This window comes from Triticum urartu, chromosome 7A (assembly GCF_056163025.1).
Source record: "Triticum urartu cultivar PI428250 chromosome 7A, HENAU_Tu73, whole genome shotgun sequence".
NCBI lineage: Eukaryota > Viridiplantae > Streptophyta > Magnoliopsida > Poales > Poaceae > Triticum > Triticum urartu.
Genome location: NC_141879.1, coordinates 13,681,823 through 13,753,409, shown reverse-complemented (window position 1 = coordinate 13,753,409; position 71,587 = coordinate 13,681,823). Strand labels below are relative to the sequence as shown.

Here is a 71,587-nt window from a genome sequence, read left to right as displayed (position 1 = left end):
GCCGAAACAGCACTTCCTATATATAATTCTTTACCTCCGGACCATTCCGGAACTCCTCGTGACGTCCGGGATCTCATCCGGGACTCCGAACAACATTCGGGTTACTGCATATACATATCTTCACAACCCTAGCGTCACCGAACCTTAAGTGTGTAGACCCTACGGGTTCGGGAGACAAGCAGACATGACCGAGACGACTCTCCGGTCAATAACCAACAGCGGGATCTGGATACCCATGTTGGCTCCCACATGCTCCACGATGATCTCATCGGATGAACCACGATGTCGAGGATTCAATCAACCCCGTATGCAATTCCCTTTGTCAATCGATATGTTACTTGCCCGAGATTCGATCGTCGGTATCCCAATACCTCGTTCAATCTCGTTACCGGCAAGTCACTTTACTCGTACCGTAATGCATGATCCCGTGACCAGACACTTGGTCACTTTGAGCTCATTATGATGATGCATTACCGAGTGGGCCCAGTGATACCTCTCCGTCATACGGAGTGACAAATCCCAGTCTTGATCCATGTCAACCCAACAGACACTTTCGGAGATACCCATAGTCTACCTTTATAGTCACCCAGTTACGTTGTGACGTTTGGTATACCCAAAGCACTCCTACAGTATCCGAGAGTTACACGATCTCATGGTCTAAGGAAAAGATAGTTGACATTGGAAAACTCCAGCAAACGAACTATACGATCTTGTGCTACGTTTAGGATTGGGTCTTGTCCATCACATCATGCTCCTAATGATGTGATCTCGTTATCAATGACATCCAATGTCCATAGTCAGGAAACCATGACTATCTGTTGATCAACGAGCTAGTCAACTAGAGGCTTACTAGGGACATGTTGGTGTCTGTTATTCACACATGTATTACGATTTCCGGATAACACAATTATAGCATGAACAAAGAAAATTATCATGAATAAGGAAATATAATAATAATGCTTTTATTATTGCCTCTAGGGCATATTTCCAACAGTCTCCCACTTGCACTAGAGTCAATAATCTAGTTACATTGTGATGAATCGAACGCCCATGGAATTCTGGTGTTGATCATGTTTTGCCCTAGGGAGAGGTTTAGTCAACGGATCTGCTATATTCAGGTCCGTATGTACTTTACAAATCTCTATGTCTCCATCTTGAACATTTTCACGAATGGAGTTGAAGCGACGCTTGATGTGCCTTGTCTTCTTGTGAAACCTGGGCTCCTTGGCAAGTGCAATAGCTCCAGTGTTGTCACAGAAGAGCTTGATCGGCCCCGACGCATTGGGTATGACTCCTAGGTCGGTGATGAACTCCTTCACCCATATTGCTTCATGTGCTGCCTCCGAGGCTGCCATGTACTCCGCTTCACATGTAGATCCCGCCACGACGCTCTGCTTGCAACTGCACCAACTTACTGCCCCACCATTCAAAATATACACGTATCCGGCTTGTGACTTAGAGTCATCCAGATCTGTGTCGAAGCTAGCGTCGACGTAACCCTTTACGACGAGCTCTTCGTCACCTCCATAAACGAGAAACATTTCCTTAGTCCTTTTCAGGTACTTCAGGATATTCTTGACCGCTGTCCAGTGTTCCTTGCCGGGATTACTTTGGTACCTTCCTACCAAACTTACGGCAAGGTTTAAATCAGGTATGGTACACAGCATGGCATACATAATAGAACCTATGGCTGATGCATAGGGGATGACGCTCATCTCTTCTATATCTTCTGCCGTGGTCGGACATTGAGCTGAGCTCAATTTCATACCTTGTAACACAGGCAAGAACCCCTTCTTAGATTGATCCATATTGAACTTCTTCAATATCTTATCAAGGTATGTGCTTTGTGAAAGACCTATGAGGCGTCTCGATCTATCTCTATAGATTTTGATGCCTAATATATAAGTAGCTTCTCCAAGGTCCTTCATTGAAAAACTCTTATTCAAGTAGGCCTTGATGCTGTCCAAGAGTTCTATATCATTTCCCATCAAAAGTATGTCATCTACATATAATATGAGAAATGCTACAGAGCTCCCACTCACTTTCTTGTAAACGCAGGCTTCTCCATAAGTCTGTGTAAACCCAAACGCTTTGATCATCTCATCAAAGCGAATGTTCCAACTCCGAGATGCTTGCACCAGCCCATAAATCGAGCGTTGGAGCTTGCACACCTTGTCAGCATTCTTAGGATCGACAAAACCTTCCGGCTGCATCATATACAATTCTTCCTTAAGGAAACCATTAAGAAATGCCATTTTGACGTCCATTTGCCATATCTCATAATCGTAGAATGCGGCAATTGCTAACATGATTCGGACGGACTTTAGCTTCGCTACCGATGAGAAAGTCTCATCGTAGTCAACCCCTTGAACTTGTCGATAACCCTTAGCGACAAGTCGAGCTTTATAGATGGTCACATTACCATCCGCGTCTGTCTTCTTCTTAAAGATCCATTTATTTTCTATGGCTCGCCGTTCAACGGGCAAGTCAGTCAAAGTCCATACTTCATTTTCATACATGGATCCTATCTCGGATTTCATGGCTTCTAGCCATTTGTCGGAATCCGGGCCCGCCATCGCTTCTTCATAGTTCGAAGGTTCACCGTTGTCTAACAACATGATTTCCAAGACAGGGTTGCCGTACCACTCTGGTGCGGAACGTGTCCTTGTGGACCTTCGAATTTCAGTAGGAGCTTGATCAGAAGTATCTTGATCATCATCATTAACTTCCTCTCTAGTCGGTGCAGGCACCTCAGGAACATTTTCTTGAGTTGCGCCATTTTCCGGTTCAAGAGGTAATACTTCATCAAGCTCTACTTTCCTCCCACTTCTTTCGAGAGAAACTCTTTCTCTAGAAAGGACCCATTCTTGGCAACAAAGACCTTGCCTTCAGATCTGAGGTAGAAGGTGTACCCAATAGTTTCTTTTGGGTATCCTATGAAGACGCATTTTTCCGACTTGGGTTCGAGCTTTTCAGGTTGAAGTTTCTTGACATAAGCATCGCATCCCCAAACTTTTAGAAACGACATCTTAGGTTTCTTCCCAAACCATAATTCATACGGTGTCGTCTCAACGGATTTCGACGGAGCCCTATTTAAAGTGAATGCGGCAGTCTCTAAAGCATAGCCCCAAAAAGATTGCGGTAAATCGGTAAGAGACATCATAGATCGCACCATATCTAATAGAGTGCGATTACGACGTTCGGACACACCGTTACGCTGAGGTGTTCCAGGCGGCGTGAGTTGTGAAACTATTCCACATTTTCTTAAGTGTGTGCGAAACTCGTGACTCAAGTATTCTCCTCCACGATCTGATCGTAGAAACTTGATCTTCCTGTCACGTTGATTTTCAACCTCACTCTGAAATTCTTTGAACTTTTCATAGGTTTCAGACTTGTGTTTCATTAAGTAGATATACCCATATCTACTCAAGTCATCAGTGAGGGTCAGGACATAACGATAGCCACCGCGAGCCTCAACACTCATTGGACCGCACACATCAGTATGTATGATTTCCAATAAGTTGGTTGCTCGCTCCATTGTTCCTGAGAACTGAGTCTTGGTCATTTTACCCATAAGGCATGGTTCGCACGTGTCAAATGATTCATAATCAAGAGACTCTAAAAGTCTATCTGCATGGAGCTTCTTCATGCGTTTGACACCTATGTGACCAAGGCGGCAGTGCCACAAGTATGTGGGACTATCATTATCAACCTTACATCTTTTGGTACTCACATTATGAACATGTGTAGCATCACGTTCGAGATTCATAAAGAATAAACCATTCACCATAGGAGCATGACCATAAAACATATCTCTCATATAAATAGAACAACCATTATTCTCGGATTTAAATGAGTAGCCATCTCGAATTAAACGAGATCCCGATACAATGTTCATGCTCAAAGCTGGCACTAAATAACAATTATTAAGGTTTAAAACTAATCCCGAAGGTAGATGTAGAGGTAGCATGCCGACGGCGATCCCATTGACCTTGGAACCATTCCCGACGCGCATCGTCACCTCGTCCTTTGCCAGTTTCCGCTTATTCCGCAACCCCTGCTTTGAGTTACAAATGTGAGCAACTGCACCGGTATCAAATACCCAGGAGCTACTACGGACACTAGTAAGGTATATCAATTACATGTATATCACATATACCTTTTGTTTTGCCGGCCTTCTTGTCTGCTAAGTACTTAGGGCAGTTCCGCTTCAAGTGACCGCTTCCCTTGCAATAAAAGCACTCAGTCCCGGGCTTGGGTCCATTTTTTGGCTTCTTCCCGGTAGCTTGCTTGCCGGGCGCGGCAACCTCCTTGCCGTCCTTCTTGAAGTTCTTTTTACCCTTGCCTTTCTTGAACTTAGTGGTTTTATTGACCATCAACACTTGATGTTCATTCTTGACTTCTACCTCCGCTGATTTCAGCATTGAGAACAACTCAGGAATGGTCTTTTGCATCCCCTGCATGTTGAAGTTCATCACAAAGCTCTTGTAGCTTGGTGGAAGCGACTGGAGGATTCTGTCAATGACCGCATCATCCGGGAGATTAACTCCCAGCTGAGACAAGCGGTTATGTAACCCAGACATAGTGAGTATGTGCTCACTGACAGAACTATTTTCCTCCATCTTACAGCTGAAGAACTTATCGGAGACTTCATATCTCTCGATCCGGGCATGAGCTTGAAAAACCATTTTCAGCTCTTCGAACATCTCATATGCTCCATGTCTCTCAAAACGCTTTTGGAGCCCCGGCTCTAAGATGTAAAGCATGCCGCACTGAACGAGGGAGTAGTCGTCAACACGTGTCTGCCAAGCGTTCATAACGTCTTGGTTCTATGGGACGGGAGCTTCACCTAGCGGTGCTTGTAGGACATAATCTTTCTTGGCAGCTATGAGGATGATCCTCAGGTTCCGGACCCAGTCCGTATAGTTGCTGCCATCGTCTTTCAGCTTGCTTTTCTCTAGGAACGCGTTGAAGTTGAGGACTACGTGGGCCATTTGATCTACAAGACATATTGTAAAATATTTTAGACTAAGTTCATGATAATCAAGTTCATCTAATCAAATTATTAATGAACTCCCACTTAGATTAGACATCCCTCTAGTCATCTAAGTATTACATGATCCGAGTTAACTAGGCCGTGTCCGATCATCACGTGAGACGGACTAGTCAACATCGGTGAACATCTTCATGTTGATCGTATCTTCTATACGACTCATGGTCGACCTTTCCTTCTCTGTTCCGACGCCATGTCTGTACATGTTAGGCTCGTCAAGTCAACCTAAGTGTTTGCATGTGTAAATCTGTCTTACACCCGTTGTATGTGAACGTCTGAATAAAACACCCGATCATCACGTGGTGTTTTGAAACAGCGAACTGTCGCAACGGTGCACAGTTAGGGGGAACACTTCTTGAAATTATTATGAGGGATCATCTTATTTACTACCGTCGTTCTAAGTAAACAAGATGCAAAACATGATAAACATCACATGCAATCAAATAATAAACGTGACATGATATGGCCAATATCACATAGCTCCTTTGATCTCCATCTTGGAGCTCCATGATCATCTTGTCACCGGCTTGACACCATGATCTCCATCATCATGATCTCCATCATCGTGTCTCCAAGAAGTTGCTCGCCAACTATTACTTCTACTACTATGGCTAACGCGTTTAGCAATGAAGTAAAATAATTTACATGGCGTTTCTCAATGACACGCAGGTCATATAAAAGAATAAAGACAACTCCTATGGCTCCTGCCGGTTGTCATACTCATCGACATGCAAGTCGTGATTCCTATTACAATAGCATGAACATCTCATACATCACATATAGATCATTCATCATTCATCACAACTTTGGCCATATCATATCATAAACCACTTGCTACAAAAACAAGTTAGACGTCCTCTAATTGTTGTTGCAAGTTTTACGTGGCTGAATTAGGGTTCTAGCAAGAACGTCTTCTTACCTACGTTAAAGCCACAACGTGATTTGTCAACTTCTATTTACCCTTCATAAGGACCCTGTTCATCAAATCCGCTCCAACTAAAGTGGAAGAGACAGACACCCGCCAGCCACCTTATGCAACTAGTGCATGTTAGTCGGTGGAACCGGTCTCACGTAAGCGCACGTGTAAGGTTGGTCCGGGCCGCTTCATCCCACAATACCGCTGAAGCAAGAAAAGACTAGTAGCGGCAAGAAAGTTGACAAATCTACGCCCACAACAAATTGTGTTCTACTCGCGCAAGAACTACGCATAGACCTAGCTCATGATGCCACTGTAGGGGAACGTTGCAGAAAACAAAAATTTTCCTACTGGTTTCACCAAGATCCATCTAGGAGTTCATCTAGCAACGAGTCATCAGATGCATCTACATACCTTTGTAGATCGCGTGTGGAAGCGTTCAAAGAACGGTGATGATGTAGTCAAACACGACGTGATTCAAATCACCGATGACCAAGCGCCGAACGGACGACACCTCCGCGTTCAACACACGTACGGGACGGGAGACGTCTCCTCCTTCTTGATCCAGCAAGGTGGAAGGAGAGGTTGATGAAGATCCAGCAGCACGACGGCGTGGTGGTGGATGCAGGGCGTCACAGTAGCAAGGCTTCGCCTATACTACGAGAGAGAGACGTAACGGGGAGAGAGGGAGGCGCCAAGGCTGAGGTATGAAGTCCTCCCCTCTCCTCAACTATATATAGGGGTGCCAGGGGGGCGCCGGCGCTAGTAGATGGAATCTACTAGGGGGGGCGGCAGCCAAGGGTGGGGGGGCTTGCCCCCCAAGCAAGGGGCGCCCCCTCTAGGGTTTCCCCTCAACCCTAGGCACATGGGCCCTTGGGGGGGTGGCGCCCCAGCCCACTTTGGGCTGGGTTCCCTCCCACTTCAGCCCATGGGGCCCCCCGGGATAGGTGGCCCCACCCGGTGGACCCCCGGGACCCTTCCGGTGGTCCCGGTACAATACCGGTGACCCCGAAACTTGTCCCGATGGCCTAAACAGCACTTCCTATATATAATTCTTTACCTCCGGACCATTCCAGAACTCCTCGTGACGTCCGGGATCTCATCCGGGACTCCGAACAATATTCGGGTTACTGCATATACATATCTTCACAACCCTAGCGTCACCGAACCTTAAGTGTGTAGACCCTACGGGTTCGGGAGACAAGCAGACATGACCGAGACGACTCTCCGGTCAATAACCAACAGCGGGATCTGGATACCCATGTTGGCTCCCACATGCTCCACGATGATCTCATCAGATGAACCACGATGTCGAGGATTCAATCAACCCCGTATGCAATTCCCTTTGTCAATCGATATGTTACTTGCCCGAGATTCGATCATCGGTATCCCAATACCTCGTTCAATCTCGTTACCGGCAAGTCACTTTACTCGTACCGTAATGCATGATCCCGTGACCAGACAGTTGGTCACTTTGAGCTCATTATGATGATGCATCACCGAGAGGGCCCAGTGATACCTCTCCGTCATACGGAGTGACAAATCCCAGTCTTGATCCATGTCAACCCAACAGACACTTTCGGAGATACCCGTAGTCTACCTTTATAGTCACCCAGTTACGTTGTGACGTTTGGTATACCCAAAGCACTCCTACGGTATCCGGGAGTTACACGATCTCATGGTCTAAGGAAAAGATACTTGACATTGGAAAAACTCTAGCAAACGACCTATACGATCTTGTGCTATGTTTAGGATTGGGTCTTGTCCATCACATCATTCTCCTAATGATGTGATCTCGTTATCAATGACATCCAATGTCCATAGTCATGAAACCATGACTATCTGTTGATCAACGAGCTAGTCAACTAGAGGCTTACTAGGGACATGTTGGTGTCTGTTATTCACACATGTATTACGATTTCCGGATAACACAATTATAGCATGAATAAAGACAATTATCATGAATAAGGAAATATAATAATAATGCTTTTATTATTGCCTCTAGGGCATATTTCCAACACATGTTAGTATGTTGAGCTTGATGATACTCAATCAAAGTACTCTGAACTTCACAGTAGCCACACTGTACTTCTCAGTAGCCACACTGTAGATCTCCAACGTTTTCCATCAAGAAATCTTCTCTGATTTAGCCACTATAGCAACCCAGTAATTTTTTATTTCTATTTGTTGAACCTAGTCAAAACTTTTGATAACCTTGGAATCTGCTTCCATTGGTGGCGACCGTGCAGCGTGCTTCCGTGAGGGGAGGGACCGAGCGGCAACCAAGAAGCGGCGTTATCGTTTGGTGGGGGGGGGGGTGGTGCTGCAGGGTAGCTATTAGTTTTTGCTCAGATTACAATTAGAATTAGAAAGAGGCAATGGCATGGTGGGTAACTAGTGTGTAAACGCGTTTGATCAGTTGAAATGATTTGGAGCATTAGATCAATGTGATTGGATGGCTTAGATGTATTTGGTTCTTCGCTTATCGTGCTTTTATAGGGGTAGTAGATAACAATTTACTATGCCAATAAAGACTAGCTAATTTTTCATTTTGACACCAAAACAGGTGAAGATCTTTGATGGCAAATGTGCAGATGGGTTCATTGATGACTATCTTAGGAGCAGAAATAAAACTTCTCGAGAGGGTAAATGCTGGCTTAAGGAAATGACTTCATTTCCAGTGAAAATGATCCACTCATTTAACTGAAATATTGTTTTGCAGATTTATATTTTGTTGAATAATCATATTCACTGGGTCTTATGCATCTTGTCTCTGTTCGATCTGAAACTATTTCTTCTCTGCCCAACATTGAGTCGCTTGCAATAGTGAGAGCACCATGAAAAGGTCATACAAAATGTGGTTGGTACACTGTCTAATTCTAAGTTATGCTTCATAAAAGATTCAACTAATTTCTGGCCAACTAATTTAATTCATATGTATCAGAATTAACAGGTTTTTTATGAATTCATATGCTTCATAAAAGAATTAACAGGTTGATAGGTTTCAAAGTTCCCTGGTGAGGTTAAAGTCAAAATATTTTACAAAAGCAGCAGGCACAAAGAAGGCATCGCAATCACAAAGTTCGCTATTTGGTTTAGAAGAAAACACTTCTTTTGATATGGTATTGCCAGATGAGTCTAAAGTCGATATGTGAGTCCACACAACAACTTCCTATATTTTAATTAGTCCACTCTTAGGTTTAACTAATAGATGATATCACTAGCTAATTAACTTCCACCGCTTTGATAGAAAAAATGCCGGAGTTGGTATTTACTTCCTAAATCTCATCGAAGAACAAAACGGATTTGATATCAAAGAGTGTGAATTGGTAATTAATGAGTGTGAATTTCTAATTAATGTTAGTTTCTATGTTGATAATGCTGCTAAATTTGTAATACCTTTCTTATGTACTTGTAGACCCATGGCAAACTGTTCGTTGAAAAGAAGAGGCTAGCAGATACGCTGGTATTCCATGGGTGGAATATTCTCCATCCCAGTTTAGTGGTAAGTTGAATCGTATCCATCATCCCCGTCAATCGAAGGCGGAGGCATACATGCCATTCATTGATTGAGATAACACTGAATATTGGAGGAACTGGAGAGGAACGAGGCTAACAAAAACTCACTTGAGATCAACGGGAAAAACCCAAAAGGTAGGTCAAATTGTATCCATCATCCCCGAAAGTTGAACATTGGATGTTGTAGATTGTAACTTTGTTGAGCTGCAGGAAGTAGGGCACGCAAAGCCGCAAGATGGGGACGTGACAATAGAGAAGGAGAATGATGAGGACGAGGAGGAGGAGCCACCGCCAGCAGGCAACGCACCACCGCCTCTAGACGCTCCGCATACGAATATTCTTCGCCTTCGGAGTGGGAGAAAGGAGGACAATGCATGCATTTCTTAATAATATGTTATGACGTTATATCACATACTTTCTTCCCGCGATGTGACGCCACGGACCTCCGCATTGAGCTGCAGGAGAAGCCACCCACCGTACGATCACCAGCCTCGTGATGGCTACTATCGAGTAATCTAGTATATCGAACGACTAAATTAAATAGGATGATGTGGCTCAAGGAGAAGCAAGAGAATTCCTAGTAACCCTGCGAAGCATGTTTTTTTGTTTCCAAATCAACTTAAGGAGATCCTTTAAATCCAGAGAAATAACAATAGGCAAATTCCTTGGAGTAGCATACATATAACAGGCAATGAATTTGCAGAAGTAAAATATATTCCTTATTTTAAGAAGATTTAGTTACGATTGGAAATCAACTTTTTTGTATCTTCACCCATAGATCCTTTACTCATATTTTCAAAATTGGTAGCAAAAAAAGTACAATAATATACTTGCACAGTGCATGCGGTTAGAGAACACTTTCCCTGTTTTTTTTCTATTTCAGACATTTTTTGAAAATTACCGAACAAATTTTGAAAATGGGATCATTTTTAAATTTTGTGAACGAATTTTGAAAACATGAACATCTTTGAAATATTAAAAAAAATTGATATATTGAAAGAATTTTGAGAAGGGCGGCATTTTCACAAATTCTAAATAATTTCTGAAAATGCAAACATTTTTTGGGAATCCTGAATTATTAGAAAGTTGGTTTATACATGGTACGTGTTAAAATACCAACATTTGGGGGTCAAGAGATAGTAGGTTTTATACCTGCTACGTGGGACAATATTTACTTTTGGGGGTCAAGAGAAAGTTATTTTTTTCACTGGTACGCTATATAATACCAACTAAATTACCTCACAACATCAATTACTGGAAATGATCCGGCATCCAAATCATTCCAATATGCCTAGATGTGTACGACCGACACCCGCCTCGATTCGCGTACCCTAAGTCGTTGTGGTTGTCGTGTCACGTACTAGTCTCGCCGTCCATCGTCACTACTGCCTCGACTCGCGAACCCTAAGCCAATGCGATTGTCATGTCACTTGCTTGTCTCTTGACGCGATGGCACGTTTGGCACCGATGCATCATGGGCTGGGTGCCTCCCGCACAGCCAACACGCCCTCCAGGGACGGACCGTTTCGATCTCTTACACAAACATGGAAAGAATGTGAAGGTTTTACATTTTTCTGAATTTTATTGAAATTTGCTTACAAAAACTAGCTTAAATGAGACCAAACGGTCCGTCCCTAAGCAATTCATTTTTTCGAACATGCAACGAGATTTTTGGATTTTTATGATATTTTTCAATTCTTGAGTATTTTCTGAATTGATGATTTTTTGTTCAATTCAAGAACATTTTTAAATACACAAACTATTTAAAAAATATGGAATTTTTGGTTTCCTGAACATATGTTTTCAAAATTGCAAACATTTTTTTTAATAAGCAATTCATTTCTAGATTTTTGGATAAGCTAAATGTATATAACATCTATAAAAACTAAATGATAAATCATCTAAATCATAAACTTTCATGTTCATTCTTTCAACTGGCGAAATTTTGTTCAATTTCATGAACATTTCATTAACTCGTTGTCAACCTTACCGTACTGAACGCACATCGCCGCCAGCCAACGACGGCGGCCTCCACCTCGTCCGCGAGCTCTACCACAAAACACCTCATACACACGGGGATTCGTCTGCCAACGGCCTCCCCGCTCTACGCACTCAAGGTTGTCGACCTCCGTGACAACGATGGACGACCTCTTCTTCTTGGACAACAGGAGTGAGTCGCCATGCGCCTCGCTTTTCAGCTGCTCCGTCCCTGCTGGCGGCACTACCTTTAGCTACTCTGTCCCTACAGTCAGCACCACCATCTTCTCCACTGGCATATTGTCCTGACAATTTCCCCACCATTCAGGCGGCAATCACAGACACTGGCCACGGCCGCGGGCACACTCGTTGTCAACCACCCGGTCAGGGTCCTCAGCCGGAGCCGGGACGTGAGTAAACCAAAATGGCGAGTCATAGGTTCACTTCTCTATTGGGAGCACCAGGGGATGGCCTCTGCCACGTTCCGTGAGACGAGGGAAGTACCACCGACGTGAAGGATGAACGACATGGGTACCCGAGTAGTGGACTACGTCTTCGTGCGATGGGTGCGCGGCGGCTCGACACCGAGGAGGCCAACTACCACCGTTCATGGGAGCAAGGTTCGTTCGGTCTCCCTCATACACGATGAGGGCCGGCACAGGGAGGCAACGCGAGCGCGTGGAGACGAGAGGCAGAGCCGCAGAGGTGCTCGAAGGATGAAGGATGGAGACCGCCTTGCCGGGGCTCGGACGCGGTAGCACGGTGTCGGGCCGTTGCCAATGGCGCATGTCGCCGCCGAGTTCGCCGGGGAGGAAGAGGGCCGGCAGCAACCAAGCACTTCCTCGGGGTACCGAAGCGGATCCTCTGGCCATCCTCGCCACCGCCTGTCTCGTGATCATGTTCAGCGTGCAACCACCTCGCCTGCTGAAGGGTCCCGGTGGCACCGACGAGGCCGCAGACGGTGACAGGGGACTCCGACACGAGAAGAAGGTGGCCACACGGGTTCGCCGGGGAGGAAGAGGGCCGGCAGAAACCAAGCTCTTCCTCGGGGTACCGAAGCGGATCCTCTGGCCATCCTCCCCGCCTCCTGTCTCATGATCATGTTCAGCATGCAGCCGCCTCGCTCGCTGACGGGTCCTGGCGACGCCGGCGAGGCCGCAGATGGTGACAGGGAGCTCCGGCGTGAGAAGGTGGCCACGCAAGCGCGCCAAGGAAGGTATCAAGCAGCGCGAGACGGAGAGTGCCAAGAGGAAGAGGGAGGAGCAAGAGCGGCTCGACGCCACGGAGGCCAACTACCGCCTTTCATGGGAGCAAGGTTCGTTTGGTCCCCTCGTTCACGATGAGAGATGGCGCGGGGAGGCAACGGGGGCGCATGGAGACGAGAAGGTGGAGCCGCACGCGGCAACGAAGGCACTCGGGGGATGGAGGATGCAGGTCACGCGGTCGAGCGCCACCAGGTGGCGTCCTCCAGGTAGCGGTAGCAAGCGTTGATGGCAGGGTTGCCGGCAACGAGCGAGTAGCGGTCGAGACGCCCGCACCAGGTTTGGGACTGGCGCAACTCTAGGATCGATCGACAGAGGTAGGGGTGGTTCATAAATTGAAGGACAGAGTTCGTGCACTTTTTGATGAGCTGGGGAATGTCAACTTCAGCTATCAAGATCCTGTTAAATACGTCCTGACAATTTCCCCACCCTTCGGGCGGCAATCGTGGCCACTGGCATGGCATCAACTGAGGCAACCCTGCACTATTGTTTCTTTCTACACACGCACACGTGTGTCATCGGTTGGAAAGGTATAATCCAATCAGATCCATCTGAGTTGAGTTCAAATTGAAATTGAATTGCAATTCCAATTCCCCATGAGATGAGATTATTAGTTTGGATTGTACAAATACATAGATTAAGCATGCGTTAATAGAAGATTTTGGTGGTTAAAAGAATAAGGCATCAACAAAGTTATGCAAAAAAAGGTGATGACGTAACTAGCTGGAGGATGAAGTGGAATCACCGTGTATAGCAAACAGCAAACAGCAAGGGGCAGGGTATAGATTATCATTTCTACCCCTAAAACATACAGTAGCTGCTGTGCTTTCAGTTAGCAGCAAAAGATGGGCCGGATGTTGCGCTTGAAGGGGGCACACACATCTCACAAGGTTCTACTTGAGTGAGAAAGAAAAACATAGGATATGTGATGCTATCAATCTTAGCACCAGAAGAAAAACAACAACACAGCTAGGTAGGTAGAATGTATGGATGGACAATCAGTTATAAGTGGATCGAACATTCCTGTTCAAGTTAAATGCTTATACCTCCACTAGAATGCAGCAACACAAGACTTGAATGCCGAAACTGCAGACCACGGCATACTTATATATTCATCCCTAAACATCATCCTGTTGAGCTAATCAAGCCAATCAACCTTAAGCAGCAACCAATCAAGGTAACAAATCTCTATCCGCACCAAAACCCTAACTAATCCTAGATCATCCATGGCTCGATGGCGGTGAAAGAGAGCATGGTACAGCCGTGGGTCGATGGCCACGAGCATCATCAGGGCAAACAACTACAGAGGAGGTAGAGGAGCTCACCATGGGAATGTGTGCAGCCGATGCCGAATGGTAGCACCACCTCTGACCGCATAGCTTGCCCGCCAAAATGAACCCCATCTCCTCTGTTGTACGGAATCAATCCTGGTTGTTGCTACTGCACAAAACAGGAAGGCAGGTAACAAGATAATCTATGGCTGAAATCCAAGAAAAAAGAAAAGAGGACAAGACAACAACCTCTTGTGTTTTTTGGTGCTTTTGTGGACAGAAAAAAGTCTATTGATTTTAATCAAGATCAAAAGGAAATCATGTCGTGGGTGGCTTACCCCTTTGTTGAGAAGTTGAGAGCAGATTTGACATGAACCCCAAGAACTAGCTCTCCTGCCATCCACACATGCATAAAAAAAACATTCAGTTAAGTGTCCATGAGTGGTGAAGTGCAGGTAATAGCAACGTAGAGTAGGAGCAAAACCAAACCTCATTCTCCTGGAGATGGCGATTTGAGGCTGCATGGCTGCATCTCAGCGACCCGCCAAGGAGCACTGAAGTCCATTCCGAGTGGAGAGGAGGCTTACCACCACGCGATTGTCTCCATTGCCCAATGCATAACACCATCTAAGCTCCGCAAAAGGATACGTGGACTGAGTAAAACTTTTTGATTGAAGGGATTAGGACAGAAATAAGTAATATTGCAACCTCCTGTTCTAGAAGGAACAAGGACAAAACTCATCATCAATATGCAGGCTTTCTAATTAAAAGGAGCTCTGCTGCTCGTGTGATTTCAACAGGTGGTAGTGTCTTTATTTATTTAATTTAACAAAGTGAAATAGTTGCAACTCATTTCATGTTCCAAAATTCCCTAAAAGAAAAGAAAACATCTTGCAAATATCGCTACAAAAATCAGCATGAAACATCAAATGTAGTGTATGCACCTGGTTGGATAGGCACATGTAATACTTGAACGTGTATGTGGTTGATAGGATGGATGCACCTATGCACTGATGAACCATGCATGAAATTCCACACATAGGCAAGTACAACCCATGCAAAGTGAACCCCCCATTTCATAGTACACTCCTACATCATAAACGAATCGACTAGGTCGAATGGAGCAACGTTTAATCACCGTATTAAGCAAAGTGATTGGCCCATCCTGAACATGTAAATAGTTAGAACTTTGTTGCAAAATGTGAACAAATTGACTAGATTGTTTTCAAATAATTCTTCGTAAAAACGGGTACAGTAGGATAATCACTTGGATTAATACTTATAGGCGGAAGACAACGTCACATTAGAATTATAGCTTCAACAGGTTGTCTTTGACTACAGAGTTTTTCTAAAAGGATGTTTAGCTTTCAGCAACTATCATCAAATAGGAACAAGTTTGCAATGTATCAGAAGAACGACTACCATTCTCGCAATAACCGAATGACCATTCATCATGTATATTAAACAATGCTTTGAGGAGTGACTCATGATTTCAAGTATATTAAACAATGCCCTAAGTAGTGGAAACAGAGGATATAGTCCATGCTAAACAGAAGACAAATGAATCAATTAGCAATCATAGTATCAAGTTAATCCTAGAGTTACAATTCTAAGCAAGCCTTAAAGTAGATAGCACCTCAAGACCAGACATGTAAGCATGCATCAACCAAAAGGGGATTGAGTAACTATACAGAGCAGTTACACACAAAAAATAACTATAGCATGCCATATTGTGCAAACTATAGTATGGTAATGCTACCCAACAGACCATAGATTCAGTCTATTGATTGAAAAAACCACATGGGATAGTTGGTTACTAAAGGGAATAGTGAATCAGGCTTTCAAGTATATTAAATAATGCCCTAAACAATTGGGGACAGAAGATACATTCCATACTAAACAGAACACCAATGAATCAAAATTAGTGATCCTAGAATTGAATTAAGCCTAGAGTTACAATTCTAAGCAGGCCTTGAGCTAGATAGATATAGCACATGACAGTCAGTATCAAGAACAACAACAATAAACCCTACAAATTGGGGACTTTAGGAAACTAAGGAATTGGGTGCATATAGAGCATACAGAGACCATACCATGCTTCAGAGACCATAAAGAATAAGCCATTTGACCCTAAACAACACCCTCTACGCGCCTTAGAACCGCTGGAGGTGAACACCCCAAACGAATTGATTTCAGAGTGTTTCCAGCAAAGGTTCATCTAAGTAAACAAGCAAAAGGACTGATCTTGTGATCTCATCCCTGAAAAAAATCAGCATCTAATTATTGTACGTGCCTCAATACATGAAGTGACAAGACTCTGATTGGGCAGTCAACAGATAAGGCTATTGATCTTGTTGCACTCGTGTTGCTAGGTCCGCAATATTTTTTAGAAATATGTTTCTCAACAAGGGGAATCGAGAACAACAATTTCAAAAAGGAAATCTTTTTTCAACAACAGGTAGCATCAATATTTATTCTTCATTCATGGTTCCACAGTGTTTCTAGTTTCAACCATCTTCAATGACTTAACCAAAGATTGATTAATAGACCCACACAATTTCTTGCAATTGTGACATTCTGAAAGAATCTAGCTGATGCATGAGACTTGGGAGAATTACGAGGGTAAACATGACAAATTTTACTGATGATGCAAGTAGTTAGAAAATCCTACAAGAGACATACAACGAGCAGAAAATTTGAGAAGGCACGCATGCATACCTTCACTGTTGTAGTGCCAGCAGCCTCTAGAGCTACATCTCCCGCATTAGCAAATCGATTGACCAAACCTGGATATGTAAACGGTTAGAATATTGTTGCCATATCAGAAGTAGTTGGGTAGAAATCTTAAAATCATTCTGGATCATAAATATGGGTACAGAAAGATAATCACATAGACAAATGTTGAAATTAAAGACAGCACAACATTAGGATTCTTCAACAGATTGTCTTTGGCTAGAGAGTTTGCTTCAAATTTTCTAGAAGGATATTTAGCTTTAAGGAACCATCGTCCAAAGTAACAAGAGCGCAATTTAACGGCGAATAAATCATCAAACAATTCAAAGTAAGCAAATGACCGTAGCTCGTCTCCATAGACCTGTTGTTAATGACACGTAGACGTGGTGTGTTTGTCAGTCAATAACTAGGCACCCAACTCAGCAAAGATAAGATCCTCAAGTGTTTAGCACTAGGCATGTATCAAGGCATTAACCAATACTCGATTGTGACTTCTATCGTTCATCAGTCATCATACCATATTACCACGTAAAGTTTGTGTCCTGGCTCAATCAGGAAATTTCAAAAGGTATCAGCAACTAGATCAATATTTTAATTCCATTGAGTATTTCAGTTATAAATTACATCTCAAGTAAGTAAATTCTCACCCTCACAGATATCTATCTGTCAGAATCAGACTGCTAGACATCCCAAGTTCCACATATAAGTTGTATATACAGTTGATGAATACCCAAAACAAGCTCTATTTTTAATTTCCGAAAAAATGGATTCGCCTGACGATCAAAATGTCTTGGCGTCGCAGGCAGCACAAAGGATAGGGAAACCAATAAGGAAGATGTGGTGGCGGCCGCGAATAGAAGATGGGACGGGGGCGGGAGGTATGCATACATTTACCATTCTAGTTTCAGCAGCGTCCAGAGCTGCATCTCCAGAGTGAGCAAAGCAATTGACCCAACCTAAACATGTACATAGTCAGGATTTTGTTGCAATGTGTAAACAGATTGACTAGATTTTTTTTTCCAAATCATTCTTTGTCAAAAACACGGGTACAGTAGGATAATCACTTGGAGTAATACTTATAGGCGGAAGACAACACGACATTAGAATTCTAGCTTCAACAGGTTATCTTTTACTACAGAGTTTTTCAAAGAGGATATTTCAGCAAAAGCAGGGTTGGTCAATAATTGGGTTAGCCCTGTTAGTGACAAGCGGGATTAGTGAATAACAACAAAGAGCCTCAAGTGCTTACAACTAGACATGTATTAAGCCGTTAATCGATGCTGGGATTGCAATTTTTATGGCTCATACGCTCGCGTACCATTAACATGTAGTACGATTTTTGTACCGAATCAGGAAAATTCAAGAAGTTGCAGCAAGTAGACCAATGTCTTATTCCTCATGACAAGAAAATGTTTTGACTTTGTGCATGTTGTGCACGGTCCTTGCTAGATTCTGTATCCTCTGCTACAACATTGACATTCATTCAACTCAAGTGGCTGGACAGTAGAGATAAAGCACGGACATAGTAATTCAGTTACAAATTAGTACGTACATAGTATTGCAGTAAGCAAGTATAAGTAGATTTTCACTCCCTCACGGATAAATGTATCTATATCAGAAGAAGCAGGGAGAGTCGTACACAATACACATCCCAATTCCACATAGTACGTACTGTAGAAGCTAATACATTAGTTGTTGAGTGCCCAAAATAACCGATTATTTTCTGTTCTGTGGATGGAAGACGAATGGATCCGCCTGAGATCCAATCTCCTTGGCACCGGACCGGAGACAGCGCGGAGGGCAGAGAAACGAAGAGGGGAGATGCCGCGGGGGCGGGGAACGGAAGACGGGACGGGGGCGAACCTGGATGGCGATGCGGTTGATGTGGAGGCTGCTGCAGGCGACGTGCGCCACCACCTCCTACTCCTGCTCCTTGCCGGAGCGGATACGGTCGCGGATCGCTTGAACTGCCCGCCGGTGGTGGAGTCAGGCCCTTGACGAAGAAGGCGGTGTCTTGGTCCAACTGGAGCATCTTCGTCCCGGCCGCCGTCAGCCGCGCGAGTGCGGAGCCAGGCTGCCAGATCGAAGACGTGGCCGTCAGCTACGACGACGCGTCGCGGATCTTGGAGCGCCGCCTCCTCGGCTGCTCGGTCTGGAAGCGCCACAGGCGACGGTGAGAGGAGGTGTGAGAGGGCGGTGGCGGTGGCTTAGCGGAAGATGGGGAGAGGCGGCGACGCATCGGGAGAAGAGAAGACGGGGAGAGGAAGAGGGTGGGTCGTTTGGGTTTGGGTGGCTTTTCGTTTTGGTTTTCAACTTGCGTTGATGGATTGGAAGCAAAATATTCGGCCGTCTTAGGAATTTCAGGCGGGAGGGAATGAAATTTTCATGGGAGGAGAGGCGTCGGTTTGAGAGGAAAATGTGGGGAGACAGAGGATGCCGATATGCACGACGGTCGGTGGTTTGATTTCCTTGTGTTGTAGACGACTCCTCGAAAGAATGTTTTTTTTTCTTTCCATACTGTATCTGTATACGTGGCATTCGATCAAGCCAGTGGCGCGCACTCCGTTCATGGCGGCCGACCGTAGCAAGGCTCGGTCATGTTAGCACATCCAGCGACGATGACGACGAAGGGGTCATCCTCCACCGTGCTTCGCGGCGTGCCGCCGTCTCGAGGTGGCTTGGCTACTATTTGTTAGTTGTCTCGGCTAGACGTTGTCAGCGGAGTTGAGTGCAGCAGCAACTTGCTTGGACGCGTACGTGACCGCAAGCGCAAGCACGGGATGCTTCGGGTTGAGGTGCGCGCGGGATTAATACTTATAGGCTGAAGACAACACGGCATTAGAATTCTAGCTTCACTACAGAGTCTTTCTTAAAGGATATTTAACTTCCAGTTACCATCATCAAACAGGAAAAAGTGCGCAATCGGCGGCGGCGGCGGCGACACATCGGGAGAAGAGAAGATGGGGAGGGTTTGTGTTTTGGTTCCGGGAGTTTTCTGGCTAGGCTTTTCGTTTTCGTTTTGGTTTTCTCGCTATTCTAATGAGTCTGAGTCCGACCTCCCATGGATCGACGCAGGGCCGGGCCCATAATGGTGCAGAGTGTGCAGCCCGCACAGGGCCCATCAATTTTAAGGGCCCCAAATTTTTTTATAACATTCCTGTCCGCTGGGTCGTGCATGATGCTGGGCCGCTGGTCCTCTAGGCGCTGAGTCGAGCGTCGCGGCCTCACGGGCCGCTCGATGCGTTAACTACTAGCCAGGACGATGCCAAATCCTATTCGGCGCTTAAGGCGCCGAATACAGGCCAATTCGTACAGGGCGCACACCCCCCCTTGTACACTTGGTTTTGTAGCGGGCCGGCCCATACTGCTTTACTGTTTTCTAAAAACTCAAAAAACCGTGCGTCCGCCGCGACTCAAAACCCGCTCGATAGCTCAAGTAGCGACTGCAGTAACCAATTGGACCAGATGACCACATGTGGTATTGTGCCCATTTTTCTTCTCTTTATAGAACGAGAAAAAGGCAGCTGTTTTCCTTTTCCTTTTTCTTTCTATCTTGTTTTTTTTTCTTTTTCCTCAAATGCGTGAAATTTTTCAAAGGCGACCAATTTTTTGCAAACGGTGAACCTTTTTTCAAGTTCGATGAACTTTTCTCAAATTCGATGAACTTTTTTCAAATTTGATGAACTTGTTTTAAAAGTTGATGAACTTTTTTCTAATTCGATGAACTTTTCTCAAATTTGATGAACTTTCCTCAAATTCGTTGAACTATTTTCAAATTTTATGTTTTTTTTCAAAATTAGTGAACTTTTTTCCAATTTTTGATGAACCCATTTTCAAATTGATGAATGCTTTTAAAATACATGAACTTTTTTTTATCAAAATTGATGAACTTCTTTATGAAAATCGATGAACTTCTATTAAAATCGGTGAAGCATTTTCAAAATCTGGTGAACTTTTTTTAACCTTTTTATTAAAATCGATGAACTTTTTCTAAGTCGATGATTTTTTCTTCAAAATCCAGTGAACTATTTTAAATTCATGAACTTTTTTTCATAATTGATGAAATATTTTCGATTTTTTGTGAACATGTATTTGAAAATATGTGATTTGTTTTCAAAATCGATGAACTCCCAAAAAAAAGTGGATTCTTTTTCAAATTTACGTTTTCTTTAAAAAGAATGTACTGGCACTGAATGAATGGTCATGTAAACTGTTTTCGAAGCAAACACATCAAAGTCTCCGTAGTGCAGTGGTTACTACAGCAGTTTCCTTGCGGAGGCATTTGTTTTCGAATCCCAGGTCACGCTTATATTTTTCCTGATGTTTGTTTTTTTAGCATATCGATACGACCTATGCTGGACCAGCCCACTATCACGCATCTTCGGGCGCCCTCTACTCTAAGCGGCGCTGAGGGCGCCGAAGAGGAGCTCTCCAGGACGATACCCTAAGAGCATAGATTAGCCCCCAGCGTGATTAACGCGTTATCGGAGGCTGCCGGCCGCCGCTGCTGCTTCTTGCCGTCCTGATTAGATTCAATTAAACTAGGCGACACCGACTCTGCGTTGGAAAATTCTTCATATTGCACTCCAATTCTTCGATGGTGAAGCCAACTAGTCAAGTTTTGCACTAGTGAGTATTGTTTATTAATCTCTCAATCCTCATCTTATATACAGCGAATTGTACATCCAATTTTTTATTATCTTTGATTGTGTGATCTACTATGCTATTGATTCATATATATGGCAACTATGTGGGTGCCTCTGATTGGAAACCGTGTAGGTGCACCGAGAAGGTAGCATATATTAATCGCATTCAGAGGCAGGTGAGATGCCGCATCTAGACCAGATCAAAATCAATCGCATCCAGAATTGGCGACGGGCAACACGGGGATAAGCAGGCCAACAAGCCTGGCGCTTCCAATTATCTTCGTCTGATCGACATGTTCCTCTCACCAAAATAGGTAGCCTGTTGTCACTGGCTTGTTCTTTTGATTGACTTCGGCTCCTACAATCCTACAGTCCTACTCCTAATTTCTAAATCCTAATTAACTTTGGTAATGATCGTTACATTGTTAGAGATCGGTTCTTGCCTCTTTGGTTGAAAATCATAGTATAGCAGTTCAACTGGACAGGGCACGAGACTAGGTGAGTTAGACATTATATCATATATGTTATAATTGCTCTTAGTTCATTTTTTTCTACTGAAATAGGGCCCTATTTTTTAGTTTCGCATAGGGCCCCGGATTTTGCTGGCACGGCCCTGGATCGACATAGACGCTTCCCTCCGGTCTATCTCAATTGTCCATCACTTTTCTACCGCAATCTGACGGCAGCCCAAGCACACCACCTTTCCAAACGCATAAAATGACTACACATAGTATAACTCCATATCCAACTACATAAAAAAAAAGAAAATGCTTCGAAAAAAAGAGAAAAGAAAATGCCGACACCACAAAGGACACACACACAATGTAGTAAGTCAAATTTCCACAACTTGGACATTGAGAACCCCCACCGGTTGACAATGTCAGCATCGTCGCCAATGACATGAGGTCATTTTATTCGGTGTCTTCCATGTGCGAGTTAAGGTTGATCCCGAAGTCTGATCCGGTGTCTTCCATGTCCAAGTTCAGCAGGCGGAGGTGGAGTGAAAGCTCAGTTATCTGCATTCGACCGTGGGTCATGAACCATGGATGGTAGATGGAGGCAACTAAAAGCCATGTGTCCTGGGTGACCTTTTTTTATTAATTTATTATTCATGGCGCGCCAACGGGCGTAAGGTCTCTTGAAGGGACGGGTCGGCGGCAGGGTCGGAGGTCTGATGCTTAAAATTTCGGTGGATTGTTTTGGGGCGGGGCGGAGTACCGGCGCGAGGACGTGATGGCCGTCTGCATTGAGGGTTGCGAAACGCCTTTTGCGGCGTGCGGTCTGCCCCTCGGACATGATGGTCGGACACATGCATGAGGACCTAGCGGTGGCCGGTGATGCCATGCATCCGGAGGAGGTAGAGAACGGTTCGGAGAGGGGGGCGGGGCGTGCCGGCGTGACGCCATGCATCCGTGCGGACAACGGGGGAGAAGTTGCGTACGTGTGGACGACGACGCGAGGCACATAAGCAACCAAGCTATATAGTGCACTTAATAAGCAAAAAAAAGGAACGAGAAAAAACCGTTTGATGAAGCAACCAACCAACGTGTGTGGTGCGAACCAACCTGTGGTTGAGATGGTTAGGTGGACAGTGGTATCCCCAACCCATCAGGGTTCAAATCCTGGTGCTCGCATTATTCCTGGATTTATTTCAGGATTTCCGGCGATGCGCTTTCAGTGGGAGGAGACGTTCCCGTCGACGACGAGGCGCCTACGGTGGGTTCGTAAATCTCAAGATGATATGCCGGCTCAGTCTCTCGGAGGTGCTCATAGGGGTAGGGTGTGCGTGTGTGCGTTCATAGGGGTGAGTGTATGCGCGTGTATATGAGCGCTTGTGTCTATACTGATGCTAAAAAAAAAACCAACGTGTGTGGTGTGTTGGCTCGTTTTTTGCTAGCATGACATGACGCACGCATGCATCAGCCCCGTCTCAGCGAGCGCTCAATGAAGAAAAAAAAACTCCACGCGATGAAGAAAGAAAGAAAGAGAGAGAAAAAGCTAGCCCTAAAATTTCGCAAGAGAAAGCGGGCGGGACTTGACATTCCACATAGTATGATTGACATGAAGTGGCAATTGCGTTTTTATTGGTGGAATACCCTCTCCCACGGATCGATTCAATCTCTTCTCAGATCCGACGCTTGGAACCTCACGTCACGCGGATCGCGCTCCCTTGTCCTTATAAATCCGTGGTTGGTGAGCTTGCCGGATATGGTCGGTTGAAGCCGGCGCACGTCACGAAGGTCGAGGAAGAATCGGTGTTCATCGAGCAGGTCAAGTCCATCCAGGAGACGGAGCCGCGTGTGGGGGCTTGGTAGGCTTCGGAGAGGACCAACCGGAGTCATCAGAGCAGCGCCGGAGTTGGACTGGACCGAAACCCTGGCCATGGGTTCTTGGGTTTCGTTAGATTTGGCTCCCGCGGGTCCGAGGGCCGGAAGCTAGAGTTTTCGGCAGCCAACTGGTCTATTATAATGAGTTAGATAGAGTCGAGCTCCTACGGATCGACGCTTCCCAACGGTCGATCTCAATTATCCATCACTCTTCTACCAAATGCACATAGCGCATTGAAGTAGAACCCTATGAGTAGAAGTAGAACCCACATAGCGCATTGAACACCCCCATGTGTTGACAATGTCAGCATGTGTGGACACGTAAGCAGAAAAGGAGTCGTCGCTAGATGGTCTACGGATCTGGATGTAATTTTTATTTTTTATGTTCGTTGTACTATCATGATTGAAGATGAAATAAATTGGAAGTTTTTCCAAAAAAAAGGAACTTGTTGGAAGCAAGCAAGTATGCTAGTGCATGAGTAATAATAAGAAAGAAAAAAAGAAAAAAAAAAAGAAGAAGTAGAAGCGAGCGCACGAGTTTTGAACCAAGCAGCGAACGTGTGGTGCATTGCGTTCGTTTCGTTGTGGCTAGCATGACGTCACTCGTGCACGTGTGTTGCGTGTTGAAACTTTTCAACAGCTAGCGGCCAACTCAGCCAGCGCTCAAGGCAAGGGAAGGAAAAAAAAAACCGTCTCGGCTGGAGGACACGCATCGGCATCGGCATGCACGAGTTTTGACTCCTGTTTCTGTTTCGAGTTCGAGTGAAGGCCGTGACATGCGTGTTCCTCTGCCTCAGCCATGGTCTTGAAGCCTGTCCGAGTTCCAAATTTTGCAAACCTGAAATCGCTGGCAAGTTGGCGTCGGCAATCTGCTGGGAACCAGAACTGGGCGTGCTTGGCGTCAGTTAGTTGCAAATGTTCAGAACTCCCCACACGTACGCACAGTCAAAAGCTTAACACTAAGCAGCTACAGGAAGTAGTAGAGATGAAGCAATCATATTTACTTCCAGGATATTATCAGCGGATCCTGGCAATGCAAAAGAGTTTTGGAATCCATGCAAAAAGACAGTTCAACCAGTTGTATTTGAACAAGGAAGAGACTTGAATTGGGGTTTAATTAAGCAACTCAGTTATGGTCAGGAAGAGACTTGGGCGGATGTGGTGAGGAAGGAGCAGAGGGCGATGCATCTGCCGAACCCCAACTACGTGGATGCCATCGCCAACGACAACATGCACCTCACCACCCAGGCCCTGGTCCGGCTTAGCAAGATGCTCGCCGATGCATACATCGCCACACTATGATGATCCAGTGCGTAATCAGTGTGCGTGCCTGCCTGCCTGCCTGATTAGAATGGTTCGCTGGAATACTAGCTATCATTGATTCCATGGAAGAGTTAGTTTGGTGATGAGTAGTTGTGAACACCAGCTCAATAAATCTGCTTAGTCTGATCTAGCAGCAGGATGCTCCATGTGAGGCTCCCAAAGGTTCCAAATCAGGGAAGGAGCAATCTCATCAGCACTATGATATTCCTGTTGTGCTGAAGAAAAATTCTTCGTTTTGTCAAGTTTATCTACCTGAAAGGAAGACTTGTTACAGTACAACCCTGACGCACACGAAAAAAAAACAATTTTGCACATATAAATTGGAATCAGACACAATTCATCAGAAACTCTGTCAGAAAGGCAAAAATAAATTCTTTGCAATGAAGCCTCATGCTTTATCACAAAAATAAGAAGAAGCCCGTGTTTGTACTAACTCAGTCTGTGGCCAAGAAGGAAAAAAATGGGAACAAAGAACTGAAATGTTTGCAAGATGCCTAACAATACAAGCTTATGACTTGCAAACACATTGAAATTTGCAGGGAAATTTGTTATGTGGTAGAAAATGGCAGGAGCTACTACTTACATGTGGACATGTGGTAGAAATATACTAGAGGCACACCTGCTTCTGCTGTACAGATTAAAGCAATGAGCTCGTGTATGAAATATTACTACTGCTGGCTGGCGCAAAAGAGAAGTAATGATCATTGGGCTACTTCTCAAAAAAGAAATGATCATTGGGCTCGCTAATCCCATAGGGAGGGCTTCGATCCCACTGGGCCTCCTGTGCCCAAGACGCGCATCCTCTGCTCCTTCCTCTCGTCTCCGTCAGCACAGCCAAATCTCGGCCCCCACCGTCTGGCTAGCAGTACGGCGGTTGCCTGAGGTCGTGGGGCGTGCACAGCGGAGGAGACCCCCTTCCATCATCACTTCCTTCCTCCCTCTCTGCGCAGTGCCGAGGAGGTCCCGGCGTGCACAGCAGCAAGATGGGGGTGGATCGACAGAGATTCGGACCTGCAGGTACACCGCTTCATCACGTTAGCATCCCATGTTATCTCCGAAAATGATGTGAGAACAATTATTTAGACACAAGGGAGATTGATTATTTACCAGGGCACTCACGCATATGCCGATTTACTCCGCAGCTATTCTGGATTTTCAAGATGTCGTCATCAATAAATGAGTTTATCTGGGACAGAGGAGACCAAGTGGAAATACTCCCCACCTTCTGTGCATCGTCTTATCAGCTCCGGGCATCCCCTTATCCTTAAGAGTTTGAGAGTTGGCAACCGCTCCAGGAGACCATGCGGGAATTCCTCCATAGCTGGACAGAAATAAAACCTCAAGTCCCTAAGAGAAATGAGGCCACACATCCCATCAGGCAGCACTTTCAGCCTGCTGCAGTCAGACACATATAGACTCCTCAGCTTGGCAAAATTTCCAAGGTACGAAGGCAGTGTTACCACACTGCGGCAGAATGAAATCGTCAAGTCCTCCAGGGACAGCGGAAGGATTTCCTCCTCAGACGATGAAGTGTTGCCCTCCAGGTTGTCACAGTTTGTGATACGCAGAGAGCGGAGGCGATCCAAGCACCGGAGCTCCTCTGTTGGCCAGAGGACAAGATTGCTCCATCCGTCAATCGTCAGCTCTTCCACAAAAGAAAAGCATTTCCAAAGCATAAGGTGTGATCTGGACAATCCACAACTTGTGACCAAGCTATCCGGGCCTTCCAGAACCAAACACTTCAGTTTTTCAAGAGGTCTTTGACTTTGGCTTTGCTGGGCGTCTAGAGACAACATGGGTATGTCTTCTGGAGACCCAAGAGTTAACGTGACGAGAAATGGCCAAGAGCCCAATCGGATGCTCATAAAGACTAAACTGATTGCAGTACTGTGAACCCCAACTATTCTCAACTCACTGACTACGGGGATCACAGGAATGCTTGCAAGCTTGGGGCAATTTTTGATCTCTAGCTCTTCAAGCACCGGAAATGTTACCAGGTTATCACTAGGCTCTCCCACGCTATTTTCTGCCCATATCTCCAGGCTTGGTAACTCAATCAAGCTCATTTTTTTCAACCTTGGGAAAATTTGCAGAGGGTTAATGCATCCCCCAAATTCCACATCAAGGTTATCACATAATGTTATCAGGTTATCCATCCTTTGTAAGACCAAAATCTCTAGAGAGACCGAGAGCCATATTACAGGGATACTGCTACATTTTGGGCAATGAGACATTGTGAGTTCTCTCAAGCAGTCAAACATATGAGGCTTTCTCATCCATTGTGATATTGCTAGGCCATGATATCCATATATCTCCAGTTTTTGGATATTACTATGAGGTTCTAAACACTGAAGCACTTCTTCCACATCTCTAGGCTCATCATCTATTTCATGGCCCCAAGAGAACAATAACTCACTTAGGTTTTGCTTCTGACTGAGATTGGCTTCTTTTGCATTCTCCCCACTCTTTATCTTGCTCAAATTCAATAATTCCAACCTATTGCTAAGGTGTTGCAACTCTTTGAGCTCCTCTATTCCAAGGCCATCTCCAGTATCCACAACAAATCTTGTTAATATCTGAAGGTTGTTCAGTGCACCAAAGTTTGGAGACATACGTTTGAGACTATGACAACCAGAAAGATAAAGATAGATGAGCTTTCTCAGCCTTGCCATGCCTTCTGGCAACAACCGCAGCTTATAGCAATTTGTGAGCCTCAGTGTTTGCAAGTTATATAACACACATATTGAATTTGGCAATGTAACGATCTTAGACCTAGAGAGATCAAGATACCGTAAATGTTTTGCATTTATGGCCTTGCAAATGGCAATTGAAGGAGGGAGGCAATGCAATGCTCTTAGTGATGACGATACCTGTAGCAACTCTCTTAAAACCTTATAGTATTTTGAAGGAGCTAACAAAGTGCGGAGGTATGTTCTGCCATTGCATAACCCACTGATTACTTCCATTTCAGCCCCTGTCACTTGCATGTGACAAACATCTTTCAACAATGCTTTTTGCTGAGTCAGTTCTTCTATACTTGCACATTCATCTGTGACATCTTTTGCGAGATCATGCATTAAATCATGCATCTTACAGTTAACAGCCACATAATTTTCTGTACCATAATTGTCTATGCACTCTTGCTTATCTTGGAGGAAGGACCTCCAAACCAACTCATCGAAAATGAATTCTCCTCTTGTTGTCAAATCCACTGGTCTCTTCTCTTGAATAAAACCATTTGCCATCCATAGTTGGATCAACATATCCTTGTCCATCACATAGTCCTTGGGGAAAACTGCTAAGAATGCAAAACATTGCTTCATTTCAGATGATAGGTGTCTGTAGCTCAACTTTAGGATGGACATGATCTCATCTTTCCCTCTAACATTATTATCCCTAAAATCTCTTTCTTCGATGGCCTTCCATTCTTGTACTTGTTGATATGAACTTAGCAATCCAGCCATTGTCTTGAGAGCAAGAGGCAGCCCCCTGCATTTGTTGACAATACGTCTGCCAATGCTGATCAACTCTGCTTTCTCCTGCTCTACACCTTTGCTATATGCTTTTTGCGCAAACAATTCCCATGAATCTTGTTCACTCAGACAAGCTAGCCTGTGGGGTCCAAGGGTCTGCATTATAGAGGCCACTTTCTCGCTTCGAGTTGTGACAACAATTACGCTTCCTGGTCCACCAATGGAACACAAAATAGGCTTCAGGACATCCTCCCACTTCCTCTCATCTTCATTCCACACATCATCAAGCACGAGCATAAACCTTTTTTGGCCAATGACTTGCTCAAGTTGCTTTTGCAACAGCTCAATTGTGTCAGGCATGTCACATCTTCCACTTACAGCCAACTCAATGATGGATTTCAAAAAAGGAATGACATCAAAGTTGTTGGACACACAGTGCCACATCTTCAACTCGAAATGTTGCTGGACCCCTTGGTCATTATAGACCATCTTAGCAAGAGTCGTCTTGCCAAGACCTCCCATCCCAATGATGGGCAGCACCTGCACCCTCCGCTGATCTTGCTGGTCCAGCAACAACTTCACCACCACATCCTGATCATCATCTCTTCCAAAGATCTTCGTAGTCTCGTCCAGTTTTGAGTGCGTCTGCCGCCAAGGATGTTGCCGCTGCTCCCTATGGACAGAATTCTCCAAGCCAAACTTGTTCATCTCCTCAACCAACTTATTGATCTTCTCGAGGACGTTCTTGATTTCCTGCTCATTTCAAAACGAAAGAGCAATGGGCTGTGGCGCGTGATGTAGCCAAGTACCTTGCGGGTAGTGGCCTTGCCAATCTTAGACTGGCGGCGCAACGCCTCGTACTGGAAGTCATCGAGCACATTGTCCGCCTCGTAGGCGACAGACTTGAGCTCCTTCATCCAGCTCTTGACATAGCCGTTTGTCTCACTCCTCTCCTCGGCGTTAGCCAGCTTGCACTCAACAGCTAGCAGCTGACGCTCCAGCGTTCGGCGGCCGTCGTCGAGACCGCACATGCGGGTCACGGTCTCGACGAGTGCGTCTGCGGCCTTGCCGGCCACGCCGTGCACTAGCGGGAGAAGCAATGACTCTGCCATGATCTTGCAGATCGTAGGAATAGGAAACTGCAGCGTATGAAAGAACAGAATAGCAATTAAGTACTGACAGAAAACCGAAAAACCTTGTTATCTTCCTATGGAGCTAGGAAACATTGTGCTCCTAGATTCAAAGCATGGTTTACCACCTTGTAATCCTCCTTCTATTTTACTTTATTTCTTAGTTCCACAATAGTGTAGCTTGTATATATCTTGAACGGACAGCTAAAAAAGCAGAAGATGAACAACTAGTGAAGAGCAAAACAAGGTAAGGATTGAGGAGAGCATTCACCTCAATGACGCACAAATTTGATCTGTGGTGAAAGAGCAATGATAGTGTTGCGCGCTCGTCGCCGCCCCTGTGCAAGTCTCACACGCCAAGGCTGCTTGGTATGGGTGGGATTGTGCGATTGTTGGAGAGTGGACTTTGGCAAATGGAGACAAGATCAAGGAATCCAAGAGCTGAGCTGTTTATTGACTAACCAATACATGTACCTACCGGTGGTTCCTCCATTATGTGCAACTATACGCCATTACAGTTGAATATTTCTATAATATTCTGCAGACAGTGTATATGAACAATAGTCGGTACCGTCATCACGAATAATGCATCATTTTCTAACTTGCAGATTGGACAATAAACGAGGAGATAAGAATAGCATGCATGCATCTGCTGTGAAGACTGGTTCAGCAGGAATAAGCAAGACATTATTTTTTGAAATAGGAATACGGAAGACATTGTGTTTTCTGTCACTTGTTTATGGCGTACTTGATGGATGATGCCGCACACAGAGCTGGTAATTGATCCATATCATATTATTGTTTTGCTGTATAACATAATCTTTTTCATAATAATTTTTTTCTCTGCTAGACTGCTCCAGGACCAATTGAAAACCAGAAATCTCAACAAAAAAAATCTCATAACCAGGAAGAAATTCTGAAGAGGCACTCCTGCACCAAATGAAAACTCAATTCCCTCCCAGCGGTTTTATTACCACACTACTACCGCTTAGGTCACCAAATAAATATCAGTTTTAATGGTTGCTTCAGGAATATATAAATGATCAACACATTTTGAAATATTTGTTGAACATTTTGCAAATACTTGTTCAACATTTTTTTCAAATGCTTGATTAACATTTTTATATACATGATCAATATTGTTTTCCAAATACTTGTTTGACATTTTTCAAATATTTGTTCAATATTCGTCACCCTGGGCGAGGAATAGTTATTCTTCACTCCCTCTATTTTAACATCAATGCACCGCACTATATATGGGATTGACTATTCGTCACCCTGGGTGAGGAATAATTATTCTTCACTCCCTCTATTTTAACAACAATGCACCGTAATTTTACATTTAGTAAATTTTTGTTTAATTTCATGCGTAATAAGAGAACGTAAAAAAAATATAATCATCGTAAAAAATATTTTATGTTGCGTAAAATTACAGACGTAAAAATATAGTGCAAAATATACATAAAATGCAATTTTTCTGGTCTTATGATCTATATTTTTGTTTTTTATGCCAAATTTTACGTAGTGAATCAACATGAATGTAACTATTTGTATTCTATATGTAATTTATTTATGAAACGATCGTAAGATTACCTCGGGTGAAGAGTAACTTATTCTGCACCCTGGATAATGAATAGTAACACTATATATATTATATATACATTTACAATATTTTAAAGTATAAACAAAAGCACAAAAATAAAGCAAAAAAAACAAAACAGAAGACATAAAAAACAGGAAAAAGAGGATGTGGCCTCCCGCGCATGTGGTCCGGCCTAACTCGCTCACCCCTTCAGCGAGTCGGCCGACTCGCTGAAGGCGAGATATAGGGGCGTTCGGGCAGATCGGCTCGGTGGAGTTTGCCGCTGCCATGCATTGTCACCGTCGATGGGATAAATAGATGGCTTCAGCGTGCAGGCGGAGGCAACGAGGCAGTGGGATATCTAAATGTTGGCTAGCAAGTAGAGAAATTTAAATACAAAATAAGACTAACATCACACTATTGTAAGAGGGTATAAAATAGATGGTTTATAGCTAAAATATCTTATAAAACTGATTGCAAAAGAGGTGGCAAAGGGTTCTACGCAAGAATGGAGAAAGCCTTACTCGTCTTTGATTTGTCGTTTTTGCAACCACAAAGATAGCATTGTATCAAATTTCTTCAAAGAATCTATGTTGCCTTCGATTTCACCATGTTCTGAATCTTTGTTGTGTAGGAAATGAACGTAAATGTTATTCAATACACAAAGCACATCAGAATGATTTCCCTACACGCCCATATAATCATGAGATGGCCACTTGGTAACTAATCCAGAAAACCATTGGATATATCTTAGTGCAAGATCATACACATTGCTCGAACATTATTGTACTTCTAGTCTACACCCTATGTCTTGGAGATGGACTGATAGCCACAACAACAAACTTTAAAATCTCATTGTCCAACGATTTTTTTTTGAAAACTCACAATTTTTTTTGAATTTGTGAATATTTTTTAAAATCACAAACAAATTTCAAATTCATGAACATATTTTGAAATTCACAAAATAAATAAAATTGAATATTTTTTGAACTCGTGACCTTCTTTGAAATTCTTGAACATTTTTAGATTTCGTGGACAGTTTTTGAATCGACGAATATTTTTTCAATTCTTTGGGTACAATATTCGAAATTCGCAAACATTTGTTTAATTAGATACATTTTTTGAAAATTCATGAAAATTTATTGGAATTCATGAACATTTAGCAAATTTGAGAACACTTTAAAAAATTGAATGTTTTTTGAAATCTGGCAGTTTATTTTAAACATATGAAATTTTTTTAAAATTTGATTTTTTTAAGACATTCTAAAATTTGTGAACATTTTACAAAAAATAGAACATTTTTAAAAATATAAAAAAATTTGATTTCCAAAATTTTACTAAAGAAGTGAAAATAAAAAAAGAAAGGAGAAACAAAAAATACACAAAAATGAAAAAAAAGAAAGGGAAAAATGAAAAAGGGGCGACCTGCCAAGCACATAGGCGGACCCAAGAGCACGCACGTGGAGAGTGGGCGGTCCTGGCGCGCATCGCACCACACGCTAAATAGGAGGCCCCCCATGTTTTTGCTATGGGAGCCAAACATGGTTTAAGTTTGTTACACGGTTATATGAGTTGATGGTAAACTGGTTTTGCTAAAACAACGCAACCAAATAAGCAGTTCGATCTTGTTGATAGACGGTTGAGATGGTTTGGATGTACCTCATCTAGTTCTTTTTATTGGCTAGTCCCTGTTACTCAAAAAGAATCTAAGGTTCCATCTTTTAGGTTTTCCTCACCGTCCCTTTGTCCAACCTTCCACTGATTGTTTTCAGCCGTTCGCTATCCCTAAACCGTTTTTAGCCTACCGTTGTAAATAAACCAATTTTTATCTGTCAAATCAAATCAATTTTGGTATATTTGGTAATGCCTTTATGGAAAGGAATTAATCACGCTCACTCTCTAAAGATCTAATATTTGGTAACGCCATACATATTACAAATAGTAATATCCTCCTTGCTTTCATTTATCCATCCATCCAACTTTAATCCTGCTAGATACGATGTATGCGTGCACAATATATCTTACATTATGTTTGCAAAATTAGGCATATCAAAGCAATATCTGCAAGCACACCACATATGACATATCTCCATTTGTTTAATTTAATATATTTTTTAGTTCTGATGTCAAAATTTTAAAAGAATGTCAATCTGATGCATATTTTGGTGCACTATAATCAATAAGTTGGTTTGGTGCTTGTCTGTTGTTGTTGCAATGGCTGCAACATACCTTGGATTTGCATGAGTGTTGGGGATTATGAGATGATGAGGACATCAACCTTTGCCTCTATCATGAGAGGGACGTGCCATTGACAGCGGTAGTGAGCATGGACTGGGAAGAAGAAGAGCGATTTAAAGGTAAAAAAGGCGACAATGTTGTGTGATGCGCATAAGGATCCTAACCACATATATTCAACATTGAACTAGTAGAATATGTATTCCTTGTTGCAACGCATGATCATTTACCTAGTAAATACAAAACAATATCTGAGGTTATTTAAAATAGTGCCAGTTTACGAGAAGTGGAAGAAAAAGAATTATTTACCAGATGTACGACATAAAAGGAATTATTTAACAGGCATACTGACATAAAATGGATTGTTTACCAGGCGTACACTTGGGTCATACAAAAAAACTTCTTGAGGTTATTTAAAATAACAATTTACAAAAAATATATATTTACCAGGCGTACATGTCATACGCTACATGAATTCAATTTCAATATCCAGTTGGGGTTGCTGGATGTGCAGACCGCACAAGTTAGGGTGGATGTGCTCTCTTTAGGCACGCCCCATAAACAGCCTGACGCGCTTATGAATTGGGATGCTTTTTTTCGATCAGAGGGGCCACACGGCCCCCATTTTCATTACGAAAATGGAGTCACAGCATACGAATCAAGTTTCATACAGACTTAACTTCTTTCGATGCCTAACATATGCATCATGAAAAAAAACTACTCCTACATCTTGAGGCACTTCATCTGCACCTACAGGATGCTACAACAACTTGAAGCTCATCAACATCTTGAAGCTCATCAACAAAAAAGCTACATTTTTGCATCAGGTGAAATAACTCACTACAACCTGAGATACCAAACTCTTCACCTACAGGGTGCTATAGCAAAAGAACGAGAGAGATCATTGCAAAAGCTACATCTATCACCACTTGATCAACAGAGCCTCCGTACAGCAGGCCCCCAGCCGTAAGCACGCTTGAAGACGTCCCTCGCTATCTGGGCCAACCTCTTGGTCACTTCCTTAAGAGTTTTTTGCACTCCTCTTTTCTGTAGCACACCCCACGAATCCAACACAGAACATAAGGAGAAGATAATATCAGTAGGATCTTTAGGTAAAGAACTTTGAAAGCAAGATATATTTCTTGTTTTCCAGATCGACCATAATAAAGCAGCCGTACCAATAGCTATAACCACTCTATCTTTCCCAGTATACTTAGGAAGCTAATTCTGGCAAAAGTCAAAGAATGACAGGGGTGTTTGGGGATTTCCCAAAGCACTCCCAACTACATTCCAAAGAAACCGAGCAAAAGAGCAAGTGAAAAAAAGATGGTCAATACATTCATTGGCATCACAAAATTCACATTTGTTGGTGCCTTTCCAGCCTTTTTTACACAAATTGTCCTTGGTCAGGATCCTCCCTTTGATAACTAACCAAATAAAAGCCTTAATTTTCAAAGGTACCTTCAGTTTCCACAGAAACTTAAAAGGGAACACTATTCTTGTAGCAATAATATATTGATAAAGAGATTTAAGAGAGAACTGGCCAGAGCTGGTCAAAAGCCATTTGACTTTGTCAGGTTCCTCACTCAGAACAACCTGACTGCACATATCTAGAAGTTTATTCCACATATCCAATGTCTCCCCATATAAACATCTCCTAAATCTAATGAAGTTAAAATCTTGTTCAAATGCTTTAGCAACTGTAATGTTTTGATGGAAAGTAAGTTTGTACAAGCGAGGAAAAAGTTGACAGAGAGGCTTGTTGTGGATCCAAGCATCTTCCCAAAATCTAGTTTTACACCCATCTCCAACAATTTTCTGACAACACTTGTAAAATATATCTTTAACACTCATGATACCATTCCAGAAATGAGAGTTGGCAGAAGATGGCTCACATTGAGACAAGTTTTCCTCTTCAAATACTTTGCTCTAATCATCTCCTGCCAATCCCCATCTTCATTCTCAAGTCTCCAGAGCCATTTACACAAAAGACTAATATTCTTGATATCCAGATTAGTAACACCCAACCCCCCTTGGTCTCTAGGTTGACAGACATCAAGCCAGTTAACTAAATGAAACTTCCTAACCCCCTCTTTCTCTTGCCAAAGCACCCGAGCACGAAAGAAGTCGATTCTTTTGCCTACTCCCTTTGGTAGACGGAAAAAGTTAAGTAAATGACTAATGACGCTACTCAAGCAAGTTTCAGTACAGATAAGCCTACCACCCAAAGATAAAAGAGCCCCCTGCCACGCTGCAGCTCCTTTCTCTACTTTTTCTTCCGCTGGCTTCCAGTCAGCATTACAAAGCTTTTTATAATGCAGGGGAAGACCTAAATACTTAAAAGGGAAGCCCCCAATAACACAAGTAAAAATGCCGGCGTAGTCAGCTTGTTTCTCCAAAGCTTCACCGAAACAGAAAATTTCACTTTTAAAAAAATTAATCTTCAGACCCGTCAAATGCTCAAAAATACATAGAATTATCTTGAGATTCCTAGCCCCCTCAAGGTCATCTTCAAAACAGAAAATAGTATCGTCCGCATATTGCAAAATATTTAGACCTCCTGAATACAACCTAGGCAACACTCCCTTGATAAAACCTTGTTCTTGCGCCCTTTGCACCAGGGTAGCAAGAACATCAGCCGCCAAATTGAAAAGCAAGGGGGAAAACGGATCCCCTTGCCTCAAACCCTTCCTGGCAACAAAATACAGGCCAATAACATCATTAATAGTGATGGCAACCTTTTCATTACTAACGACATCTTTTGCCCACTGGACAAAACGTTCAGGGAAGCCTTTCATTTTTAGGACATCAAGCATGAAACTCCAGTTAATTTTATCATAAGCTTTTTCGAAAACAACCTTAAAAAGCACAGCAGAACATTTATTTCTATGTAAAGAGTGGATAGCTTCATGAAGCATAAGCACATTGTCCAGGATGTAGCGACCCTTTATAAATGCAGATTGCGCTTTAGAAATTGTTTTATCAGCAATTTTCATGGCTCTATTGTTAAGAACTTTTGTAAAAAATTTAAAAGGTACATTCAACATGCAAATGGGACGGTACATTTGAATCCTATCAGCCCCCTGCCCCTTAGCAAGCAAAGTGACTACACCATAGTTAAGCCTTGAAATGTTAATCTTGCCCTCATAAAAGTCATGAAAAAGCCTAAGGAGATCGTTACAAATGAGGTTCCAGAAAAATTGAAAGAACTCGGCAGGAAAGCCGTCCGGGCCAGCCGCTCTGTTGCGCTTCATAGAAAATAACGCATTTTTAACTTCATCCATAGTAAATTTGCAACTGAGCTCAACCTTATCCTCTTCTGACAAAACATCATCAAGAGGGATACACAGAGATATAGGGGGTAAATCTACATGACCAAATAAGTCCTTATAGAAATTAGTTGCATATTTGAGCAAGTTGTCATCCCCCTGGATAATCCCTTCATCCTGGATAAGTCGAAAGATTTTACTCTTGCGCTTCCGCCCACTAGCCTTAATCATAAAATACTTAGTGTTGCTATCCCCTTCTTTGATATCCCTCTCCTTCGAGCGTTGATACCATTTTATCTCTTCCTCTCTAAGAATTTTATTCAAATCATTCTGCAAACTATTTCTTTGCACATAGTCAGCTGCTGATACACCAGCAAGCTCACACTTCTTATCAAGTATATCTAAAGCGTTAATAATAAACCTCTTCTTTCTCCTGTAACTACCCTCAACATTAAGGTTCCAACCCTTGAGCCCGCTTCTTAATTTTCTCATAACAGCCTGCCACCACTCCATGCTGTTTTTTTAGGAGCGATAGAGTTCCAAATTCTAGAAACAACGACCGGCACCTCATCTCTGTCAAGCCAGCAAAGCTCAAATTTAAAAGTCCCGATAGCTACAGCATTTACAACTCCAGTATGTACCAAAAGAGCAGCATGATCAGGGACACCTCTAACGAGTGTCCTGACCGTAACTAAAGGAAAATGATGTTCCCAAGATGGGCTAACAAGAATCCTATCTAGTTTTACATACAAGGGGTCGTCCTGGTTATTAGACCAAGTAAAGCTCCTCCCTGAGAGCTCTAACTCTTTTAACCCCCAGTGTTCAATGATGGAATTAAAGTAAAAAGACCAAATAGGGAGTTTTTTAGCTTTACTTCTCTCATTGATCCTCCTAATGATATTGAAATCACCACCAATAACAAGGGGCAATTTATTATGACCTAACATATGGACAAAATCGATCAGGAAGTCCTTCTTGTCTTTGGTATGAGCAGCCCCGTACACATTGATCAAAGTCCACTTGAAACCCGATCTCTTATCCATAACGATCATACTGGTAAAAAACCTACTAGCAGTGCACGTGTCGACCTCAAACAGGTCCTCCCTGACACCCATGAGGAGCCCACCCGAGGCTCCTACAGAGGGTTGCCAAAGTCAAACGAAAGTAAATCTGCCACCGATACTAGCTAACCAAGGATCTGAAAAATCAGTTTTCTTAGTCTCCTGAATACAAATGAACTCTAAAGCATGCTCAGAAATGATTTCTTTAAGAAACCTTCTTTTTTCAGGTTCACCTAAACCCCTAGCATTCCAGAAAACACCAGCCATAAAAACAGATTACTTTTTTGTTGCACCACACTTGGCCTTTGGCTTGACGCTGACCCCTCCAGCGCAAGTCTGCTTTAGTTTGGATTTATATAACGATGATAAAAGAATTAATTCATCTCTAAGTTCTTCATCGTCCTCAGATTCACATTCTGAGTCAGATACAAGGTTCCTAATGGTATCAGGGTCAAAACTTCCCAGTTTTGACTCTTCATCACTATCGTCCACATTATTCTTCTTTCTCATATTTGCTAGAAATAAATCACTCCTAGTTTTTTCTAAGCTCTTGATCATCGAAATAGTGCTATCTATTTCCTCAGGAGTTTTGCCTAAGCTAACACCAATGCATTGCGTAATGTGCGAAATAAAACTAGGTACTGTATTTAAAACAGTAGGTATATTGGGAGCAGTATTTAAATCTGTAGGAGCCATACCTGGGGTCTCCAGATTCTTCCTCCTTGCCATGTCAGTAGCTTTATCCATAGTCTGCACCTCCTCTTTGTGTTTGTTCCTGTCACTTCTTCTCGTCGCCGCCTCATCTAGAGCTGCCTTTCCTTTAGCCTTTTGGACCCTAGCTTCAGCTTCCCTCAACTTCTGTTGCTTGGTAATATCAGCTGCCGCAAGATCTTGCAAAGGATTCAACACCACCCCTTGTACCTTGTTAGAGAAGGAGGTCTGTTTCATCGCAACAGCTCTTCCAGGAGGTTTTTTTTTTGGAAAAGGGGTGATTCCCCGGCCTCTGCATCAGAGAGATGCATACGGCCCTCTTATTAACCAAAAAGGTAGTGTCAACATGGTTCCAAAGGTCTCAAAAAAAACAAGCACAGATAGCTCTTCCAGGAGGTGAAATAGCACATGCTGTTTTAACCACGGTAGGTGTTAGGTTCTCCTTGTCATGCCTTAGGTTGCAATTTTCCTCAGCCAACAACTCCTCTTCCGCTTCAGCCTCCATCTCTTTAATTCTCTGAGTGCTAATCCCGAGCCTTCTAGCAAAATCTTCAGGATCCTGAGTGCAATCATACTCATCATCTTGCTGGCTACCATCCCTTTCTGTAAAGTTCTCCATCATGTCAGCGTCCTTAGCAAAGTCTGCATTAATCTGCTCTACACCAGATCCCACCTTGTCAATCAGATGCTTCTTGTCTAGCAGTTTTTGTCTCACTTCCCTTTCAGCTAGCAAGCTCTTATCTAACTCGTATTGACTGGATATAACCTCATCAAGATTCTCAGCTATCGCATTACCTCCGATACCAACAACATCACTATCATTCCTTGGAGATTTACTGCATATCAGCTCATCCTTTTCACTTCTGTCCCTAGGTCTCTTATCAGTAGTTTGTTGTGTAGGAGCCGAAGGCCTGGGGTAATAGATATAATCTCGAATACATCGTCTCGAATAATAGATATAATCTCGAATACATCGTCTCGAATAATAGATATAATCTCGAATACATCGTCTCGAATAATAAATATAATCTCGAATACATCGTCTCGAATAATAGATATAATCTCGAATACATCGTCTCGAATAATAGATATAATCTCGAATACATCGTCTCGAATAATAGATATAATCTCGAATACATCGTCTCGAATAATAGATATAATCTCGAATACATCATCTCGAATAATATATAATCTCGAATACATCGTCTTGAATATTATATATCGAGTACATCACTGGCTAGGTAGCTAATAAAGATCGAATACTACAGAAGAATCTAGGACACTCGCGGTTCCTGCGGCGCGGGCGGTGGACACCCAAAGAGAAGGAACCCTCACAGGATCATAGCTGAAGTGAGATCTCTGAAGAAACTGCCAGGTATTGGAGAACCTGCCGCCCTCTAACGCAACCATGTAGCGATGGACGTGCTCGTCCTCCTCCCTGACACGGCGACGTACCACCTCCGGCGGGGCCGGCTCCCTCCGCACCGAAACTGGCCCACGCGAACGCCACCAAATGAGATCAGGGTCGACGACGGGACCCGGGGCCGGGTTCCTCATGAAGCGGCGCGCCCCTCCAGGCAGCACCTCCCAGTGCCAACCCGGCGGAGCCCAGTCCCGGACATGGGTCAGTCGGACGTCGTCGCGGACGGGTCGACTGCGAGGATGCGGGCCGGGCATCGTCGAGAACAAATACTAGCTATATGCCCGCAAAAAGTAACATTTTTTTAATGATTGGATTTTGATAACTAAAATTTCTATATAACTAACATTTCTATAACATTTCTAACAATTCTAACATTTCTAACTATTCTAACAATTCTAACAATTCTAACATTTCTAACTATTTCTAAAAATCAGAAAAATTTCTAACAGTTTCTAAAAAACAGAAAAATTTCTAACAATTCTAACTTTTTTATAACTATTTCTATAACTAAACAACAGAAAAATTTCTAACAATTCTAACATTGCTAACTATTCTAACATTTCTAACAATTCTAACATTTCTAACTATTTCTAAAAAATAGAAAAATTTCTAAAAAACAGAAAAATTTCTAACAAGTGTGTGTGTGTGCACGCTCACCGGCGAGGCGAGAGGCGACGGGGGGCGGCGACGGGGACGGCGACTGGCGCGGCGACGACGGGGACAGGGACGGGGCGGCGTTGACGGGGACGGGGACGTACGGGCCGGGGCGGCGACGACGGGGACGGGGACGACGCGGGACGGCCCGGGACGGGGCGGCGGTGACGACGGGGACGACGGGGCGGCGATGACGGGGACGGGGCGGCGACGAGGGATGGAGACGTACGGGGGGCGCGGCGGGCGACGGTGCAGAGGAGAAGAAGCAGATGAGAAACTGAAATTTTCGTAAGTGTTGTTTATATAGGAGGGGCCTTTAGTACCGGTTGGAGCCACTAACCGGTACTAAAGGCCTGTTTTAGCCAGGCCAAGCGGCGGGAAGCGACCCCCTTTAATACTGGGTGGTGGCTCCAACCGGTACTAAAGGCCCCCCCTTTAGTACCGGTTGGTGGCACGACCCGGTACTAAAGGGGTGCGCTGGCGCAGGTGCGGTGCGGCAAGTTTAGTCCCACCTCGCTAGCCGAAGGGCGACCGCACTGGTTTATAAACCCCCGTGTGGTAGCTCTCTCGAGCTCCTCTCCAAAGCAGGCCTACTGGGCCTACATGTTCTGTGCTGCCCTGTAGGCCTACTGGGCCTTTGCGGGCCTGCATCCTGGCCCAACAACAGGTTGGGTTTCTAGTCGTATGCCGGCCGCTTTGGCCTAGTAGGCGGGCTTTTTTTGCTTTATTTATTTTTGAGTTGTTTTTTTTGTGTATTTAGAGTTTCTTTGTGAATATTTTTGCTTTAGGTACAAAAAATTACAAACTTTCTGTTAGTGCCCGTAGTTTTCAAATTTGAGTAGTTTAAATTTTGAATTATTTGAAATTAGTGTGAATCACTAGTTTGTAAATAACTTAACTTTAAAAATCAGTAAAGGCATAAAAGAATTTGTTTGCACATAAAATTTCTTCGCGTTTCAAATGCCAAAACACATAATTAACTACCCTAACTATTACAGAGATTCCCTTCTAGGTGTGAAACACAGAAGAAAGTGATGATAGTGAAGCCGATCACATCCCAGATCTTTGGGTGTGAAACTTTTTCTTCGCGTGTGTCCCTTTGCGCTGTAACCATGGAAAATCTTCATCATTTAACGGGATGCTCGGGTCAATATTCACTGTGAATGGAGCAATTTCATCAAACTTTTCATAATCTTCTGACTTGTCTGTCTTGTCATCCACTCCCACGATGTTTCTCTTCCCAGAAAGAACTATCTGCCGCTTTGGCTCATCGTACGATGCATTCGCTTCCTTATCTTTTCTTTTTCTTGGCTTGGTAGACATGTCCTTCACATAGAAAACCTGTGCCACATCATTGGCTAGGACGAATGGTTCGTCTGCATACGCAAGATTGTTGAGATCCACTGTTGTCATTCCGTACTGCGGGTCTTCCGTTACCCCGCCTCGTGTCATATTGACCCATTTGCACCGAAACAAAGGGACCTTCAAACCACATCGATAGTCAAGTTCCCATATGTCATGTATATAACCATAATATGTTTCCTTTCCCGTCTTGGTTTCTGCATCAAAGCGGACACCACTGTTTTGGTTGGTGCTCTTCTTATCTTGGGCAATCGTGTAAAATGTATTACCATTTATCTCGTACCATTTGAAAGTCATTATATTCGAAGATGGTAACTGGGACAGCAAGTACAGGTCATCTTCAATAGAGGTGTCATGCATGGTACGTGTCTGCAACCAGCTGGCGAAACTCCTGGTTTGTTCACGTGTAATCCAGTCATCAGACCGCTCCGGGTGTTTGGAGCGTAGCAAATTCTTGTGTTCATCCATATACGGAGCCACCAAGGCGGAATTCTGTAGAACTGTGTAGTGCGCTTCAGTGAGAGAATGTCCATCCATACATATTATTTGTTCCCCTCCTAGCGTGCCTTTTCCATCCAGTCTGCCCTTATGTCGCGATTCAGGAACACCAATCGGCTTAAGGTCAGGAATAAAGTCAATACAAAACTCAATGACCTCCTCATTTTGACGGCCCTTGGAGATGCTTCCTTCTAGCCTAGCACGGTTATGAATATATTTCTTTAAGACTCCCATGAACCTCTCAAAGGGGAACATATTGTGTAGAAATACAGGACCCAAAACGTTAATCTCTTCGCATAGGTGAACTAGGACATGCGTCATGATGTTGAAGAAGGATGGTGGGAACACCAACTCGAAACTGACAAGACATTGCACCAAATCATTCTCTAACCTTGGTATGATTTCTGGATCGATTACCTTCTGAGAGATTGCATTGAGAAATGCACATAGCTTCACAATGGCTAATCGAACCTTTTCCGGTAGAAGCCCCCTCAATGCAACGGGAAGCAGTTGAGTCATAATCACGTGGCAGTCATGAGACTTTAGGTTCTGGAATTTTTTCTCTGCCATGTTTATTATTCCCTTTATATTCAACGAGAAGCCAGACGGTACCTTAATACCGAGCAGGGATTCAAAGAAGATTTCCTTCTCTTTTTTGGTAAGAGCATAGCTTGCATGACCCTGATGTATGCCGTCTTTTCCGTGCATACGTTGCTGGTCCTCTCGTGCCTCAGGTGTATCTTTTGTCTTCCCATACACGCCCAAGAAGCCAAGCAGGGTCACACAAAGATTCTTCGTCACGTGCATCACGTCGATTGCGGAGCGGACCTCTAGGTCTTTCCAATAGGGCAGGTCCCAAAATATAGATTTCTTCTTCCACATGGGTGCGCGTCTGTCAGCGTCATTCGGAACAGGTTGTCCACCAGGACTCTCCAAAGACCACCTTCAAATCCTTGACCATATCGTGTACATCAGCACTAGTACGGTGGCGAGGCTCCGTCCGGTGATCCGCCTCACCTTTGAAATGCTTGCCTTTCTTTCTTATGGGATGCCTACTCGGAAGAAATCGACGATGTCCCAGGTACACATTCTTCTTACAATTAGCCAAATATATACTGTCGGTATCGTCCAAACAGTGCGTGCATGCGCGGTATCCCTTGTTTGTCTGTCCTGAAAGGTTACTGAGAGCAGGCCAATCATTGATGGTCACAAACAGCAACGCCTTTAGGTCAAATTCTTCCCCCATGTGCTCATCCCATGCACGTACACCTGTTCCATTCCACAATTGTAAGAGTTCTTCAACTAATGGCCTTAGGTACACATCAATGCCGTTGCCGGGTTGCTTAGGGCCTTGGATGAGCACTGGCATCATAATGAACTTCCGCTTCATGCACAACCAAGGAGGAAGGTTATACAAACATAGAGTCACAGGCCAGGTGCTATGGTTGCTGCTCTGCTCCCCAAAAGGATTAATGCCATCTGCGCTTAGACCAAACCATACGCTCCTTGCGTCATCTGCAAACTCCTTCCCGTACTTTCTTTCGATTTTTCTCCACTGCGACCCGTCAGCGGGTACTCTCAACTTTCCGTCTTTCTTACAGTCTTCTCTGTGCCATCGCATCGCCTTGGCATGCTCTTTGTTTTGGAACAAACGTTTCAACCGTGGTATTATAGGAGCATACCACATCACCTTGGCAGGAATCTTCTTCCTGGGGCGCTCGCCCTCGACATCACCAGGGTCATCGCGGCTGATCTTATAGCGCAATGCACCACATACCGGGCAAGTGTTCAAATCCTCGTACTCACCGCGGTAGAGGATGCAATCATTAGGGCATGCATGTATCTTCTGCACCTCTAACCCTAGAGGGCAGACAACCTTCTTTGCTTCGTACGTACTCTCGGGCAATTCGTTGTCCTTTGGAAGCATATCCTTTATCATTACCAGCAACTTTCCAAATCCCTTGTCAGATATACCATTCTCTGCCTTCCATTGCAGCAATTCCAGTGTGGTGCCCAGCTTTTTTTTGTCACCTACGCAATTCGGGTACAACAATTTTTTGTGATCCTCTAACATGCGCTGCAACTTCTTCTTCTCCAAATCACTTGCGCAGTTTCTCTTTGCATCGGCAATGGCCCGACCTAGATCATCAACGGGCTCATCTGATGCCTCTTCTTCAGCTTCTTCCCGCATTGCCGGCTCAGCTTCTTCCCGCATTACCGGCTCAGCTTCTTCCCCCATTGTTGTATCATCGTATTCAGGGAACACATGGCCAGGATAGCTGTCGTCGTCCTCTTCTTCTTCATTGTCTTCCATCATAACCCCTCTTTCTCCGTTCTTCGTCCAAACATTATAGTGGGGCATGAAACCGGACTTAAACAGGTGGACGTGAATGGTTCTTGACGTAGAGTAATTGTGACCATTCTTACAGCGAGCACATGGACAAGGCATAAAACCATCTTCCTGCTTGTTTGCCTCAGCCGCAAGCAGAAAAGTATGCACGCCCTCAACGAACTGGGGAGAGCATCGGTCATCGTACATCCATTGCCGACTCATCTTCATTACACAACACCGAATAGACCAAATTAATACAAGTTCATACATAAAGTTCATACAACACTTAAATGCAACAAACAAATAACTCTCTAGCTAAAGCATTTAAATGCAACAACAAATACGATCAAGATCGCAACTAAGGTAACAATGGATCCAACAGCATAATGATACCAAGCCTCACTATCGATGGCATATTTTCTAATCTTTCTAATCTTCAAGCGCATTTTCTCCATCTTGATCTTGTGATCATCGACGACATCGGCAACATGCAACTCCAATTCCATCTTCTCCCCCTCAATTCTTTTCAATTTTTCCTTCAAATCCTCGTTTTCTCTTTCAACTAAATTGAACCTCTCGACAATAGGGTCGGTTGGAATTTCCGGTTCAACTACCTCCTACATACAAATATCTATGTCAACTTGATGGGCATAATTTGTCATAAACACGAAATGCAACTAGTTTTGAAAGAGAATATATATACCACATCCGAATCATAACAAGGACGAGGCCGACGGGGACGGATATCAAAACCATGGCACTATATGTATAACAAACAACGTACGGGTAAGATAATTATACGAGTAATTATATATCCAAATCACACAAACATCAATTTTTATATAAAATTTCATGAACAAGAGGCTCACCACAAGGTGGTGCCGGCGACGGGACGGTGCGGGCGATCGACGGTGGTTACGACGGAGATTTAGAAGGCACTAAGTAAACCACACCTACATATGCAAACTAAGTGTTATTTTTGACCTCAAATTGCATATAAATCAAATACTAGCATATATATATATATATCCTCCCAAATTACTAAACTCACAAATTAATCACTATATAAAGCATTGCAAGAGCTAATCTAGCAATGAGAGATGAAAGGACAAAGTTGCTAACCTTTGTGATCATTTGAATGGATGGGGGCCTTCAAATCTTGATAAATTTTGGGCAAAATGTGTGATGAGCTCGAGAGGAAGAGGGGAAGAACAGAAAGGAGAGGGGAAAGGGGAAGAACAGAGCGAGCTCGGGTGGACGAAGGGTTTATGTAGGACGACCTTTAGTACCGGTTTGTGCCAAGAACCGGTACTAAAGGGGCTGGAGGGGCCCCAGTCTGACAACATCCTGCCACCACTCTCATTAGTACCGGTTCATGGCACGAACCGGTGCTAAAGGTTTGCCACGAACCGGTACTGATGAAAGCGGCCCGGCTAGCCGTTGGAACCGGCACTAATGTATACATTAGTGCCGGCTCAAATACAAACCGGCACTAATGTGCTTCACGTTTGACCCTTTTTCTACTAGTGGTGTGACGTTGTTAAGAACCTGCTTTGTTCCTCTAATCCCATCTTTGTTTGCATCCAAGAATCTAAGCTTGCTTGTCTAGACGCTCGTAAAGCCGTGTCGTTCCTCCCCCATAACCTCACGCGGTTTGCCGCCAAAAACACGGACGGGAGCCGTGGCGGCATAGTCACCGCGTGGGATCCCTCGTCCTTCACTCTCATCTCCTCCTTCGAGTCTAGATACTCCGTCTCCGTCGCTCTCGCGTGCTCCTCCTCGGAGGTGACCGTCACTCTTAGTAACGTTTATGCCCCCTCTGATCACTCTTTCACCGATAGTTTCGTTGAGGACATGCTCACGATCCCTCCTAGGGTCCTCGGGCCCTGGCTCATTGTGGGAGATTTCAATCTCATTCGCCATCCCAACGGGAAGACAGGGGGGAATTTCGATGCTGGCTGTGCCGCCCGTTTCAACTCCCTTGTGAATGACCTTGCTTTGCATGAGCTGCACCTTTCGGACCGCTCCTTCACATGGACAAATCGGCAGGATCCCCCCATCCTTGCCTGGCTTGATCATGCGTTTTTTGACAATGCTTGGAATGACGTGTTCCCTTACTCCTCTCTCACATCCCTCCCTCGCGTCACTTTTGATCATGTTCCCCTCCTGGTCGCGGCCTGGACCAAAACCCGGACCCCTCGCAGTTTTTTCTTTGAAATGAGCTAGCTCCAGGACCCCGCCTTCCTCCCTACCACTCTGCCATCCTGGTCTGCTCCGGTGCGTGCTACGGGTGCAGGTGGGATCCTCGCGGCTAGGAAGAAAGCATTCAGGTTTGCTGCCAAGGTTTGGAAAAAACAGCACCGGTTCATTCCCACTTTTGATAACGATTGTCGTTTCCTTATTGACCTGTTTGACTTCCTGGAAGAAAACCGTGCTCTTTCCACAGATGAGAGCGCTCTCCGCCGCGACGCCCGCCTGGCTCTCGCCGCGTCCGTTCGCCGGCAGTGTGCGCATTGGCGGCAGCGTGGCAAACGTTGCGCGGTGTGTGAGGGGGACGAGAACACCAAGTTCTTCCATGCCTCTGCTTCGCACCATCGACGACGCAACCGCATCGCGACCCTGGAAGTCGAAGGGGTGCCGGTGCTAGACCATGCAGGGAAGGCCGCGGCCCTGCGAGCTTTCTACATGGCGCTGCTGGGCCGGTCCATGGAGCCCGTCTGGCATTTCAACCTGGTGGCCCTCTACGCCGGTGCCCCCTCTGTGGACGGGCCTGCTCTTGTGGCCCCTTTCGAGCAGGCCAAGGTTAAGGCGGCGGTGCACGCCCTGGACCGCACCAGCGCCCCTGGCCCGGACGGCCTGGGCCCAGCATTCTACCAGGCGGCCTGGGGCGTGGTGGCGCCAGATCTTCTTCGTCTCTTCGACGAGTTCCACGACGGCGTCGCCGCCCTCGATGGGATCAATCGGGCCTACATCGCTCTGCTGCCCAAAGGGAGCGGTGTGCCATCCCCTGCCTCCTTTCGCCCCGTCTCGCTCCAAAACAGCGATATCAAGATCTTGTGCCGTGGGCTTACCACGCGTCTTCAGCGGCAAATTCCTCTCCTGATCGACGAAGATCAGTCCGGCTTTGTGCGGGGGCGAAGCATCTCCGAAAACTTCATCTATGCCACGGAGACGGTGCAGTGCTGCCATCGTCGCCGGGCTCCTACGATGGTCCTCAAGCTTGACTTCGCCAAGGCGTTCGACTCCATCAACTGGGCGAGCTTGCGCGCTGTGATGGAGGCCAGGGGGTTCCCGTCGCTCTGGTGCGACTGGATGGATGCCCTCTTCCACTCCTCGAGCTCGGCGGTCCTGTTGAACGGGGTGCCAGGGCGGTGGTTCCAGGTGCGCTGCGGCCTCAGGCAGGGGGACCCCATCTCCCCCTACCTCTTCCTCATCGTCGCCGACGTTCTCCAACGGCTGATCCGCTAGGATGATGTGCTTCACCACCCTCTCCTTCCGGGCACGCCTGCGGTGGTGCTGCAGTACGCCGATGACACGCTGATCATCGCGCGGGCGGACGAGGACGGCGCGGCCCGTCTCCGGCAAATTCTTGACCAGTTCGCCGCCGCCACGGGGCTGATCATCAACTTCACCAAAAGCACCCTGGTGCCGGTGCATGTGGAGGAGGAGGCTCTGGCCCGCGTGGTGGCCGCTCTGGGCTGCGCCACGGGGTCGTTCCCGCAGACGTACCTCGGCCTCCCTCTCTCATGGGAGAAACTGTGATTCGCGGATTTCCTTCCGCTGATTGCGAAGGTGGACAGATATCTCGCCGGCTGGGCGGCTCGCCTTCTCTCCCCCGCGGGGCGACTGGTGCTCATTAACGCCGTCCTGGACGCGCTCCCTACATATGCCATGGCTGCGTTGCTGCTGCCGCCTGCCGTGGTGCGCGCGTTGGACAGGTTGCGCCGCGCCTTCCTATGGAACGTCGCCGAACGAGCCTCGGGCGCCCAATGCCTTGTTGTTTGGGAGCGCGTTTGCCGGGCGAAGAGCGAAAGCGGGCTGGGAATTCGCGACCTGGCTACTCAAAACTTGTGCCTGTTGCTCAAGATGCTACATCGCGTTCACACGACCCCCGGCTCTAGGTGGGCAGCCTGGATATGGGGCGGGGCTGGTGGACGCTCCCTCCTTGCTCGCGGCGAACTGGCCCTTGGTGAGCACCGGGCTGTGGTCGTGAAACTGCTCCCTCTCTACGGCGCCATCTCCGTTGTCGACGTCGGGGACGGGAACACATGCTCCTTCTGGTGGGATCGCTGGCTGCCTTGCAGGGCTGTCGCGGTGGCGTACCCGGCCCTCTTCTCCCACGCCCTGTACGCAGAGGCAACGGTCGGGCAGGTGCGTGCACGCGGGCTCGCCCACTGCCTGGTGCCTCGGCTGACAAGGGTGGGTGAGCGCGAGCTCGCTGTGGTGCGGTGCTCCTGGCCGCGCTGCCTGCAAGGGCGGGGGGGGGGGGGGGGGGGGGGGGGATGAGAGGCATCTTCTGCACGCCGCCGCGCCAAAGGCGCCCTGACGTCCAGCTCCGCGTACAGGCTGCTACGGTTTGGTGGGGTGACCGCGGGCTTCGCGTCCATGATCTGGGAGGCGCGCGCGCCCTCGTGGGTGAAGTTTTTCTGCTGGCTGCTGGTGCGACGACGCGTCCACACGAGGGACGTCCTGCTTCGAAAGCACATTGTTGATGCTGAAGATGCCGGCTGTCCACTCTGCTCTGCTGCTCTAGAAACTGCTGACCACATGCTCTTCTCCTGCCCGTTCGCGGGGGCGTTCTGGAGGCATGTCCGGGTCGTTGTCGATGGTGCTACGGTCTGCAAGCTCGGCGTCCTTGCTGCTGCGGTGGCGGCAAGTGTTGAGTCGGAGGTCGAGTTCGCCATGCTGTGCTGCTGGCAGCTTTGGAAACACCGGAACGCGGTTGTTTTTCAACGCTTGACGCCGTCCCTTGCTCGCCTGCTTTGCTGCTGTAGGGAGGACGCGGTCCTCTGGCGTGATCGGCTGTCTGAAGCTCGTCGATCGCACGTAGAGGGATGGGTGTGTGCGTTCTCGGCATTGCCTACGTGATGCTCTCGTCGCCCCTCATGTAAAGTTGGAGTTTTAGCCCACAATGATCAATATCTTCAGGTGGGGGATCCCCCCCCCCCCCCCCCCCCCCCCCCCCCCCGTGAAAATTCAAAAAAAAAGGTAAGCCAAAGCATGGCGTGAGCAATCCATGTTATCAACTTATCATCCGCGGAATCTCATGTGCCCAACCATTTCTTTTGTGGCTTCAGATTCAGTAGCAGTGTCAGTTAAGCGATTTCAGTATTTATTTATGCAGGAAAACAGAGCACACCGTGCTGAGTTGATTTGCTTGTGGTTACAAGTTTTGGTTACCTAAAACACCGAGTCATTCACGGTCTCTACGGATCTGCAGTATCAGACGGCAGCAACCGAATTCACGGGTACGTGTGCCTCTGCCTCGGCCATGGCCTTGAAAGCCTGTCCGAATTCCAACATTTGCAAACCTGAGATCATTGGCAAGTTGACACCGACAATCTGCCGCTTCGCGTCACTTCTTAGCAGCAAACATTCAGAACTCCCCACACATACGCACACTCAAAAGCTTAACACTAAACAGTTACAGGAAATAAGAGATGAAGCAACAATATTTATTTATGCCCCATCTGTCGGCATAATTAACCACCTCAGTTTTAGTCAGGCTTTGAACCCTCTGCTGGCGGTGGGTCCAATGGGCCTCTCGCCTCTGCTGCCCACGGTGTGCATCTTCTCGTCTCCGTCAGCTCAGAGGACAGAGGGCAGAGGCAGGGGAAGTGGCTGGATTTAGTGAGCAAGGAGCAGAGGCACCTCATCACACAGGCAACACGCTCGCCGACGCATACATCGCCACACTCTCTCTGATGATCCAGCATGTAATGAGTCAGTGTGTGCCTGCCTGCGTGATTAGAAGAAGAGTGTTAACTGGAATACTAGCTATCATTGATTCCATGGAAGAGTTATTCTGGTGATGATTAGCTGTGGACAACAGAACAGGTGAATAAATCTGCTCTAGTCTGTACTCTGTAGTAGCAGTAATAGGATACTTCATGTCAGGCTGCAACTCAACGAAGGAGCAGACACAAGGTCAGATTAACCTGCAGGCAGGCAATGTAGGAATGGTTGGAACACTATCATCACCAGTACGATATTGCCGTTGTGCGGTAGAAAAATTCTTTGCTTTGTCAGGTTTATCTACCTGAAAGGAAGACTTGTTGTTGCAGTACAACTCTGATTATCTACGCACACAAAAATACAATTTTGTACACATACATTGGAATCAGGCGCAGTTCATCAGAAACTCTGTGGAGAATTCTTTGCAATGAAGCCTCATGCTTTATCACAAAAAGAAGAAGAAGAAGCCTCGTGTTTGTACTAACTCAGTCTGTGGCCAAGAAGAAGAAAAAATGGGAACGAAGAACTGAAATGTTTTGAAATGTTTGCAAGATGCAAACACATTGAATTTCGCAGGGAAATTGGGTATGTCGTAGAAAATGGCAGGAGCTACTACTTACATGTGGTATAAAGCTTGATATCTATTCGTACGAAACTGAATTCTACGTCAGCTTGAGCCAGCTTGTAAAGCTTTAGATCAGATCTAAACGCTCTAATATTTGTTTACAGAGAGAGAATACTGTTTAGGAGTTGAGGCTACGCGCTACATCTTTTATTGTGAAGCACATGATCGCCGGTGTAACCTAGTAGCATCCTCGATCTACCGCCATGGTTGTAGGCGGCCCTCTGTCGACAATGTGTTGGCCTGTTACAGGTGCAATGCGTGTCAAGACCCGTCCTTGGGGATTCAGTTTCCCTACCCACGCCTATCTTCGGCATATTCACAAAACATTATTGTGATGTAAATTTGCAAATGACCAAAGTGCCGATGTGAAAATAGTGTTCCCAAACGTGTAAACAGGGGAGACCTCCGGCGGGAGCTATATCTCGCTTTAAGCAACATGAAAGCTACTCTCGCGTGAATGGAATAGCTCTCGCGCGTGAGACTGGGCCGGCTCGCTTTTCTGTTTTTTCTGTGAGACACACACTTCTCTGGCTTGTTCGAACGATTCGGTCGTGGGTTTGCTGTTTTTTCGCTGCAGAAGTTTCTTTTTTCTTTTCTTTTTCTTCTTCTTTTTTCGGTTTCTTTGTTTCTTTGCAGGTTTTCCTTGTTTTTTGTATTTATTTGTTTTCACTGGTTTCTTCATTTTATTTAAATTTTTCATTGGTTTTTTATTTGATTTATTTTCTCATCGTTTTTCTTCATTTTATTTCATGCGTGTGACCGCTTTTTTACCATTGTTTTTTTCTTTTTAGATTCTCATCGTTTTTCTTCATTTGTTTCATGGGTGTGACTGCTTTTTTTCCATTGGTTTTTTATTTTTTTATATTTTCTCTTTGTTTTTCTTCATGGATGTGACCATTTTTTTCCATTGGTTTCTTTGGTTTGTCGTTTTGTTTCTCGGTTTTTATCGACCTTTTCTTTTCTTTGTTTTTTGTTTCTTTGTTTGTTTTCTATGGTTTTTCTTGTTTCCTTTTTTTTCAGTTTTGTTGGTTTCTGTACACATTCAAGATTTCTTGTGTGCATCAGAAATTATTTTAGATATACACGTTTAATATTTTTAAATACAATATTACTTTTTTTAGAAATCTTATTTTTTATGTCTACTTTTTTCTGTACACATGGTACATTTTTGGTATATATCTAATACAGGTTTAGCATTTTTCAAATGTAAGTTTAACATTTATTCAATACATGGTCGACATTTTTATAACACATTTTGTTTGAAATAATTGATTAACATTTTTTAAATGCGAGATTAATATGTTTTGAATACATAGTCAACATTTTTGGTATACACATTAAACATTTTCAAATGCTTGATTAAATTATTTTAAATACATTATCATCTGTTTTGACATGCATTGTATATTTTCGTATACATGGTCAATATTTTTTATATATACACATTTATCATTTTTCAAATGCATGATTAACATTTTTTCAAAAAAATTATGTGAAGTTTATTTTTTGTAATATATATCTTTAGAATTTTTGGAAGTGGAAACAAAAATAAAACAATAAATCAGAAAGAAAAAAAAGACTAGGCATCTTGGCCGGCCCGTCTCACGCCGCCCTTACGCGAGGGTTCCTTAGGCCCTCCTTCATGACTTTGTAGTTGCAACTGATTGCAAGCAGGTTTCGAGGGGCATTGAAAAGGGCAGCAATGGAAGCTACGGTCAGATTATTAACGAAATCAAGCTTAGAGCGGAAAACTTCAATTGTGTCTTTACTTTTGAAGGTAGAGCTTCTAATTACGAAGCTCATTCTTTAGTCAAGCAGGCCGCCATTTGTGGCTGGGACAACCCCGCGATTCTTTGTGTGTTTCGAACTCTATAATATTTGAGCAACAAAGTCTTGGCTTCCCTCAAAACAAAAAGTGAGACATAAGGGCGTCTGGAGACCTCATCATTTTTCTTTTTAATGATTGATGAAAGAAAACGCAACGAATAATCAGCCCAACCCACAAATAATCAGCGGTTGATTGGGCCTGTTCCCATTGCCGACCGTCCACAACTCTCTTTCTCTCCTGCTGCTCTCCTCCACGCCCACCCCACTTCGTGGTCCACCGTCGTAGCGCCGCCGCCGCCGCCGCCGCCCTGCCTCCGGCGTGCGCTTTTGCCGAGGAGGACTGCAGTTGCCCTCTCCAGGTCGCGGCGCGCACAGCGGCAGGGAGAGAGAGGCGAGGCAAGCCTTCCTTCCTTGCCCGCCGTTGCGTACGTCCTCCGTGCTATGGAGGCTTTCAGAGATTCCCACCTGCAGGTTACACCGAAGTATTAGTATTCACAAAAGTCTGACAGGACTTGCAAGTAAGGCTTCGGATTAACTAAGTAACAGTGTAAGTGAAGCAATTTCGGTATTTATTTGTGCAGGAGACAGAGCGCCGTCTGCTCGGTTGATTTGAGTACCTGCCGAGGGTATATAAATTGAGCAGAGACATGGACGGAGCGCACCTTCCAAATACAGTACAAATAATCAGTCAGTCGGTTGATTGATTATTTACGAGGGCACTCAGGTGTGAGTCACTATCTAGTCTGAATAAGCAATTTCTCCAACCAGTACAGTAGAGAGGAGAAGCAAATGCAAATTCAGATATGGCCCAACCATTTATTTCTCGTCCATTCAGATTAAGTAGCGGTGTCATTTAAGCAATTTTGATATGTTTTTATTTATGCTGGAGATCAGAGCTTGTTGTGTGCTCAGTTGATTTTGAGCACTGCTGGGGATAAATTCAGCAGAGTCAGACACCAAACGTACCAATTCAGCAGAATATATATTTGTAGAAGAAGATTCGTGAGTCATGGATGTTCCGCGTAAGAAGGTTGCCAGATAAGTAATCAAGTTGATTATCATGGTGGATTGGTGGTATATGCTATGCAGGAGGGAAGTACAAAGCCTTGGTCAGATTTTCTTTTTTACCTGAAACACGGAGACATTCATGTTCTAAATGGATCTGCAGCATCAGACGGTGGCATCAGAATTCAGGCATACTGTATGCGTGTTCCTCTGCACCTGCACAAACCATGGTCTTGAAAGCCTGTCCGAACTACAACTTTTGCAAACCTGATATCATTGGCAAGTTGGCATTGGCAATCAGTTGCGAAACACAACTGGATGTGCTTGGCGTCGGTTAGTACCAGATGTTCAGAACTACCGGCACATGCACAGTCAAAAGCTTACCAGTAAGCAGTTACAGGAAGTAGTAGAGATGAAGCAAGCAGCAATATTTACTTCCTGGATATTATCAGCGGATCCTAGTAATGCAAAAGAGTTGTGGGATCCATTAGACGGAAGATAAAGATACTTCAACCATATTTAAACAAGGAAGAGCCTTGGGTGGGGCATAATTAACCACCTCAGTTATAGTCAGGTTTCCAACCCTCTGCTGGCCATGCATCTCTGCTCCTTCCTCTCGTCTCCGTCAGTGCAGAGGGCAGAGGCAGAGGACTATATGTGGTGAGGAAGGAGCAGAGGGCGGTGCGGGTGCCGAAGCTCAAGTACGTGGACGCCATGGGGCTACCCATCGCCAATGCAGGCCCAGGTTCGGCTCGGTAAGATGCTCACTGATGCATACAACGCCACGCTCTGATGATCTAGCACGTAATCAGTGTGTGCCTGCCTGCCTGATTAGTACTCGTGTTTATTAGAAAACTGTGACTGATTCCTTGGAATAATGAATTTGGTGATCAGTAGTTGTGGACAATAGCTGAGTAATTCTGGCTCTAGCCTGTAGTAGTTGTTCTAGCTCAAGGAGTAGACATAATGCCAGATTGGTACTCCATTCTTGTTCACATTGCAGGAATTGGAACAATCTCATCACCATTAAGGGCATTGCCGTTGCACAGAAGGGAAATTCTTTGCTTCGCTAAGTTTATCTGACTACCTGAAAAGAAGACTTGTTACAGCACAGAGTGATCACACACACACACACAATACAATGATGTACACATAGATTGGAATCAGAAGCAGCCCATAATCTGTTGGAAATATGAGCAAATTACTACGAGATTTAATCCGAATAAACATAATATAAATCATGACCAAAGCAGCAGAGATTAAACTAATCATGTGAACTAGCATAGCAGATGAATATATCACATCTGGGCACATACTAGAAACATGAATTCTACCACGATCTCGAACAGGAAGGATAGAATCACATACGATGCAGCGGGTGCAGCACCGCCGGCGTTGATGTTGTCGCCCATGTCGTCGAGGATGAGGTTGCCGAGGTCGGGGAAGAAGTCGTCGTTCGCGAAGTCGTCGCTGCCAGCAGTCGCGCGAGTGCGCTCCCCAAAAACCTGATCGCCCCTCTCCCGTACAGGATCACGAGAGGCGGGGTTCCGGAGGCCTGCTGTCCCTTCTCGCGGTGCACGCCGGAAGGAGGGATGGAGAAGACTAGCTTGGCGGCGCAATGATCTGGAACGGTGATGAGAAACCATACGAAGCGGCACCTAGGGTAGACGTCTGCCTGACTATATATTGCGGGCCGGGTAGGTGGTGGGAGTAAACCTCACGTCCGAATCGTCACGATCCAAAAGAATCGGAAACGGTTCAGTAATTAACGTGTCCGTTAATTATTAATTAATGACTCATTAATTTTCCCATGCAGCAAAAATATAGACAACGTGCATAGCTCTGTCCTCAGCTCGGCTCAATCCCGCAGCCCGCGTTGTGCCGAGGCGTGGCGAGCGAGGAGGAGGAGCGCGCGTGTAGGTCTCCTCTTCTCATGCTCATACAAGTGGTAGAAGAGCTCACCTTATAAAGAGGTGCAACTCTCTCTCAACTTCCAATGTGGGACTAAACTTTAGCCTCACTCACTCCACTCACATGTATGCATGAATGGGCCAAGAGAATTTCAGAATTTTAGTTGGGCTTTGGGCCAAAGGTCTACTAGCAAAATTCCAACATAATCATGGAGAAAGGCACAGATAAATTCTTTGCAATGAAGCTTGATGTTTTCTCGCAACAAAAGAAGTCTTGTGTTTGTACTAACTCAGTCTGTGGCCAAAAGGAAAAGATAAGTAAACGAAAAACTGCAATGTTTCAAAACGTTTGCAAGATGCCTAACAACACAAGGTTATGAATACTGGCAGGGAAACTGGGCATGTGATAAGTAAACGAAAAACTGCAATGTTTCAAAACGTTTGCAAGATGCCTAACAACACAAGGTTATGAATACTGGCAGGGAAACTGGGCATGTGATAAGTAAACGAAAAACTGCAATGTTTCAAAACGTTTGCAAGATGCCTAACAACACAAGGTTATGAATACTGGCAGGGAAACTGGGCATGTGATAGAAGATGGCAAGAGCTGCTGGTTGGTCCATCAGGCCTCTGCTGCCCATGGTGTGCATCCTCTCTCTACTCCTTCCTCTGTCTCCGTCGGCGCAGGCCGCAGACAAATCTCGCTCCCAATCCTCAACGCCCCCGCGTCGTGGAGGGCTGCCGTTGCCTCAGGCTCAGGACGCGGCGCGCACAGCACCAACCTTCCTCTTTGCCACTCTGTGCCCTGCCAAGGACGAGGAGGACAGCAGTTGGCCCCCAGGTCGTGGTACGCACTGCGGCTAGATGGGGCGGATTAATTTGACAATTGCTCCCTTCACGCTTGAAGGATTTCAGAAATTCTGACCTGCAGGTAAATCGAGTCATAGCATTAGCATCTCATGTTATCACTGAACATTAGGCAGAAGGGAGATTGATTATTTACCAGGGCACTCATCCGTATTAAGGTGATGATATCCTCTTACGTGGGACACAGGAGACCAATTGGAAATACTCCCCACCTTCTCTGCATCGTCTTAGCAACTCCGGGCAGTCATATATGGTTAAGCCTTCGAGGCTGGGTAACCGCTCCAGAAGACCATGTGGGAATTCCTCCATACCTGGACAATTCCAAATCTCCAATTTCCTAAGAGAAGTGAGGCCACACATCCCATCAGGCAGCGCTTTCAGGCGTATGCAGTCGAACAAAGAGAGCCTCCTCAGCTTGGCAAGTTTTCCAAGGTTCGAAGGCAGCGTTACCATACCGTGGCAGCCTGAAATCATCAACTCCTCTAGGCACAGTGGAAGGGTTTCCTCCTCAGACGATGAAGTATTCCCCTCCAGGTAGTGACAATATCTGATACATAGAGAGCGGAGGCAATACAAGCTCCGGAGCCCCTCTGTTGGCCAGTGAAAGAGATCCCAGCATCCGCTAATCGTCAGACTTTCCACGAATTGAAAGCATTTCCAAACCGTAAGTTGTGACCTGGACAATCCGGAGCTTCTCACCAAGCTGTTGCATCCTTCCAGATAGAAATACTTAAGTTTTTCAAGAGGTCTTTCACCATGGCTTTGATGGGCGTCTAGAGGCAACATGGGCATGTCTTCTCCATAGCCAACAGTTAAACTGATGAGAAATGGCCAAGAGCCCAAACAAATGCTCATCAAAACTAAATTGACTGCAGTACTATGAACCCCATCTATTTGCAACTCGCTGACAACAGGGATCACTGGAATACTTGCAAGCGTGGGGCAATTTCTGATCTTTAGCTCTTGAAGCATAGGGAACATTACCAAGCTAACAGTAGGCTCTCCCACACAATTTTCTGCCCACATCTCCAAGTTTGGTAACTCAAGCAACAACAACTTCTTCAACCTTGGGAAAATTTGCAGAGTTGTAATGCGCCCTCCACCTTCCACACTAAGGTTAGTGCATAATGTTGTCAGGTTATCCATCCTTTGTAAGAACAAAACCTCTAGAGATTCTGAAAGCCATACTACAGGTATACTCTTGCATCTTGGGCAGTTGGAAATTTTGAGTTCTCTCAAGCAGTCAAACATCTGTGGCTTTCTCATCCATTGTGATATTTCTAGGCCACCATATCCACTTATCTCCAACTTCTGGATATTACTATGAGGTTCTAAACACTGAAGCACTTCTTCCACATTACATGCCATATCTTTTGGCCCATCATCTATTTCTTGGTCCCACGAGAACAACAACTCACTTACGTTTTGCTTCTGAGTGAGATTGGCTTCTTTTGCACTCTCCCCACTCTTTATCTTGTTCAAATTCAATAGTTCCAACCTATTGCTAAGGTGTTGCAAGTCTTTTAGCTGCTCTATTCCAAGGCCTTCTCCAGTATCCACAACAAATGTTGTTAATATTTGAAGGTTGTTCAGTACACCAAAGTTTGGAGCCATATTTCTGAGACTATCACAACCAAAGAGATAAAGATTGATGAGCTTTCTCAGTCTTGCCATGTTCTCTGGTAACTGATGCAACATATAACAACGTAGGAGCCTCAATGTTTGCAAGTTATACAACGCACATATTGAATCTGGCAAACTAATGATGCTAGACCTAGAGAGGTCAAGGAATCGTAAATGTTTTGCGTTTATGGACTTGCAAAGTGCAATTGAATAAGGGCGGAAATGCAGCGCTCTTAGTGATACCGATATGTGTAGCAGTTCTTTAAAATCCTTGTGTGAGTTTGTTGGAGCTAACAAAGTGCGGAGGCATGTTCTGCCTTTGCATAACCAATTGATTTGTTTCAATTCAGCCTTTGATATGTGCATGTGACAAACATCTTTTAACAATGCTTTCTGCTGAGTTAGTTCTTCTATACTTGCACATTCATCTGTGACACTTTTTGCTAGATCATGCATTAAATCATGCATTTTACAGGAAAAACCATTTATATGAAAATTTGTGCTCTCTTTCTTATCTTGGAGGAAGGATCTCCAAACCAACTCATCGAAAATTAATTCGCCTTTCTATTTTAAATCTAGTGTTCCTGTTTGAATAAAGCCATTTGCCATCCATAATTGGATCAACATTTCCTTCTCCATCTCATGATCCCTAGGAAAAACTGCACAAAATGCAAAACATTGCTTCATTTCAGATGACAGGTGTTTGTAGCTCAACTTTAGTATGGGCATGACCTCATATTTGCCTCCATTATTATCCCCAATGTTACTTTCTTCGATGACCTTCCATTTATGTACTTGTTGCTTTGAACTCAGCAATCCACCCATTGTTTTGAGAGCAAGAGGCAACCCCCCGCATTTATTGACAATACGCCTTCCAATGGAGACAAACTCTACTTGCTCTTCTACACCATTGCTAAATGCTTTGTTCGAAAACAATTTCCATGAATCTTCTTCACTCAGAAATACTAGCTCATGGGGCTCAACAGTGCACATTATAGAGGCCACTTGCTTGCTTCGACATGTGACCACTATAACACTTCCTGGTCCACCAATAGAACACAATAGTGGCTTCATTTCATCCTCCCACATCCTCTTGTTCTCATTCCATACATCATCGAGAACAAGTAAAAATCTCTTCCGGCCAATGACTTCCTCAAGTTGCTTTCGCAACAGCTCGATTGTGTCAGGCATATCACATCTTTTATTTACAGCCAACTCAATGATGGATTTCAAAATAGCAATGGCATCAAAGTTCTCAGACACACAGTGCCACATCTTCAACTGGAAATGTTGCTGCAGCCGTTGGTCATTATACACCATCTTAGCAAGAGTCGTCTTGCCAAGACCTCCCATTCCAAAGATGGGCATCACGTGCACCTTCTGTTGATCTTGCTGGTCCAGTAGCAACTTCACCACCACCTTCTTATCATTCTCTCTTCCAAAGATTTCGGTAGACTCATCTACTTTTGAGTGCGTCTGCCGCCATAGATTTTGCCGCTCCTCCCTGTCGATAGGATCCTCCAGACCAAACTTTTTCATCTCCTCGACCAACTTATTGATCTTCTCAAGGACGGTCTTTAGTTTCTCGCTCATTTCAAAACGGAAGAGAAGTGGGTTGTGGTGCGTGATGTAGCTGAGTACCTTGCACGTAGTGGACTTTCCAATCTTAGACTGGCGGCGCAGCGCCTTGTACTGGAAGTCGTCCAGCACGTCGCCGGCCTCATAGGCGACGGACTTGAGCTCCTTCATCCAGCTCTTGATATAGGTGTTTGTCTTGCTCCTCTCCTCGGCCCTTGCCAGCTTGCACTCGACGGCTAGTAGCTGGCGCTCCAGCACTCGGCGGTCGTTGTCGAGGCCACACATGCGGGTCAACGCCTCGACAAGTGTGTTTGCAGCCTTGCCGGCCACGCTGCGCACCAGAGGGAGAAGCAGCGATTCTGCCATGATCTTCGAGATTGGAGGAATTAAGAAACTGCAGCATGAGAAATAAAAGAAGAGAGGTTAAGCATTGACAGAACACGAACAACCTTGTAATCCTGCTTTTATTTTACTTTATTTCTTAGTTCCACAATAGCTGTCAGAAAAAAAAACAGAACATGAAGAACAACCGAAGAAGTGCAAAATTAGTCAAGAGCATGCACCTCCTGAATAACAACAAGAATCAATGTTCATCCAAATTGGTGAAAGAGCGACGATACTATGCAGGTCCCTCCCACGGCAAGGCTGCTATGGGGTGGACAGATGATGGAAGAAAATGGAGATAATATCAAGGAATTAAAGAGCTGAGCTGCATATTGACTGATAATATCATGGAATCCAAGAGCTGAGCTGTATACTGACTGATAATATCAAGGAATCCAAGAGCTGAGCTTTATTTGCAACTATACATCACTATTGTTGAATACTTCTATAATTTTCTTAATTATAAGCTTGAGTTTATGCTGCAACTTGCATATGCAAACCATTGTTTGTATCATCATCCCAGATGACTCCAACCAAATAATGTTCACCCCCCAGGCCTGCATCATTTTCTAACATGCAGATAGGACAATAAGGGAGAGATAAGAATGACAAGCATGCATCTGCTGTGAAGACTGGTTCAGCAGGAATAAGCAAGACATTTCTTTTCTATCTGTCACTTGTTCTATGACGTACTAGATGGGAGGCGCGACACCCGAACCTGGTAATTGATCGGTTTCATATTTTTGTTTTGCTATATAACTTTTTTTATGCAGGGTACTGCTCCAGGACAAATTAAAAACCAGAGATCGCATAGCTAGAAAGAATTTCCATGGGGACAAATTGTACTACCTATGTAATGCCAAGAAAATTCTGAGGTGCTGATGTATCAATTCTTTTCATGACGCAGCGGACCAAATGAAAACTCAGTTCTCCACCTGAGATTTTTTTAGCACACTCACTTCTACCTCTAGAGTTGAGAGTACCAAACAAATATCAGTTTTAACGATGGCTCCAGTACCTCACATAATTAAACTATTGCTATTTTTTAGAGATTGTCTCAGCTGAATTGAATTCATCCTGTGCAAATAGCATGCAATTGTTTGCTGAACCCCGTAACCTTCTTCAGGGTTGTGTAGGCATTCCTCTGCAACTGCACAATGAGGTATGATGTTGATCAAATTTATGGTCATTGAGACAAACAAATATAGTACGAATAATGGTGAGAAAAAGCAGCTGCTACTACAAGATGATAAAGCTTAATTAGGTCTTAAAATGCACTTGTCATCATCCCCATCCCATGCTTGCAGCATGGAAAGAACGATTTTGCTCAGTCAGCTAGTAGCATCTTTCTTTTTATGAATGTTGTCCAATATAATAAGCAGCTATTCAAGCAAGATTAGGCTGTGTTTGGTTCAGCTTTTTTTACCAACTTCTGCTTTGAAAAGCCAAAAGCTAACCGAAGGGGTAAATTTTCGAAGCAGCTTTTGAGAATCTGTAGCTTCTTCCTAGTGTAAATTTCAAAGCTGGGGGTACCCCAACTTTTCAGCTTCCAGCTTCTCCACAGCAGCTTTTTCACAGCAGCTTTTTCACAGCAGCTTTTTTAGAATCTGCAGCTCAACCAAACACAGCCTTAGTTAGGTGAGCAGGGAAATTTAGAGCATAACATAACGTCATAACTCCGTCCGTGTCACAAAATAATCTCCAGGGTGGCGGCCTAGCATGTATATTTGGAACCTTGCATATGCATACGTCTAGGCTTATGGTTAACAAGGGCTGTTGCTTATACAAATCAAGAATACATTGTTACTTGCCGAAAAAAGCTTTCGCCCCGCTTACGCCGGTGTATTTAGAGCATTTGTGTGTTAATGGTTAAGTATATTTAATTCTACACATGGTTGACTTCTATTTATGCATGCTAGCTAAGATGGATGCACCTTTGGTCGAAAATACGCTGGCGTCGTCACCAATGTCTTCGTAATCATCAGAAACGAATTGGCGTTGCATGCGAGGGCCGGTGCACCTTGTCTCGGTGCGAGGTTATACTATTCAGAATTTAATCGTCGCTGCCACAAGAGAAACCACACGAGACAGAGAAAGAGATGAAAGTAGAAGCCCGAATTATTCTCCGGTCTCTTTCGAATAGGAAAACCACCGCCAAACCTCGCCATGATCGCCACTATGTTGCTCTCGGATGAGACGACGGTAGAAATAATGCGCCGCTCCTTGACATGTCCAGTTGATAATTAATCTATCGTTTGCTGTCTGCAATTTATTTTAATAATCTATCTACCTGCACTTTTATACGTGTAGTTCCATCTACAGCTAGTGCTCTATTTGCTGCGTCCATGCAATACCACGGACTAGAAGCCTTGTCGACCTTGCTTACAGGAAACAGCGTGTGTATACAAGCTGCTTCAAAACTAAAGCGGTTTTGTTGGGCCGGTACTACACTCTAGCAGTAACTAATTAATTCATGCAAATGCACTTTACTACAAACCTGAGACCCCTACAGCTAGCTGCAGTGAACTACTGGATTGGAAATGTCCCTTGAGAGTTGAGTAGAGACTACATGTAGTGTATCCACTACAGGAATAACACCGAAAGCCGAGTACCCAGAGTATTTCACTAAGGCCCGAAAAATAGTGCGACTCGGGCAGAGGAAACTCATGGATATGCAGAAACAAATGGACAACTCGCCTCAAGCTACATTGTATGAGAGGGACGTACCATTAACAGCGGTAGTGAGCATGGACTGGGAAGAAGAAGAAGAGTGATTTAAAACTAAAAAAACCCGACGATGTTGTTTATTGCGCGTAAGGATCCTTTTTTGGGGGGAAAATCTTCCGATCTATTCATCAACTGTCAAAGTGGTAAGTGAACACCAGAAGTAAAAAGTACATCTAGGTCCGTAGACCACCTAGCGACGACTACAAGCATTAGAGCGAGCCAAAGGCGTGCCGCCATCATCAGCGCTCCCTCACTGTAGCCGTGCAAATATTGTTATAGTAAGCAGTCGGAAAGTCGTCGTGCCAAGGGCCTATAGGACCAGCGCACCAGTAGCAACCGTCGTCGATGAAGAGAAAGATAGATCGGAATGATCCAACCAATAGACAAGCGATCACTGACGAAAGAAGACCCGATCCACGTGGATCCACCGAAGTCAAACGCCAACCGAATCCTATGGGATCTGGCAGAGACAAACCTCCACACACACCCTCCAACGATGCTAGAAGCACCGCTAGAACGGGGGCTAGTCTCCACACACACCCTCCGTCGTCTTGTCTCTCTAAGCAGGACACAAACCTTAACAAAACCCATAAAAACATCTAAAAACAAAGCCCTCCAGTCGGCAAAGGCTAGGATCCACCACACCTCCATGGCTAGGCAATAGAGGATGAGGCGGACCGATGGTGCAGCCGACGAGAGGAACAGAAATAACAAGCGCCGGTGGCCGACTAGGTAAAGGAGACGGATAGGTTGGTTGCGAGGGTTGAGGAAACGTGATCTACTGCGATGCGCGTAAGGATCCTAACCACATATACTAGAAGAACGCCCGTGCGTTGCAACGGGGCCAGATTAACTTTAAAAGTTCAATATCAATTATGTTAATATTACATTGAATATTCTCATACATATTAAGTGACATTGACGACATTTTTTACCATCAAATTCTCTCACACACACCCGCTCCCTCCCTCTTCCTCACTCTCTCTCCCCCTCTCCCTCACTCGGGAGGTGGGACGAAAATAAACCCGGAACGAAGACTACCAACTGAGACATTAGGAGTAGAGATCGTTTAGTTGATAAGAATAAATAGAAAACGGTGTTAAAAAGGAGAAACAGATTAGAATACATTGAAAAACCAAAAGGACGATGTAAAAGGGGATTCACCCTGCCCCCACGCCCCCCCGGGCCTTGCCACCGAACCGGCTCAGCGGTCCAGTCCCCACGCGGTCGTCTTCTCCTGTTCCCTGAGCCGCGTCGCTACAGAGCCGGGCTCCCGCCCGACCACCTCGCTGGCATCGAAGGGGAATGGATAAGGGTGACGCCCTGCCTTCCCTGCCCCCATGACCTCACTCCTCCTCGACGCCCCTCCCAAATCCACTTCTCCTTCTCGCTTGCTCGATCCCGTCGATCTGGACGAAGTCAGACGCCACGGCCACCATGACCGACCCCATCCACATGGCCACTACCCTTCCTATGGGCTAGGAGCTTGTCGAGGAGCTCCGAACGCCTTCGCTACTTCGTCTGCGCCAACGAGATCAAGTCCAGCACCCCCGCATCGACGTCGCTGCCGTCTTCCTCAACCTTGGGCCACCGCGACATTGTCGTTCGATCTGCGCCGCCCCGAGCTCCCATGTCTTCCCCTAGGGCGCCATTGACACCGCCATGATCTCCTCTTGCCTTTCCCCTGTTTCCCCTCTCGTTTGCTCTCGTTAGGTATTTCTCCGTGGCCGAGAACCGCCGTCCGCCATGGCCATTGCAGTGGTAGCCACCGAGCTCCTCGGATTGACCCCGTGGCACATGCCCGCTCCTATGCACGCCCATGCCCGAGCCTGCCGCTCTTCTTCCGCGCCCGCGGGGCCACTCCCTCTCCATGCCCACACCAGTGCTACACCGCGTCGGTCGCGCCCACCGCTGTCGTCGCGCTCGCCGTAGCCACCGCACCACTGTGCCCCGCGTGACACACACCCTGGCCGCGCGCCACACTCTCGCTGGCTGCGCTCGCCCCGTCTGCTGCCGCCTATCCCTTCGCTCGCCCCGCTGTCGCGCCCCTGCCTCGCACCGCCTCCAGTCGTGGCCATCTTCTGTCGGCCGCCCCCTCAGCCACGCCGGCCGCATCTCTGCCCTCCACCGTCGGCCGCTCGCCTCGCTTGCTGCGTGTTGCTTCCTGCTGTTATGCGCTGCTCTACCGCTGGTACGCTGCTGCGTCATGCCCTCGACACCGCCGTGGACAAATGTGGCGGAGGGATTGTTAATGGAGTACGAGAAGGAGGTGGAGGAGAAGGTGTGGAGAGGCAGGAGGTCTGGGGCGGTGTCACCTGCCTGTGGTGGAGGTGTTTATGCGAGAAGGAGCCGGAGTGGAAGGAGAGGTCACAATTGGAAAGAATCGCAAAAAAAATTCATAACCCGGAGATCTTAGTTCAAAAAAATGCTAATATCGATGGAAAACATAGGAAATATTGGTTGTTATCAAGGAAAGGTAAAAATTTAGGAAAGTTAGGATTTTTGAACTGATTTCTATGCAAATGGGGTGTTATTGTTCGGTAACGTGATATCAGTACCTGCCCGTTTGTGACGTGTCTGATTAGGAAAGTTTGCAAATGTTAAGAAACTATTTATTAGGAGGAAAGTTGTGACATGTCTGTTATTTGTTTCCTAAAACAAATTTCACTAATAAGAGAAATCGATTGATTTAGATAAGTTAGGAAAGTTAGATTAAAATGTATTATTTGTTTCCTGAAAATCTGTTATTTGTTTCCTAAGACAAATTGAACCAATAAAAGGAATCGATTGATTTGCATAATTTAAGAAAGTTAGATTAAAAGGAATCGATTGATTTGTATAATTTAAGAAAGTTAGATTAAAATGTATTATTTGTTTCTTGAAAATACGTTATTTGTTTCCTAAGACAAATTGAACCAATAAAAGGAATTGATTGATTTGCATAATTTAAGGAAGTTAGATCCGCGATTTGTTATACGTTAGGAAAGTTCTGGTTGTGATAAAGAGTGGAGAGAAAAATAAACCGATGGACCAGGGTGGGAGGGGGTGGTGGGAGGAGAGACGAAAAAAAACCCAGTGAAAATAAACCGCGGACCAGGGTGGGAGGGGGTGGTGGGAGGAGAGACGAAAAAACCTAACGAAAATAAACCGCGGAGACGATTCATCAACTCGTCCATTAGGAGTAGAGATTCAACATGATTGATGTTGAACCATTAGAATACGTACTCCCGATTGCAAAGAATGGTCATTTACCTAGTAGATACCTAATAAGGTTTGAGGTTTAAAATACCAGTTTATGAGAAATGAAATAAAGGAATTATTTACCAGGTGTATGACGTAAAAGGAATTGTTTAACAGGCATACGGACATAAAAGGACTGTTTACCAAGTGTACACGTAAGTCATAAATAAAAAATCTTTGAGGTTATTTAAAATAAAAATTTACAAAAAATTAAGAAAAAATTATTAACCAGGCGTACGTGTCATACGCTACAAGAATTCAGTTTCAATATCCATTTGAGGTTGCTGGATGTGCAGACCGCACATGTTGAGGTGGATGTGCTCTCTTTTAAGCACGCTCACAAAACAGTCTCGCACGCTTATGAATTGAGGTTCTTACTTTAAGCTAAGCCATGTAGGACTAAAAATTGCTTCTCTAGTCGTTTGTTCGTTCGGTTCACGCGCGAGGTAGTGCTGGACAACACTACCTCTCTAGGAAAACTTTAGTACTCCATGGCTTTATCATGCAAAACTTCATTTATTAGGTTATAGACTCATATTGTATTGGGACATGTGATGTTACAGTAACTAGCTAAGTTACTCAAACTACCTTTTTCCTCATTAACTCATTGTCACATAAGCAAATGTGTTGAGTTGGACTCGATGTTACTGCTGAAGTTACTCCCACTATGGCTAGTCTAAGAGAATGGAGGGAGTAATAAGAACATCGACGTGATAAAAACCATATTCCTAAACTGCGAATTCAGAACCTAGGGATGAAAAAAGGTTTGAACATATGAAGCTTCCATATATGTTCACTTCTCAAGCCACGTCAGTATAAGCTCTTTTGTCATGCAAATACATTACTCACCGAGAGTACATTATGAATTTTGGTAATTGATCACTAGTAGAAAAGGGGGCAACAGTTCAGGCCGAGGCAGCCCATTAGTCCCGGTTCAGACCAGAACCGGGACCAATGGGGGCATTGGTCCCGGTTCGTGAGCCCAGGGGGGCGGCCGGTCCACGTGGGCCATTGGTCCTGATTGGAGGGACGAACCGGGACCAATGGGCCTGGCTCCTGGCCCACCACCATTGGTCCCGGTTGGTGGCCTGAACCGGGACCAAAGGCCCCCTTTTAGTCCCGGTACATGCCATGAACCGGGACCAATAGTGCTGCCTATATATACCCTCGCCCACGAGCAGAGCACTCCAGTGCTTTGTTTTTCTGGGCCGCAGAGGGGAGGGGTTTGTGGTGCTCTAGCTCACCTCCTATGCACATGAGGTGTTCGATGAAATGCCCGAGCCACACTAGTTAAGCTTTCTCCTCTCGAAGCTCGACCTCAAAGCTCCATTTTCCTCGAGATTTGTCTAGATTTAGCGGTCCGTCACGCCCCACCCCCGTCTTCACCGCCGCCGATCACCCGCGCCGATCTCATCACCGACACCACCGTGGTGAGCCTCTTGTTCTTATCTTCTTTCTGAAAGGAAAAATATTGTTACTTGTATGTTTAGATAGATACTTGTATCATTTTCTTACTTTTATTATTGCATCTTATATAGTGCGATGGTTTTGGTATCCGCCCCCGTCGGCCCTCGTCCTGTCTATGATTCAGATGTGGTATATATATTAATCTTTATAACTATTGGTTCATTTATTGTTTATGAAAATTATGCGGACCAACGTGACATAGATTTTATTTATCTAGGATGTATGTGAACCGGAAATTCCAACCGACCCTATTGTCGAGAGGTTAAATTTAGTTGAAGAAGAAAACAATTTCTTGAAGGAAAAAATAAAAACAATTGAGGAGGAAAAGATGATATTGGAGTTGCATGTTGCGGATGTCGTCGATGATCACAAGACCAAGATGGATGCAATGCGCTTGAAGATTAGAAAGATTAGAAAATATGCCATTCATACCGAGGCTTGGTATCATTATGCCGTTGGATCAATTGTTACCTTGGTTGCGATTATGATCGCCTTTGTTTTCGCATTTAAATGTTTTACATAGTTTCAATGTATGGTTTAATTAATTAGATGCTCTGGAGAGCTATATGTTGTTAGATGAGAACTATGTATGCACTTTGCTTTTAATGTGATGATGAACTTCTATTAATTTGGACACTTAATTATATATAATGCACGCAGATGAACCGGCAATGGATGTACGGTGACAGACACACCTCCGAGTACATTAAGGGCGTGCATGAGTTTCTCGATGCGGCTGAGGCAAACAAGCAGAATAGTTTTATGTGTTGTCCATGCCCTGATTGTGGGAATACGAAGTCTTACTCTGACAGGAAAATCCTTCACACCCACCTGCTTTACAAGGGTTTCATGCCACACTATAATGTTTGGACGAGGCACGGAGAAATAGGGGTTATGATGGAAGACGACGAAGAAGAAGAGTACGATGACAACTACGTGCCCCCTGAATACCGTGATGCTTCAACGGGGGGAGCTGGTGAAGATCAAGAGGAACCAGACGATGTGCCCAATGATGCTGCAACGGGTGAAGCTGCTGAAGATCAAGAGGAACCAGACGATGCGCCCGATGATGATGATCTCCGCCGGGTCATTGTCGATGCAAGGACGCAATGCGAAAGTCAAAAGGAGAAGCTGAAGTTCGATCGCATGTTAGAGGATCACAAAAAAGGGTTGTACCCCAATTGCGAAGATGGCAACACAAAGCTCGGTACCGTACTGGAATTGCTGCAGTGGAAGGCAGAGAATGCTGTGCCTGACAAAGGATTTGAGAAGCTACTGAAAATATTGAAGAAGAAGCTTTCAAAGGATAACGAATTGCCCGACAGTACATACGCAGCAAAGAAGGTCGTATGCCCTCTTGGATTGGAGGTGGAGAAGATACATGCATGCCCTAATGACTGCATCCTATACCGCGGTGCATACAAGGATCTGAACGCATGCCCCGTATGCGGTGCATTGTGGTATAAGATCAGACGAGATGACCCTGGTGATGTTCACGGCGAGCCCCACAGGAAGAGGGTTCCTGCGAAGGTGATGTGGTATGCTCCTATAATACCATGGTTGAAACGTCTGTTTAGAAACGGAAAGCATGCCAAGTCGATGCGATGACACAGTGAGGACCGTAAGAAAGACGGGAAGTTGAGAGCACCCGCTGACGGGTCGCAGTGGAGAAAAATCGTGAGAAAGTACTGGGATGAGTTTGCAAAGGACCCAAGGAATGTGTGGTTTGCTTTAAGCGCGGATGGCATTAATCCTTTCGGGGAGCAGAGCAGCAATCACAACACCTGGCCGGTCACTCTATGTATGTATAACCTTCCTCCTTGGATGTGCATGAAGCAGAAGTTCATTATGATGCCAACTCTCATCCAAGGCCCTAAGCAACCCGACAACGACATTGATGTGTACCTAAGGCCATTAGTTGAAGAATTTTTACAGCTGTGGAATAAAAACGGTGTACGTACGTGAGATGAGCACGGACAGGAGGAATCTATTATATACTTAAAACAGAAGTAAAACAAGCCATCACGTTCGTCCACATATGTTAAATTATATTGATCGTTAATTTTATAGATTAATGGTTCAGATTTAAAGATACAACGTTACATACAAATATAGTCATCTACAAATAGTTTGGCACATCACGTAAGAATAGTATGACACGTCTTTCATCCAAGTCATATGTGCTTTCTATAAAAAAAACAATCACAGATGAACGTACGTTGCCATCGGCAAGTAAGGCTGCCAATAGTTGAAAAACAAACACGACCGCCAGCGCCTAATCAAAAAGGAAAGTACTGCTCCCTCAAAATACTAAAAGGAATACACGGCTGCTAAGGAGTCCAGGTCCTGCGCTGCCAAAAAGGACGAGTCCGATCACAATACCACATGTATGATGATGACATCTCTGATTTTAGGAAAAAAAATATTAGCATATTATTTCAGCAAATTAATCATTTGTTAATATATTTTTTTACTTTAAGGGAAAATTAATCTAGGCTACTCCATTAGTTCTTCATGTTGAGATAACAAACTTTTACGCATGGGCAAAAAAACTTTCTCTATTTTGGGGAAAAAATGTTTCTCTGCCGAGATAAAAAAAGTAGATTTGTACGTACATGGAATATAGTGTGGGTGTAAAGAAATATAAAAACAAGTTCTTCATGTTGAGATAACAAACATTTTTTACGCATGGGCAAAAAAAACTTTCTCTTTTTTTGGAAAACAATCTTTCTCTGCCGAGATAAAAAAAAGTAGATGTGCACGTATATGGAATATAGTGTGGGCGCAAACAAATATAAAAACACTTTTGTTTAATGATAAAGTACTACAAGATGTTAGCAACTCATACTAAAAATACGTTTACATCTAAGTGCCAAAAATATATATTTATATTCTTGCATTATTTTTACAAATGAACTATGACGCGCGTTCTAATTACAATGGTTAATAGTATAAACTATCAATTTTTTCATGAAAAATATTCATGAGAAGGACCATGTGAGTGCCAAGAAAAAGAGGGACACTTAAAGTGTAGCCGTAGCACATGTCCATATCTGATATTTGGAACAGGGACGGAGAGTCCTGACAGCAATGCATGCGCTAATGTCATCATGACGTCAACAAAAAGAGGGTCACGTAAAGGGTAATACATGTCCATATCGGACACCGGCAGCACGGACGGAGAGTCCTGGCAAGAATGCATGCCTAATGTCAAGATTACATCAGGAAACAAGAAAATTAGCGCTTCAAGATCTACTCTACAATTGGGATGTCTACACTAGTAGAAAACAGGGTTTTGGTCCAGGCCGGGTCAGCCCATTAGTCCCGGTTCAGTCTAGGACCGGGATCAATGTGGGCATTGGTCCCGGTTCGTGAGCGCAGGGGGCCGGCCGGGCCACGTGGGCCATTGGTCCCGGTTCGTCTGGACCTTTTGGCCCGGTTGGTGGGACGAACCGGGACCAATGGTCCTCGCTCCTGGCCCACCACCATTGGTCCCGGTTGGTGGCTTGAACCGGGACCAAAGGCTCCCCTTTAGTCCCGGTTCATGCCACCAACCGGGACCAATGAGGTGCCTATATATACCCCCTCGCGCAAGAGCAGAGCACAGTGCTCTGTTTTTTCT

At 44.8% G+C, this 71,587-nt stretch overlaps 4 protein-coding genes and 1 pseudogene across 5 annotated transcripts; 1 reads left to right on the top strand and 4 right to left on the bottom strand.

Moving 5' to 3' along the window:
• Positions 1 to 13,379: 13,379 nt before the first annotated feature.
• Positions 13,380 to 18,959, bottom strand: LOC147956935 (uncharacterized). 2 transcript variants are annotated; one of them, XM_087537124.1, is made up of 5 exons: positions 18,595 to 18,959; positions 16,717 to 16,784; positions 14,488 to 14,625; positions 14,337 to 14,391; positions 13,380 to 14,167 (listed from the first exon to the last, which is right to left on the bottom strand). In XM_087537124.1, the coding sequence occupies exons 1-4, from the start codon at positions 18,761 to 18,763 to the stop codon at positions 14,383 to 14,385; spliced, it is 384 nt and encodes a 127-aa protein (XP_087393250.1). In that variant the 5' UTR covers positions 18,764 to 18,959; the 3' UTR covers positions 13,380 to 14,167; positions 14,337 to 14,382. The 2 variants fall into 2 exon arrangements, with proteins under 2 accessions (XP_087393250.1, XP_087393251.1); XM_087537125.1 differs by having other exon boundaries at positions 13,380 to 14,164.
• A 6,411-nt stretch (positions 18,960 to 25,370) lies between these two features.
• On the bottom strand, positions 25,371 to 30,112 carry LOC125525477 (disease resistance protein RGA2). The gene is given in 6 exon segments (XM_087537126.1): positions 25,371 to 26,038; positions 26,135 to 27,515; positions 27,518 to 27,555; positions 27,716 to 29,249; positions 29,252 to 29,639; positions 29,902 to 30,112. Coding segments are annotated over 4 exon segments (3,252 nt in total). The 5' UTR covers positions 29,613 to 29,639; positions 29,902 to 30,112; the 3' UTR covers positions 25,371 to 26,038; positions 26,135 to 26,196.
• A 4,188-nt stretch (positions 30,113 to 34,300) lies between these two features.
• On the bottom strand, positions 34,301 to 46,484 carry LOC147956934 (uncharacterized). Its single transcript, XM_087531512.1, has 4 exons — positions 46,402 to 46,484; positions 38,867 to 39,399; positions 38,476 to 38,733; positions 34,301 to 34,494 (listed from the first exon to the last, which is right to left on the bottom strand). The coding sequence occupies exons 1-4, from the start codon at positions 46,482 to 46,484 to the stop codon at positions 34,469 to 34,471; spliced, it is 900 nt and encodes a 299-aa protein (XP_087387638.1). The 3' UTR covers positions 34,301 to 34,468.
• Positions 46,485 to 46,611: 127 nt separating this feature from the next.
• Positions 46,612 to 49,845, top strand: LOC147956933 (uncharacterized). Its single transcript, XM_087531510.1, has 5 exons — positions 46,612 to 46,960; positions 47,054 to 48,201; positions 48,280 to 48,515; positions 48,558 to 49,205; positions 49,323 to 49,845. Exons 1-5 carry the CDS (start codon positions 46,612 to 46,614, stop codon positions 49,843 to 49,845), a joined length of 2,904 nt encoding a protein of 967 aa, XP_087387636.1.
• A 3,501-nt stretch (positions 49,846 to 53,346) lies between these two features.
• On the bottom strand, positions 53,347 to 60,513 carry LOC125518092 (disease resistance protein RGA2-like; annotated as a pseudogene).
• Between the last annotated feature and the right edge of the window lie 11,074 nt (positions 60,514 to 71,587).

What these genes read in the sequence shown, in the direction of transcription:
- LOC147956933 (XM_087531510.1), top strand. Translation starts at nt 46,612, where the DNA reads ATGCTCACGATCCCTCCTAGGGTCCTCGGGCCCTGGCTCATTGTGGGA. An exon ending in TCTTCCTCATCGTCGCCGAC is followed by an intron (nt 48,202 to 48,279) that starts GTTCTCCAACGG and finishes GTGGTGCTGCAG; the next exon opens with TACGCCGATGACACGCTGAT. An exon ending in CCTCTCTCATGGGAGAAACT is followed by an intron (nt 48,516 to 48,557) that starts GTGATTCGCGGA and finishes GAAGGTGGACAG; the next exon opens with ATATCTCGCCGGCTGGGCGG.
- LOC147956935 (XM_087537124.1), bottom strand. Translation starts at nt 18,763, where the DNA reads ATGCTCCAGTTGGACCAAGACACCGCCTTCTTCGTCAAGGGCCTGACT. An exon ending in TCAACCGCATCGCCATCCAG is followed by an intron (nt 16,785 to 18,594) that starts GTTCGCCCCCGT and finishes TTACATATCCAG; the next exon opens with GTTTGGTCAATCGATTTGCT. An exon ending in CTGGCACTACAACAGTGAAG is followed by an intron (nt 14,626 to 16,716) that starts GTATGCATGCGT and finishes TGCGGAGCTTAG; the next exon opens with ATGGTGTTATGCATTGGGCA.
- LOC147956934 (XM_087531512.1), bottom strand. Translation starts at nt 46,484, where the DNA reads ATGAGAGTGAAGGACGAGGGATCCCACGCGGTGACTATGCCGCCACGG. An exon ending in TTGGCGGCAAACCGCGTGAG is followed by an intron (nt 39,400 to 46,401) that starts GTTATGGGGGAG and finishes CTATTACCCCAG; the next exon opens with GCCTTCGGCTCCTACACAAC. An exon ending in ACCTCCTGGAAGAGCTATCT is followed by an intron (nt 38,734 to 38,866) that starts GTGCTTGTTTTT and finishes CTCCTGGAAGAG; the next exon opens with CTGTTGCGATGAAACAGACC.